General features: G+C 40.0%; 6 protein-coding genes across 10 annotated transcripts in view; 3 read left to right on the top strand and 3 right to left on the bottom strand.

The window, feature by feature from the left end:
- The window catches only part of LOC107039805 (sterile alpha and TIR motif-containing protein 1), a 27,615-nt gene extending 15,730 nt beyond the window's left edge, over positions 1–11,885 (top strand). For 4 of the 5 annotated variants that reach the window (XM_015259617.1, XM_015259621.1, XM_015259618.1 and 1 more), the window contains exons 3-10: positions 94–317; positions 968–1,220; positions 2,511–2,678; positions 4,939–5,040; positions 6,397–8,394; positions 8,921–9,087; positions 9,178–9,396; positions 10,205–11,885. In XM_015259617.1, coding sequence (XP_015115103.1) covers positions 94–317; positions 968–1,220; positions 2,511–2,678; positions 4,939–5,040; positions 6,397–8,394; positions 8,921–9,087; positions 9,178–9,364 — 3,099 coding nt within the window. In that variant the 3' untranslated portion in view covers positions 9,365–9,396; positions 10,205–11,885. Of the gene's footprint in view, positions 1–93; positions 318–967; positions 1,221–2,510; positions 2,679–4,938; positions 5,041–6,396; positions 8,395–8,920; positions 9,088–9,177; positions 9,397–10,013; positions 10,071–10,204 lie in introns of all 5 variants that reach the window. The other variant, XR_001460979.1, reaches the window with a different exon arrangement.
- A 1,397-nt stretch (positions 11,886–13,282) lies between these two features.
- Positions 13,283–25,687, top strand: LOC107039800 (eIF-2-alpha kinase activator GCN1). The gene is made up of 6 exons (XM_015259611.1): positions 13,283–13,297; positions 13,384–13,486; positions 13,641–13,836; positions 15,875–22,855; positions 23,801–24,326; positions 24,798–25,687. Exons 1-6 carry the CDS (start codon positions 13,283–13,285, stop codon positions 24,924–24,926), a joined length of 7,950 nt encoding a protein of 2,649 aa, XP_015115097.1. The 3' UTR covers positions 24,927–25,687.
- A 4,645-nt stretch (positions 25,688–30,332) lies between these two features.
- LOC107039715 (T-box-containing protein TBX6L-like) lies at positions 30,333–36,118 on the top strand. The gene is made up of 6 exons (XM_029126210.1): positions 30,333–30,547; positions 33,013–33,127; positions 33,179–33,337; positions 33,964–34,110; positions 35,199–35,394; positions 36,075–36,118. Exons 1-6 carry the CDS (start codon positions 30,333–30,335, stop codon positions 36,116–36,118), a joined length of 876 nt encoding a protein of 291 aa, XP_028982043.1.
- An 876-nt stretch (positions 36,119–36,994) lies between these two features.
- On the bottom strand, positions 36,995–41,575 carry LOC107039714 (phospholipase A1 member A). The gene is made up of 4 exons (XM_015259474.1): positions 41,549–41,575; positions 39,437–39,776; positions 38,467–38,797; positions 36,995–37,963 (listed from the first exon to the last, which is right to left on the bottom strand). Exons 1-4 carry the CDS (start codon positions 41,573–41,575, stop codon positions 37,522–37,524), a joined length of 1,140 nt encoding a protein of 379 aa, XP_015114960.1. The 3' UTR covers positions 36,995–37,521.
- Positions 41,576–42,662: 1,087 nt separating this feature from the next.
- LOC107039735 (ankyrin repeat and MYND domain-containing protein 2) lies at positions 42,663–46,721 on the bottom strand. The gene is made up of 3 exons (XM_015259499.1): positions 46,523–46,721; positions 45,125–45,502; positions 42,663–43,366 (listed from the first exon to the last, which is right to left on the bottom strand). Exons 1-3 carry the CDS (start codon positions 46,718–46,720, stop codon positions 42,701–42,703), a joined length of 1,242 nt encoding a protein of 413 aa, XP_015114985.1. The 5' UTR covers position 46,721; the 3' UTR covers positions 42,663–42,700.
- Positions 46,722–47,426: 705 nt separating this feature from the next.
- On the bottom strand, positions 47,427–57,895 carry LOC107039723 (ARF GTPase-activating protein GIT1). The gene is made up of 9 exons (XM_015259484.1): positions 57,665–57,895; positions 56,787–56,920; positions 55,226–55,656; positions 54,852–55,114; positions 52,734–52,931; positions 51,937–52,085; positions 50,985–51,332; positions 49,386–49,619; positions 47,427–48,636 (listed from the first exon to the last, which is right to left on the bottom strand). The coding sequence occupies exons 1-9, from the start codon at positions 57,720–57,722 to the stop codon at positions 48,436–48,438; spliced, it is 2,016 nt and encodes a 671-aa protein (XP_015114970.1). The 5' UTR covers positions 57,723–57,895; the 3' UTR covers positions 47,427–48,435.
- Positions 57,896–70,705: the final 12,810 nt, after the last annotated feature.

The following is a 70,705-nucleotide window of genomic DNA, read 5'->3' as shown; positions in this document are numbered from 1 at the left end:
AAAATTGAACTAAAAAAACGCATCATCCACGTTAACCAATAGAACAACCTCAAACATCTAAATTCACTCCACCCGACTCTATTTTTCCCCCAGTTGCTGAATCAGAGTCAGAGCAGTAGTAGCACAAGCAGTACAACAACAAGCAGTAGAGTTGCTAAATCCTCCCAGAGGATTTTAACATCATCATCGTCGAGTGAAATGAAAGCAAGCTCCATGAAGAGTGATCTTACTGAACTCAAAAGGGGAATTTCTGAGATGAAAAATATTTCGACCAAGTTTTCAAGGCTGAGGAATAGTATGGAGAATCTCGTTGACAGGTAAATAATTTTTCATCAATACTCATTTTTTTCGATTTTTTTTTTCATCCAATGTTGAGGTTATTTTCCCCTTTCATTTGAATTCTTGAGTTGACCTGGAGGTAGAAGGATAAAAATGAAACCATTCGATAGATCGGAAAATTCTCTATGAAATTAAAAAAAAGACGATTTATTTTGCCCCATTAGATCCAGAGATAATCCCAAATCAAATCCTATAGATCGTTGATCGATATTTTCCAAGAACTAAAAACCGTTTTCTTATTTTTCTATCGAACATCTGAGTTGACCTTCTGATAAAAAGATTAGATTACGAAATATCAATCCATTTTGCCCCAGTACTTCCCGACAAAAATCGCGAACCAATTTCCATACATCATTTATCGATCGCTAGATCCCTTTCACGTTTTGCTCGATATCTCGGGTTCTATGGCCTCAAAATGGACCATTTTTTTTTTATTTCGTGTGAAATTTCTAGATCTATCGAATGAAGCCACCCTCGACCCTCCCCCACTATTCCTTCCCGCCGAAACCCCCATCATTCAAAAATTCAAAAATGTGAAAATTGATTTTCACTCATAACAGACGATTTCCCCACGTAAAAAGGACGAAAAAAATTGATAATAATCATGCTCATGATCCTCTGACACTAGAGAAGGCAGTGTCACCGAGGAGGATGACATGTCGGAGCCCCTGGTGACATTTCCAGACCCAGACACACCCCCACCGGCCTCTGGGCCCGGAACACTCACAGTCGGTTCTCCAGCACAACTGGGGACATTAAATCCCCTGAACAATCTTCACAGTATAACACCGACAATAAACATGTCGACAATCGGTCTGACCGGTGGCCAGGAGACAATGAAATTCGAACAAAAGAAGATGACGAGCGCATCCAAGACCAAGGTGAGTTGACACCCAAGTGTGAAGACATCTTTCAGGGAAAAAATTCGGTCGAGTGACGAGTGATTGGTATTTTTTTTTGTACTCCGGTCAAGGTCGACATCTAGAGTCGCATCGGCTGCCAACATTTTGCTTGTAATTCAGATCGACAATGATGAAGTGGAAGCAATCGATCGATTATCAATTACCAATTTATTTATTAAGAGTTCAGACGAAAGACCATCGAAACCTATCAATGGAAGTATACAAACTGGACGATTTCACCTTTTATTGAATACTAGGGGGCTATGCCCTGCACATATGACCCCCATATAATCCCCATATGACCCCCATTTGACCTCCATGATCCTTATTCCGACTCTTGTGACCCTTAGTTTCTGACCCCCATAACCCGAGTTTGGACCCTTACTGTGACCCTTATACAGACTCTAAATCTGACCCTTATTATTCTTATTTGGACCCTTAATCTGACCCATAATCTTGTGACCCTCAATCTAACCCATATAACCCTTGTTTAGACCTTAAATCTGACCCTTGTTATCCTTATTTGGACCCTTAATCTGACCCATAGTCTTGTGACCCTTAATCTGACCCATATAACCCTTATTTAGACCCTAAATCTGACCCTTGTTATCCTTATTTTGACCCTTAATCTGACCCATAATCTTGTGACCCTTAATCTGACCTATATAACCCTTATTTAGACCCTAAATCTGACCCTTGTTATCCCTATTTGGACCGTTAATCTGACCCTTAACCTGGGCCATATGACCCTCAATCTGACGCTTGTGACCCTTTTTTGACCATTATTCTAACCCTTATGACCCTTATTCTGATTCGCATGGCCCTTATTCTGACACTCATGACCATTATTATGACCCTTGTGACCCTTATTCTGCCACTCATGACCCGTATCATGACCTTTGTGACCCTTATGATTCTTTTTCTGACCCTCATGACCCTTATTTTAAACCTTGTCCAGCTATTGGCCTGTTTACTCTATACAACTTTTCTCAATACGAAAATCAATGATTTAAATGCAGAAAATACAGAAAATTCCCCAGAAAAAGAAAACGATCTATCATTTTTCTACGATAACTCGAGAACTGGAAGAGATGGAGAAACGAAACTCGTATCATTGGAGAGGTGGGCAAATTCCCGGTAAAACACACTGATCATGAACCCATTTTGCCCCATATATTGTTGGAACATTGAGGAGAAACTTCGGGGGAAAAATGTATCCCATGGAGTTTTGAAGGGAAATGTATAAATAAGATTTAATTTTTTTTTCAGGTTGTGACTGATGGATTCAGCGCAGAGAAAGCAACAGCAAATAGCGCAGAGATGCGTGCACTCCAGACTGGTGATGTTTCATACAAAGAGGAGAGTGCGGCGACTGCTGCACGCGCACGAGTCGAGGTCGACGGAGTTTCGGCGGAGAAAAGCGTCGCCGCAGCACGAGTAAGTATGGAAAATCTTTTTTTTAACTCATTTTCTTCGGAATTTTTTTCTAATTTTCCATCTCTTCAATTTCCCCACAAAATTAGGAGTTTTCAAAGAAAGTCTTATTTGAATTTAACGGGGATTTTTGATGATTGATTTGTGTCAAGCGAAGTTGTATATATCTCTCTATATTTTAAAAATCCAAATCGACTTCTGGTGATCAAAATTTGATGCTTGAAATTAAAACTCCACAATTAAGGGTGACGAAGGTCGCGAGGGTCAAAACAATGGTCATAGGGGTCAGAATAAGATTCACGAGGTTCAGGATAAGGGTCATGAGGGTTAGAATAAGGGTCATGAGGGTTTGAATAAGGGTCATGAGGGTCAAAATAAGGGTTCCGATGGTCAGAATAAGGGTTACGAAGGTCAGAATAAGGGTTAGAGGGTCAAAATAAGGACTACGGAGGTCACAGTAAGGGTCATCAGAGCCGAATAAGAGTCACGAGGGTCAGAATAAGGTTAGGAGGATCAGAATAAGGGCCATGAGGGTTAGAATGAGGGTGATGAGGATCTAAATAAGGGCCACGAGGGTCGGAATAAGGCTCATCAGGGCCGAATCAGGGTCACGAGGGTCGGAATAAGGATCAGGAGGGTCCGAATGAGGGTCACGAGGATCAACATAAGGATCACGAGAGTATAATGAGGGTCAGATTCGGGTCACAAGGGTCAGAATAAAGTTGATGGGGGTCGGTGAGCGAAGCGAGCAGGGGGCGTAGCCCCTAGTAAATATATATATATATATATATATATATATATATATATATATATATTTGTATACTTCTACGGATAGGCTTCAATGGGCTTTTCAAGTCTTAATAAATAAATTGAAATTAGAATTAAAAAATGTCGACATGAGAAATGCGGAAAAGTGCGGCATTTCCCAGGGACACGCGGAAAACATTGATGGAAAAATCAATGGCCACGTGTGAGTCACGTCTGGGTTGCGACGGGCAACCCCGATCCTCCCCGGTCGATGAACACCCCACTCCTTCAAATGCCCTAGAACAACCCTCTAGACTGCAGTCTAACATTTCGCTCCAATGGCGACAGTTTACTCGCGATCATGGGCTCCAGGTTTACTCGAATACCTCGAGGATTATTCCCGGATATCACCAACAACCCCAAACCATCGTCAAGGTCGTTAAGTCCGTGTGATCAGACTGATGTGGTTCGTAAATTAGTGACGTCTTTTTTCATTTATTTCAAATCAGTCAGCATTTTCTTGAGGAAAATTAGAAAATTCCCACCTCTATTTTCCCTCAAAAACACAATTTTTTTTTCAAAAATAAAAAACGACAATTTTTTGAATAAAGAAATAGCGAATTTTCATTTCCAATTAAAAAAAAAATTATTTTTACATTCCTTTCCATTTGTTCTTAATTTCGGGAATTTTTCTCTTTCTCAAAAAAATGATTAAACAAACAAATCCAAATTTCTTGTTTTTCCGAAAATGAATGAAAAATAAATTTTTCTACAATTTCCCTATTTTTTTTCTTCAAAATCATATTTTTTAATATTTTTATTTTCCTTCTCTTTGAAGAAAAAAGGATTTTTTTAAATAAAAAAACATTGGAAAAAAATTAAATCGTAAGAATGCATTAAACCCTATTTACCGAGATGTGACGCCTCCTCTCGATAAATATAACCGTCAGTCTAAAGTGGGGAGGTCCCCGGACGCCTCCACTACTCATCACCCAATTCGCATATCCAGTCCTGGCAGCCACCGACACATGTCCCATTCTCCCCCTCCAATCGGTCCATTTAAATCGTTTTAATATCCCAAACATTGAGTCAGTAGCAATGAGTCCACCTTGGCCAGTGAACAGGCGTCTCCAGCACGATTTTCCCCCCTCCAGGGGGCATTTGGTAATATCCGGAAGCCGTCCGTGCCGACCCGCGAGCCCCCCAAAGCCGTCGATTCCATAAAAAAAAAAACAAAAGGAGTGAATCGTTGAAATTCTTATCCCCGTGACGTACGCTATTTAATTTTAGAGGTCCCCCTTGTTTTCCGAGACGAGATGTCACGATTACACGTGTTTCTATCATTTATTTCGTGAGGAAAACAACGAATAATTTTCATGTTGCGAAAAAAATACAATTTTTTATTGACATTTTTTTTCATTTTTTTTTCCACAAAGATAGTGACTCTGGGGTCGTCATTAGGTGGTCATCATCGACCCCATTAAAATAATTAATTGATAATGTGGATGATTTCCAGGAGCAGAGGAGTCTGAAAACTGGTGATCTGTCTCATCAAGAGAGCAATAATGTCGCGGCATCGAGTATGAAGCTACAAAGTGACTCTTTCAGTTCAGAAAAGGTAATTGTTGAAAGATAAATAAGTACATGAAACTGCCTGGCATTATTCAATAATAAAATAATAAACGGAGCGGATTGCGACGGGAATGCGTTTCGTTTGAGTGGAGGTATCTTATCTGCAGTTATATAAAAAGATATGAGTATCTGGCCGGATGATATTGGCCGCGAATGAGGCACTAAGCAATGTTAATTGGATGATAATTCGCTAGGCTTCATTGACACATTCGGGGAAGTGTAAAAAAGGGAAAATAAAAGTTTGCGGTTCGGACTAATGATACGATAATTCCCAGAAAATCTGTGATTCCTGGCGGCTGTTCAACAATTCTTGGGTCAGTTCCGTGCCGACTTCGGTGGAGGAAACGCCAATTCTCCTGGTTTTGTCGTTTGATATTTTTTTTCCTCTATTTACTCCTCTTTTATTTCGCTCTGACGTTTCGCGCGCCATTCGCACGTCGCGAACCTCCGAATTCGATCCGCGACGCATGAACAGGCTGCCAGTGGCTATTGATACACTGCGCGAGGAGGAAGTGAAGCTGTTCAACATGAGAAAGTGGAGTTTGGACTCGACAATGGTAAATAGCGAAAACTAATTTTTTGGTCATTTGAAATTTCGCGGGCCGGAAGTGGGGGGATTTCCTCGGCGGAACACGGATTTTGTGGGAAATTTCCCGCGCTTTCCAATGGCGCAAGATCTTTCTAAATTGGATCAACGGTTCTCGAGATATTCAGTGTTGAGTGAAAGGAAACATGATCGATTTTTAGAAATTATTTGTTGCGACGGTTTTGTGATGATTCAGCTGTTCAGGATTAGGCGGGAAAATTTTAATTATATAGATTCTTTGCCAAATTTCCCGCTCTTTTGAATGGCGCTGGATTTTTTCCGATTCGACCGATAGTTTTCGAGATAGATAGGGTAGAACTAAACTCTGAAATTTGAAATTTCAAGACATGACTTGTATCGATTTTTCGTCAATGACTCTGCGGTTATTGATCAACTTAATAAATTTTTCCTCATACCACTCTATAGCGGAATTTTCCGCTCTTTCGAATGGCGTCGGAATTTCCGCGACAGATCTATTACTTCCCGAGATATCGGCATCTGAATTTGAAACCAGAATCTCCAAAATTTGAACGTTTCGCAGAAGGTTTACGAAGCTTTTGAAAACGGCGCCAGTTGATACCGCAAAAATATCCCAAATATATAGATCCTGTGCTAAATTTCTCGCTCTTTCGAATGGCGTCAGATTTGTTGCACTACGACCACTACTTTCCGAAATATCGCCCCCTGAGCTGACTTCCAAAATTCCCGAATCCGTCCAAAAATCAACCCAACTCACCACAGCTCCCGCTATTCCAGAAAGCAATGGCAGCCCAGCAGCAGCGTCAAACGGTCACTTCCTCTGGTATCTACAACCACGAAAAGCACATGGCCTCCTCCTCCCAATCCTCGATAACCTTCGCGAAAGGTGTAACCTCGAAATGCTCCATGATAAACGCAGCAAGTGCTGTCAACCAACTGATGAACGGCAAGCGTCCGCAAGAGGAAGACCTCTTGACGATGCCCCTGGACGATCTCGACCACCTCTGCTCGTCCTCAAAACAGTCCGACGTGGACCGGGCCCGGGCCAAGTACTCGGGCTTCCTGGACCACTTCGTGGACCGCCTAAAGTCCCTCGAAAACTCGAAGTCCCCAACCGCGCCGCTCCTCCTAAACCGCGTAAACGACATAATCCGGAAAGCGTGGGCGGTGCCGACGCACGGTCACGACCTGGGCTACACGCTCTGCAACACCCTCCGCACGCGGGGTCTCCTGGACCTCCTGGTGACCAACTGCATGGCGGCGGACGAAGAACTCCAATTCTCCTCCGCGCGTCTTCTCGAGCAATGTCTGACGACGGAAAACCGCGCCCACGTGGTGGATCACGGTCTGGAGAAAGTCGTAAACGGCGCATGCGTCTGCATAAAGAACACAAACTCCGTCGACCACTCGCGGGTCGGCACGGGTATCCTCGAACACCTCTTCAAGCACTCGGAGGTGACCTGCAGCGATGTCATCCGCCTCGGCGGTCTCGATTCCGTCCTCTTCGAGTGCCGGAAGAACGACGTGGAAACCCTCCGCCATGTTGCGGGCGCGCTCGCGAACCTCTCGTTATACGGTGGCGCGGAGAACCAAGAGCAGATGATCAAGCGGAAGGTCCCGGTCTGGCTGTTCCCCCTGGCCTTCCACAACGACGACAACATCAAGTACTACGCGTGCCTCGCCATCTCGGTCCTCGTCGCGAACAAAGAGATCGAGGCCGCGGTCGAGAAGAGCGGAACGCTGAACCTGGTCGAGCCCTTCGTGACCTCCCACAACCCTTACGAGTTCGCCAAGTCGAACCTCGCGCATGCGCACGGGCAGTCCAAGAACTGGCTGGAGCGTCTCGTGCCTGTTCTGTCATCCAAGCGGGAGGAGGCGCGCGCACTCGCGGCATTTCACTTCTGCATGGAAGCGGGGATAAAGCAACAACAGGGAAACGAGGAGATCTTCAAGGAGATCGGGGCGATCGAGCCCTTAAAGAAAGTCGCCAGTTGTCCGAACGCGGTCGCGTCCAAGTACGCCGCGCAAGCGCTGCGGCTTATCGGCGAAGAGATTCCGCACAAGTTGAGTCAGCAGGTACCGCTCTGGAGCACCGAAGACGTGCGGGAGTGGGTGAAGCAGATCGGCTTCACCGAGTACGCGGACAACTTCGTGGAGAGTCGGGTGGACGGGGATCTGCTTCTCCAGCTGACGGAGGAGAACCTCAAGGAGGACATCGGGCTGACCAATGGAATCAGGCGGAGGAGGTTCACCCGCGAGCTTCAAAATCTCAAGCGAATGGCGGATTACAGCAGTCGGGACAATGGCGATCTCAATTCTCTTCTCCAGTGCATCGGCAACGAGTTCTCGATCTACACTTACGGGATGCTCAATGCTGGCGTTGACCGGGACAACATCAGGGTCATCAGCGAGGATCAACTTCTCACCGAGTGCGGCATCACCAACAGTATTCATAGGCTTAGGATCATGGACGCTATCAAGAATAGCCAGCAGAATCAGCTCAACTCGTGCGAGAATCAGAGTCCTGACAAGAGTTTGGATGTCTTCGTCAGTTACCGACGGAGTAATGGCTCGCAACTGGCTAGTTTGTTGAAGGTTCATCTGCAGTTGAGGGGGTTCTCGGTGTTCATTGATGTCGAGAGGCTTGAGGCGGGCAAGTTTGATAATAACTTGTTGCAGAGTATTAGACAGGCGAAACACTTCTTGCTGGTGTTGACGCCCAAGGCGTTGGACCGCTGCAGTCGGGATAACGAATGCAAGGATTGGGTACACAGGGTGAGTAACGAAAAATTCCCTAGGAAAAGTCCCTAGAAAACACGAAATTTTCCCGAGGGAAATGGACATTGTGATTGCATCTTCATGTGAGAAAAAAAATGAACCGTTTTCAAAATTCCCTAGATATCGTAAAATATGACTAGGATATCCCTAGAAATTCAGTTATATGCAAATCGCATATGGTTGCCAGCTGAAAAATTATCCCCAGAAAATCCCAGCAATATGCTCGATTATCACTAGAATATCACTAGATGGAAAAATACCCTAGGGGTCGCAAAATTTTCCCAGAAATTGGGGAGATTACATGTGATCTGGAGACAAAAGATCATCAGGTCCTTCCGAAAACTCCCCAGAAATAAATTATTACTAGAATGTCCCTAGATGGAACAATATCCTAGAGGTCACAAATATCCCTAGAAATGGGGGAAACGACATGTGTTCGCCCGAAAAAATGTTCAATCCCCTCGGAAAATATCCCCAGATATCCCTAGATGGAAAATTTCTTGATGGATTTTTTCAATTTCAGGAGATTGTCGCGGCGCTTCAGTCGCAATGCAACATCATTCCGATAATCGACAACTTCCAGTGGCCCGAACCCGAGGAGCTTCCCGAGGACATGAGGCAGGTCTGTCACTTCAATGGAGTCCGCTGGATCCACGACTATCAGGACGCATGCGTAGACAAATTAGAAAGGTTCGACAATCGATGAATCTTCTTCCGTCGTTGTAGAAATCTAGGGAAATTCAGGTTTTAGTCTGATTTCTGGGGTTTTTTCGTCATCAGGTTTATGCGAGGTGAGCTTCCAGCAGGCGCATCTATGTCAGGTGTCACTAGGGGAATGGTGTCCAAGGAGGCAACAACGCCGAGTACTCCAGGCAGTACCAACATGAGACATCCACCTAGTTACCAGAGAATGCACAGCAATGAGAGCCGCGGCAGTGACAAAGACTCCTCAGGTGGTAGAGATTGACTAGAAGGCCCCCCCACAGCTATTCCAAATAGGTAATATATTTTTCTTCCCATCAGTTATTGATTTATCATATCTATTAGCCATATCGACAATCGATTCTGGTCATTGGGGAAATCTGGGGTCGAAAGTGACCCCGTCGATAGTCAGGAAAATTTTGCGAGATATCGACGAGTCCATTCGATTATTGAATTGATGTTGGACATAAATTTCACGAATAAATTCCCTAGTAACCCTAAAATTTCCCTAGGATACTCAAACTTTGGACATAACCACCATACGAAAAGTAACTAGACTTTTTGAAAAACGCCTAGATCTTAGAACATATTACTAAAATATTTCTTGCAGAAAAAATACCCCAGAATGTCCCTAGTCAAGAAAATACACTAGAAATCCCCTAGATGAAAAGGCCCTGGAATAGCCCTGATCAGAAAATTCCCTATAGTGTGCCTAGATGAAATACTCTAACGATTATCCTTGGGTGAAAATCCCCTACAATATCCCTAGAAAATTCTCCAGCAGACTATAAGGAATAAATTGGGTTTTTCTGGGGGAAAACTATTTTCCTGGCTATCGAATAGAGTCATCATCCCCCACCCATCCTCCACAAAAATGATGGAAATAATGGTGGAAATATTTTCCTTACATGCAGTACGAGTCAGGAAAACTGAAGCTTCTGCAATCGGTTGAAAAAAATATTGAATAATAGGTCAGTCAGTTATGACTACTGTCAATGTGTTCCCTAGCATGATCTGTAGCCCGTCGTACCCTCCGAACGTAGCGATGTTGATAATTTCCCTAGACGAAGCAATAGCTAATCTTCTGGGGATTTTTTTTTTCTAGACTGAGGAAGACTTCGAGTCCTGGCTGGCTGATGAGCATCCCGCCAACGTCTCCGCGTCTCAAATTCGTTCACACACATCCTGGAAGGGACCCAATTCCCCAGCGCCCACCCAGGCATCCACCCACACCCGCGAATCGATCAAAGTCCCTAGAACTTTTGGACGAGCCTGAGAACCTGGAGAAAATTGAGAGGCTATTCGCCTCGAGGCCTCCACCTCTCCTGAGACCTCGCTCGAGGAGTCTAGACGGACTCCTAGACGATGATGCCCAGGAGAAAACCCCAGAAAATCTTAAAAAATCCCTAGACGAACAAAAACCCGAAATTCCTCCAAGAACATTCGAAACTCTGAGTTTATCTACATATGATAATTTCCCAGACACTTCCAAAAAGTTCCTAGATATCGGGGAAAACCACCAGAATATCCCTAGACGTGAAAATTCCCTAGGAGGGATTGAGGGTTCAGAAAAAAGTGAACAATCGGGTTTTTCGGAGAGGAGAAAAATCGGAGAACATTGTGGGGGAGGAAGTGACCCTGGAGAAATTCCTAGGAATTCCCCAGCGACCCAAATATCCCTAGAAACGAAGTCCGGTGAGGTTGGGGATAGAGAGGATGGGGAAAATGGGGATGAGCCGTGTCCATTACCAGTGCCAAGACTGAAATCTCGACAAATTCGTAACCAGGCAGCTAAAATAGCACAAGAAGAGCACACGAGAATATCATTGTCCGATGATGACGATACAATTGACTGCTGTGATAAAAATAATGAAAAAATTGATGATAATGTGAGGTTATGTCCAAATAATTCGGAAAATGATGGAAATTTGGATAAAAAATTTTTAGCAAAAGCTAAGAGCTGTGGGGATGGACTCGATGAGAATGAGTCATTATCTTCATTCAATGCTAGTGTTAATTCACTTCACGTTGACAATGAGCAAAGACGTAAACGTAATTTTATGAATAAATGTGTTAGTAAAATGAGATCACTCATTAAAAAGTGATGTGTTTAGGTTATTAATTTAATTGAAAAAATTTGACGAGGGGTTGATGAACAATTCCGAATTCAGTTGTATACTCTGTGAATTTTCTAGTGACTTTTTGATTAATGAGTGGAATTTGATTTTTTTTAATCGGAAAACTATTTGAATTGTAAATTTTAAAAGCTGGGAAAATCTAGGAAATTTCTCAGAAAATCCTCAGGAATTTTTCTAGGGAATTTCCCTGGAGGCGTTCTCAGGACAATTCTTGGATAAAATCCCTAGGGCATTTCTGGGGAATTGACGTGATTCTAGGGTGTTGTCCCTAGGGGATTCCTAAAAAATCTCCAGTGCCCCCCAGGGGAATTCTTGCGGAGAAATTTCCTAGGTAAAATTCTCTGTGTCATTTTTTGACAATTTTATCTGTTGAATGTTCTGTTGCTGCTTTTTATGTTGAGTATTAATGTGTAAAAATGAATTTTTCATTGAAAAAAAAATTTTTTAATATTTAAAAAATGGAAAAAACTTATTAAAAAAATTGAAAACCCCTCGTGACAAAAACGGCAGCGAGACTATGTAACAATTGTGCCTGAATCGTGTCTTAAATCAAAACATTACATTGTTCATTTAATATTATTCTACCCCAATTTTATATTTTATTTTTATGAACAAAATTTAAATAACACGAGGTGCTTTATATTTATATATAATTGTAAAATAATATTCCTTTCCTCACCAACTGAGAATGTATTATAGCTATTTTAATAGTCGTGAATTATTTTTAAAAGAATTTTAATGTCTCAGTTCAAATGATTCGCAAGAATTCGTTGATTAGGCAGTTTACTACCGTTGAATGACGTTATTTAATGAATTGATCTATCGATTGGACTGTTGATTAAGCTGCTGACGCGATAATCTATCCTCGTAAACCGAAAATTGAATGAGAAAATTATTTTTCATTCTCTTCTTACGACTATTTTATCAAATTGTACATTAAAAATCAATCAGCGATTGTAATTAGTTTTTACGGTTGTTTCGTACTACGTCAGAGGATTTTCCTTCGTTTTTTTTGTCAGTGAAATTTTTATTATCGATTTATTTTTATTTTTACCAAAGTTCAGGAGAAAATAAAGGAAAAATCAGGTGAATAAACATGAATTGATTAATTTTTATTATCTATCCCCCCATTTAAGACACTTCACAATTGCCCAATGATTTATCTAAGCGAAAACATAAGAAATGGAATAAAACTGTTTCAGAATAGTTCAACGGCCAACATAAATACATAAAAAAATATAGATCGCGGCTAATTATTTTTTCACGTAAATACTTCTGTGGTTTCATTATGGAGGGTCTTGGTATGATGGAAAAAAGTTGTTATGCCGCAGCGCCATCTTTCGCAATTCTAGAAAATTCTAGATTTCTCTGGGAAATTTGAGAAAATTCTCCGGTTTTCTAGAAAATTGGTGAAAATTCTCTGGATTCCTAAAAAATTCTATAAAATTTTCCAAGATTGTGAAAAATTTGAAAAAAAATCCGGGTTTCAAGAAAATTCAAGAAAAAAACAAAATAATTTTGAATCCTCTTGAAAATAGAGATATCTAAACATTCTAGAATCCTCTGGAGAATTCTTGAAATTTCGTGAGTTTTAGAAACACAAGGAAGGGTTTTCTATGTCGGAGAAAATTCTAAAAAATTGTAGAAAATTCGTAAATTTTTTTTTCAATTAAAAAAAATCCTTCAGCTTTCTACAAAAATTATAAAAAATTCTCCGGTTTCCTGGAAAATTTGAAAAAAATTCCGGTTTTCACGGAAATTAAAGAAATTTCTCTAGGTTTTTCCAAAATATTCTTGAATCCTCTTGCAAATAAAGACATCTCAAAAAATTCTAGAACCCCCCGGAGAATTCGGAAAAAATTTAGTGAGTTTTAGAAACACACAAGAGAGTGTTTTTTACATAGGAGAAAATTCGTCGTGCAAAAAAAATCATACCGCCAAAATCGTAGTTTCCCGCCAGAAACAGTCGCCCCATGAGAACCCCTAGCCTTCGCAGCGCATCGCTGCATGAGAACCCGCCCGCTCCCGGTGTCCACTCAGTAAATATGGCGGATGCCGAGGTGAGTAAATCACGTGGAATCGTTGAAATTTCAAAATAAAAATCTAATTGACCATCAAATGAATGAAAAATCCTCTCGATCAACAGTTGTCGAGGGCCCTCAGGGATTTACCGAATCGTGTGCAGACGTCTAGCAAAAAGGAGCGTCAGGAAATCATCCAGAATGTCATCAGTGTATTGTCAAACCCAGGTATGTGTACATGAAAAAACTATTTCAAAAATATGGAAGAGAGAATTGCACACGCCGTGTGGAGCCCCAACGATTGTAATCGATTTAAAACTGTTTTTCGGGCCTGAGTCGAGCTGGAGTGTTGGCGGGAGATTTGAAATAATTTTGGTTTCAGGTCTCAATGAGAAGATTGTCAGTGGAATATGCAAGGTTGTATCGATCACTCTTCATCGATACAGGGACACAGCCTCGCAGTCTTATGTCAGAAAGTTGATTGTTGAGTTGCTGAAGCATCAGCCTGATGCCACCATCAAGGGGATGACTGGGGTCATTGTGGAGCAGGCGGGGTGGCATCAGAATGTTGTGCCCACGTGAGTATTTTTGGGTTTTTTCTTTTGGGGATGTTGAGGGTGAAGTGGGGACGAGGGGGTTTTTAGTCCTTTGTGAAGACTGAATTTTATGGATGATAAAAAAAGTCTTGGCATTTTGTCCTGCAATTAATTTTCGGGGAGATGATTACGGTTTTGAAAAGGATGCTTAGTTATTCATTTTTTTTCTCGTGAAGAAGGTCGAATAATATAATTCTGGGAGATAATCTTAATAATAAAAGATTTGGAAGATAATTTCAATATGTGATAATAGCATTTTTTGTTGGGATTTCGTTTCTTTACGAGGAAAAGTCAAATTTTCTCTCAAAATCAATTTTTGGGGGTTTTAGTCTTTTCTGAAGACTGAATTGTCTGGATGATAAAAAAAGTCTTGGCATTTTGTCCTGCAATTAATTTTCGGGGAGATGATTACGGTTTTGAAAAGGATGCTTAGTTATTCATTTTTTTTCTCGTGAAGAAGGTCGAATAATATAATTCTGGGAGATAATCTTAATAATAAAAGATTTGGAAGATAATTTCAATATGTGATAATAGCATTTTTTGTTGGGATTTCGTTTCTTTACGAGGAAAAGTCAAATTTTCTCTCAAAATCAATTTTTGGGGGTTTTAGTCTTTTCTGAAGACTGAATTGTCTGGATGATAAAAAAAGTCTTGGCATTTTGTCCTGCAATTAATTTTCGGGGAGATGATTACGGTTTTGAAAAGGATGCTTAGTTATTCATTTTTTTTCTCGTGAAGAAGGTCGAATAATATAATTCTGGGAGATAATCTTAATAATAAAAGATTTGGAAGATAATTTCAATATGTGATAATAACATTTTTTGTTGGAATTTCGATTCTTTACAAGGAAAAGTCTCAAATTTTCTCTCAAAATCAATTTTTGGGGGTTTTAGTCTTTTCTGAAGACTGAATTGTCTGGATGATAAAAAAAGTCTTGGCATTTTGTCCTGCAATTAATTTTCGGGGAGATGATTACGATTTTGAAGAAAAATTTTAGGATTCAATACACGAAATATTTTTTTACTCCTTTCTAAAGGTTGAATTGTCTAGATGACGAGTGGACATGTTTTATTGGCAATTTAATTCTTTTAAAAAGTGTCATTTTTTGTTATTAATTTTAGAGAAATAATTACAGTTTTGAGGAAGATCTTTCGGAGTCAATTAAAAAAAAATTGTTCTTGTAAGTTGAATTATCTACATATTTAGGCTTTACTTGAAATTTCATTATGTCGAGATTTTCCAACATTTTTAGGCTGAAGGTATTCTTTATGAATGAAATTAGAGAAGTTATTTTATTGTATTTCCTTGAATGCTGAATTATCTCGATAAGAAAATGGTTTAGGAGACAATGTGGAGAGACATTTTTTGTTGAAAAATACCTAACCAAATTATTATTTTAATTATATTAAATAAAATGATTAAATTAAAGGTACAGAAAAAGTAGTTTGAGATTCATTGCTACAATTGTTTGTTCCTGTGTTCAATTAATTTTATGAGAGATGTTTGATTTGAAGAATGAATTTTTTATTGGAAAAAGTTCGGAGAATTTCTATTGAATTTAACTCTTTACAAAAAAAATTCTTTTGACATGGATGATTAAAATCTATAGCTCCTGGTACAATTGAAATGACAGAAGTCTTGTTGATTATATCATAGATCTGATTTTTTTCTTTTTCTCGAATCAATGATGACGCTTAAAAAAACGAAAAAAATACAATTTTTTTCAAAAAATTTAATGCTGCAACAAAAATGCTCTCTTAAATTTCCCCTAAGAGTGATTATTTCCACGATAATTGCAAAAAAAATTGTTTTCGTAGAATAATTTCGATCATTCCTAAATTTCCATTTTTTTCTGGAAAAAAGTGCCACGAAAACTTATTACCCCGTATCTACCGCAATCTATTAAAAAAAAAAACTAAAATAAAATTCATGCGTCAATTCACCTCTTTCCCCACTTCACCCAGGAAACATTTCCAAAAATATTCTTCACCATCAACAACCCCCCAAATTTATCTTCCAGCTGTAATACATCACTGACCGCGTACCAAGCGCTGAAATGGTCCGCCCTAACCCTCTCCGCGCTCTCGAAAACCCCGACGTACGCGACCTCCCCAGACCTCCCGAAACTGCTCGAGTCCCAGGCTCTGCTCTCAGCCGCGTCCCTGGCGTGTGCCCCGCGCCCCCTCCCCCCGAAGATAACGACGCTCCTGACCCACCTCTGGGCCGCCCTAACCCCTCCCCAGTTGGAGACCTACACAGAAACCTTGATCAACCTCCCGCCCTCCCCGGGTCAGATAATCCTCGCGAGTCTCCTTACGAGCCACCTAATAACCTCAAACAACGCGCCGCTAGCGGACACCCTAAAGTCCCCGATAATATCCACTCTGATAAAAACCACGATAAGCAGTAAAACAAAGCCTGACCCTCACCTGCTGACCTCCGCGTCACCCTTCCTCAAGCGGCTGACCTGCGAGGACTTCAAATCCCAAATCCTCCCAGCCCTCCAGAAGGCGATGCTCCGTAACCCGGAGATAATAATCCAATCGGTCGGTCAGATCCTCTCGCACCTCTCGCTGGACCTCTCTCCGTACGCCCTGGACCTCTCAAAATACCTGTTCGCGAACCTCCACTCGAAGGAGGACTCGGTCCGCTCGGAGTCGGTCCGCGCGTGCAAGGAGCTCTCGCTGAAATGCTCGGACGCGAAAACTCTAGAGTCCCTCCTCTCCTCCCTTTTCGCGATTTTCCACGGTTCCGAGGGCAAACTGACCCTCGCGGACCACAAGATATCGGTGCTGGAAGGCGCCGGCAATCTGAGTTACAATTCCGCGAGCGAAAGCGCATCCGAGAGACTCGCGGAATCCGCGATGACCCATTTCATCAAGGTCCTGGACACCGAGGTCCACGAGAAGACCCTCATCCACGCGCTGGAGATGCTCAGTCTCTGGTGCGCGAAATTCACGGCAGAACCCCCAGGAGTCCTCCTTGAGGCCTTCAAGAAGGGCATCAACGCGAAGTCGTCAACACCTGGTACTAGAACCGCGTATTTCAAAGTGTTGTTTCATATTCCAATCGTCGCGACATCTTCAACGATAACTCCGATACTATCGCAAGCGATCACGCGAGCTGTTCAACAGTCTGCGCAACCGTCCGCGGTTACCGAAGGTCTGATTGCGTCGCACCTTCTGTTGAAGCTTGTCATCGCGGGACAAGTGGAGAATGATAAACAAAGCGTCCTCTGGTCGTCGATCGACGACCAGATCTTCTTCTCGGATAAGTACCTAGCGTCCCTCAGCGACGAGGAAACCGTCCACCATTTGATGCAGTTCTGCACACTTCTGATATCCGAGTACTCAGACAAATTAAATGAAAAGTCCCTCAACGCGGTGCATCGGGCCGTCATCATCTGTCTCGTCTCCCCGAGCTCGGCGACGCGCAAGAAATGCGCGCCGTTGATGACCGGTCTTTTTACGGGTTTGAGCACCTACGAGCCGGGGCTCAAGAGCCTCATCAAGGAGTTTAACAGATACGCGAGCCTCGAGAAAGAGTGCAAAGAGGACTCTGGAACCAACGAGGCTAACGGACGAGCCCTCGCCGACGGGCTTCTCGCGATCTGTTCGGCTACATTCCTCCACGAGTCTTCAGCCCTTGAACTCGTTGGAGACGCCCTCATCCCCGCGCACCACCCGATAATCCTTAAATCAGTGCCGAATCTGTGGACGAAGATCTGTAAACACCAGAAGCTGACGCCAGAAGGCTTCTTCAACAGCTACGGGAACGAGATCCAAAAGAACTTCATCGAGAACTATAAACCAACGCCATCTTACGAGAATTCCCTGTCAACTATAGTCCAACATTCCGAGAAGATTGTCCCCGCATTGGTGAAGCGAGTGACTGAAGACCTCAACGACCTCGAGATCACCAAAGTCACCAAGGACGAGTACTTTACGTATCTGACCCCCGAGGGTGAGCTCTATGACAAGTCCGTTCTCCCCGGAACCGACGACAATGACATCCTGAACTCGATGAATATGAAACGCGAGTCCAAAGTCTATTCCTTCAAGGAACAGCAAGAGGAGCTGCAGCTTCGTCGAGAGTTGTATGAGAAGCGTAAGCGGGAAGGAAAGATAAAGGAGCAAAAACTTACCCCGAAGCAGGAAGAAGTGATCAAGGCTCAGGTGGCTCGTGAGAACGCTATCAGAAGACGGTTGAAGGACCTCAACGACAAGATCACGACCGCTGTGTCGATGGTGACGGCTGGAGTAACTGGAAACTCCTTCGCGATGTGTCTATACTTTCGGGATCTTCTGCCAAGTGTCCTGAGAAATCTAGACAGTCCGCTGGCAGCTCCAGTAATCACCAAACTGTATCTCGACCTGAGTAGGACTCTCCAGGTGGACGATCAGGGTTTGATAATCCTCGTTGGACATGTGACGTTGAGGCAACTGACGCCTCAATGCGACCTGGACCCCGCGTGGGAGGAGGAGGAGCTGGAGAAAGCGATCAAGAGGACGCTGAACTATCTCCACAGCATCACCGTGAAGGACAAGCGGCTTCTCAACGCCCCGGCCTTCTGCTACGTCTTCTCCTTCATCTCCAGGACTCTCACCACCTGGCAGGACGAGGGGATAATCACCCAGGGGCTCCAGATCATCCAGGAACATGCGAAACAACGAGCTGATTCCGATGACGGAAAAGATCCGCGGCATCCGCGATTGCTTCCTAGACGACAGATGCTGGATCTCCTGATCGAACTGATGAGTAACACCTCGGGACGGGTGCAGTCCCACGCGGTGGCGACTTTCCTCGATGTGGCGCACTCTGGTAGTGGAGAGGTTGGGGAGAATGGGAAGCAGACGGCCCTTGCACAGCCCAACGAGATCGATTCTCTCATCAATGCTCTGGAAAATCCAGCGGCATCTGTCCGCGATGCGGCTTTGCGTGCTCTCATGATAGTCAAAAAGAGCTTTCCTACGGAAATGTCCAATTACGATCAACTTTTGAGGCTCACACGTCGTTTATGGATCTCCAAGTTCGACGTTTCTGACGAGAACAAGGTTCTCGCGAATGACATCTGGGAGATCGTGGGCTTTTCCTCATCGAATGGTGAGATACTTTGTGAAGAACTGATTCAGGATGTCGCGCATCCTGTTGAACCCATCCAACAAGCAGTGGCTCATGCCCTGGCTAACCTCCTGGAGTCGAATCCTCACCTCCTCCCGAGTATCCTCGAGAGTCTTCTGAAGTTGTACCAAGAGAAACTCGCGATGATTCCCCCTAAGTTGAACGACTTTGGTCGAGTGGTTGAGCAGCCCGTGGACATCTGGGGGCCCAGGAGAGGTGTGGCATTAGCTCTAGCTCAACTAGCTCCATTACTAACCCCCGAGACCATCAACCCACTTATCCAATTCTTCGTGTCCACGGGCTTGGGAGACAGGAACCCGTCAGTCCGCCAGGAGATGCTGACAGCAGCACTGGCAGCTGTAGATCTCCATGGAAAAGCAAACATAACTTCGCTTCTCCCAGTCTTCGAAGACTTCATGGACAAAGCCCCGAAGATCGGCAGCTTCGACTCCATAAAACAGTCAGTCGTCATTCTCATGGGTTCTCTAGCCCGTCATCTCGACAAAGACGACACGAGGATCAAGCCGATCGTCATGCGTCTCATATCAGCCCTGGCCACCCCGTCCCAACAAGTCCAGGAAGCCGTCGCCAATTGCCTCCCGTACCTGGTCCCCTCTATCAAGGACGAGGCTCCCAAAATCGTCGACAAGCTCATGGATCAGCTCCTCAAGTCCGACAAATACGGAGAGAGGAAGGGCGCGGCTTATGGGCTCGCGGGCATCATCAAGGGAATGGGAATCCTCGCCCTGAAGCAGCTCGACATTATGACGACGCTGACCAATGCCATCCAAGACAAGAAGAACTACAGACATCGAGAGGGCGCCCTGTTCGCCTTCGAGATGCTCTGCACAATGCTGGGGAGGCTGTTCGAGCCGTACATAGTCCACGTCCTCCCACACCTGCTCCTATGCTTCGGTGACTCCTCGCAGTACGTTAGAGCCGCCACTGATGACACCGCAAGAGTCGTCATGTCAAAATTGTCCGCTCACGGCGTAAAACTAGTGCTGCCATCTCTGCTTGCTGCCTTGGAAGAAGACTCCTGGAGGACAAAAACGGGCTCCGTCGAGCTGCTCGGGGCAATGGCGTACTGCGCACCCAAACAGCTTAGCAGTTGTCTCCCCAGCATCGTTCCCAAGTTGATCGAGGTCCTGTCAGACTCACATACAAAGGTTCAGGAGGCCGGGGCTGAAGCCCTCAAGGTCATCGGGTCTGTAATCAGGAATCCGGAGATCCAGGCGATCGTTCCGGTGTTGTTGAAGGCCCTTCAGGATCCCTCTCGCAAAACTGCCACGTGTCTTCAGACCCTTCTTGACACCCAGTTCGTTCATTTCATCGACGCACCGTCACTCGCGTTGATCATGCCCGTGGTCCAGCGCGCGTTCATGGACAGATCCACCGAGACAAGAAAAATGGCGGCACAGATCATTGGAAACATGTATTCGTTGACGGATCAGAAGGATCTGACGCCTTACCTACCGACCATCATCCCGGGATTGAAGATGAGTCTTTTGGATCCTGTACCGGAAGTTAGAAGTGTCTCCGCGAGGGCGCTGGGAGCGATGGTCAGAGGAATGGGTGAGAGCAGCTTTGAGGATCTTCTCCCATGGTTGATGCAGACCTTGACCTCTGAGACGAGCTCGGTAGATAGATCCGGTGCGGCGCAAGGATTATCAGAAGTCGTGAGGGGGCTTGGGGTCGAGAAGCTGCACAAGCTGATGCCTGAGATCATCAGCACAGCTGAGAGAACGGATATCGCGCCGCACGTCAAGGACGGCTACATCATGATGTTCATCTACATGCCGAGTGCGTTCACTTCAGAGTTCACCCCATACATCGGGCAGATCATCAATCCGATCTTGAAGGCGTTGGCTGATGAGAATGAATACGTCAGGGAAACGGCACTGAGGGCGGGCCAGAGGATCGTCACCTTGTACGCGGACTCAGCGATCATGTTGCTGTTACCGGAACTGGAGAAGGGATTGTTCGACGACAACTGGAGGATTCGGTATTCTTCAGTACAGCTGCTGGGGGATCTGCTGTACAGGATCTCCGGAGTGTCCGGAAAAATGTCAACAGAGACGGCTAGTGAGGACGACAACTTTGGAACTGAGCAGTCACATCTGGCGATCATCAAGGCCCTGGGTGCTGAGCGGAGGAACAGAGTTCTGGCTGGTCTCTACATGGGACGATCAGACGTCGCTCTGATGGTGAGACAAGCTGCCCTTCACGTCTGGAAGGTCGTTGTCACGAACACCCCGAGAACTCTCCGAGAAATCCTCCCGACGCTGTTCAGTCTGCTGCTAGGCTGTCTCGCGTCGACGAGCTACGACAAGCGACAGGTGGCGGCAAGGACCCTTGGAGACCTAGTGAGGAAACTCGGTGAGAGGGTTCTCCCCGAGATCATTCCCATCCTTGAACGCGGACTCCAGAGTGACCAAGCCGATCAGCGCCAGGGTGTCTGCATCGGCTTATCCGAGATAATGGCTAGCACAAGCAAGGACATGGTCCTCACCTTCGTCAACAGCCTAGTGCCAACCGTCCGAAAAGCCCTCTGTGATCCGTTACCCGAAGTCAGACAAGCCGCTGCCAAAACCTTCGACAGCCTTCATTCCACTGTTGGTGTACGCGCTCTAGATGACATTCTACCAACCATGTTGCAGCAGTTGAACTCCAAGGACCCAGCTGTTGCGGAGAACACATTAGATGGACTCAGACAAGTAATGGCGATCAAATCGCGTGTCGTCCTTCCGTACCTCGTGCCCCAGTTGACCTCTCCTCCAGTCAATACGAAAGCCCTCTCTATCCTCGCTAGCGTGGCCGGCGAGGCCCTCACCCGCTTCCTCCACAAGATCCTCCCAGCCCTGCTCACGGCCCTCTCGACCTCCCAGGGGACTCCTTCGGAGCTCCAGGAGCTGGAATACTGTCAAACAGTGGTTCTCTCCATCACCGATGAGGTTGGTGTCCGCACGGTGATGGATCAGCTGATGGAGGCAACGAAATCCGAGGATGTGTCTCGTCGTCGGGGCGCTGCGACCCTCCTCTGCGCCTTCTGCAGGGACTCCCGCGCGGATTACTCGCAATATGTTCCTCAGCTACTCAGGGGTCTCATCCATCTGTTCACGGACGACGACAAAGAGGTCCTGCAGAAGAGTTGGGAGGCGTTGTCAGCCGTCACCAAGACCCTGGAGTCAGAACAACAGATAGCGCATCTGGGGGACATCCGGCAAGCGGTCCGCTTTGCGGTTTCTGATCTCAAAGGTCAGGAACTGCTCCCAGGGTTCTGTTTGCCTAAAGGCATCACGCCGATTCTTCCCATCTTCAGGGAGGCGATCTTGAACGGATTGCCAGAGGCGAAAGAAGCGGCAGCTCAAGGGCTTGGGGAGGTCATAAAGCTAACTAGTGCGACTGCCCTTCAACCCTCGGTCGTTCACATCACGGGACCGTTGATCAGGATCTTGGGGGACAGGTTCAACTGGTCGGTCAAGGCAGCTGTTCTCGAGACCCTCGCGATATTACTCGGAAAGGTTGGGGTTATGCTGAAGCAGTTCCTTCCGCAGCTCCAGACGACGTTTCTGAAGGCGTTGAATGATAATAATAGGCAGGTTAGGTTGAAGGCTGCATTTGCGTTGAGCAATCTGATTATAATTCACACGAGGGTGGATCCGTTGTTCGCGGAATTGCATACGGGGATCAAGGGGGCTGATGATCCCGGGGTTAGGGAGACTATGCTGCAGGCGTTGAGGGGAGTTCTGACACCGGCTGGGGATAAGATGACGGAGACCATGAGGAAACAGGTGTTTGTGACGCTCAGTGGAATGCTCGGGCATCCGGAGGACACCACCAGGAGTGCTGTTGCTGGGTGCTATGGAGCTCTCATCAGGTGAGATTCTTGGCCGGGGAAATTTGGGGTTGACAACTACTTAACGGTCTATTCGTCTCCCATTAGAGGAACAAGCTTTCGAAGGTTGAAATGGGTTGAAAAGGGGGGTGGGTTATATAGTTGACAAGCTGGAAGGTTAAAATTTTGTGTTTGACCGGCTTCAAGGTCAAAGTTTTATATTACACTTTTTCGGAGGGGTAAAAGTGATTGGACTTTCATTGCAAGTGGAAGTTGTTCGAAATGTTGAAATACTATATTTGACCTTCTTTAAGGTCAACAAGGTGCCAGAATTATACTTTAACCTTTTTGAGGTTTAGAATCACACTCTGGAGTGTAAAAATCATATATTGCAAATTAAAATCATACAGGGATCAGTTGTCAATTGAACAAAATCGTAGATTTAATTCTCTTAAAGGTCAATGAAGGTCAACTGCCCTCGTTTGACCTTTTCGTGGTCGACATCATCCATTTCAACTTTTGAATGTAAAAATCATTCATTTCACATTTTTGAGAGTTACAATCATACATTTGACCTTTCCGGGGGCTAAAATCGTTTGTTTGACCTTTTTCAATGGTAAAATGAGTAAATTGACCTTTTCGACCTCGAAAATTATCCATTTTATTTTTTTATGGGTTAAAATTGTCCACCTGACCTTTTTAAGGTTTAAAATTATTCATTTGACCTTTTCAATGACCAAATCATTCATTTCACCTTTTTAAGGGCCAACATCATACATTTAACCTTTTAAGGGTCAAAATAGTTCATCTGACCTTTTCGACGTTTAAAACCATTCAATTGACCTTTTTGGGGGCAAAAATCATTCATCTGACCTATTCGACGTCCAAAACCATTCATTGAACCTTTTAAGGGGCGAAATCATTCATTTGACCTTTTCAAGGAAAAAAATTCCCAATTCTCAAGTATTTTTTCTCCTGAATTTCAAGGTGGTTGAGCCCCGAACAATTGAATTCAGCATTTAACGACAATCTACTATCAACCGACGTCAATTGCGATTGGACCTTGAGACACGGCAGGACAGCTGCCCTCTTCGTGGCCCTCAAAGAGGCGCCGCAGGTAGTTTACACACCCAAGGATCAGGAGAGGGTCTGCAAATTGATACTGGGGTGTCTTGCTGCTGACAAGGTCCAGATCGTGATGAATGGAATACGCGCCTGCGGCTATCTCTTTCAGCATCTCATGCTCCAGGGCGAGAGCATTCCCCAGGGGGTCCTCGGGCCCTTCGTCAGGTGTATGAATAATAATAGCAATGAGGTCAAACAGCTCATGGCTAGGGTATGCATTCATCTCGCCAGAAATGTTCCCAGTGACAAAATGTCGTTGGAACTCATGAAGGCTATTCTACCCATGTTGGTCAATGGAACCAAGGAGAAGAATGGCTATGTCAAGGCTAATAGCGAATTAGCACTCATCGCTGTACTGAGGCTTAAGCAAGGGGAAGAGGATCATCAGGTGATTAATTAACGTTAATTAATATTAATTAATTAAGTTTTTTTAGAAAAAAGTGGGGTTTTGGGGGGAGGAGTATGGGAGTGGTGTCATTGGATAGCGCGAAAAATTTCTGATGGAATTGAAAAAAAATGTGACCCATTTTACCCCGTCAATTTGAAAGTTATGGACGAAATTAGTTTTGGATGTCGAGAATGAAAATTTGATGTCACTTGTAAACTTTTGGGGTAAAATAGACATTTTTTTTAATTCAATCGTCAATTTCAGCAAAATTTTCAATGAGACAGATTAACTTTCTCTATCTCCCCCTCTCCTTAAATTTTCAAAAACTATAAATAAAAATTTTGAGACTAGGAAATCTGTATTTTTAGTTTTTTATTTTTATTTTTAGTTTCCTTAAATCTTTAAAAGTGCAAAAATTAATAAAATTACGAAAATTGATTTTAGAAAATTAATTAATTTGTATATTTACAGCGTTACACAGCCCTTCTGGACGCTGGTGCACGTGAATCCCTGGCAGATGTTGTCAGCAAAGTTCTCCGCAAAGTTTTATCCCAACCCGAGGGAAAGATCGAGGAATTGGATGATACATTACTCACCTGAGAGATAATAACAAACTCGAGGCTCAAGAGACCGAAAAAATCACGTTTAAAATATAACGACAATGCAATTAATGAAAAACTTATGAAATTGATAATTCCGATGGAATTGCTCAATTATCCAATTATCAAAGATGTTCGTAATAAATTTAATCCAAAGAGAGTCATAAAGAGAATTAATATTTATTGTTCACACTTTTCCATTAATTATTTAATCAATTGTCTAGGTAATTATTTAATTAATGAGGGTAGAAGATTGTTTTGGAGATTTACAAAGTGGAAAGACGAATCAGTTTTTAATTTTTCTTTATTTTCGTTAAATTTTTGAAATTCGTTGCAATAACTGATTAAATTAATTTATTGGATTAATTCGGTGATTAATTTGTTGATTTGTTCAGCTGATTTTGATGTTAATAGCTCAATTCTTCTATTTGTTCATTGATTAATTGAATAATTAAGGGTTTTGTATTTTTATAAAACACTTTTTTAATTTTGTAAATTGAAAAATTAATGGAAAAGTCGGTGAATAATTGACTTTTGAGGATAATTGGCGGTGGAGCCTCGGGGGTTATTAACAGTCGTTCTCATTGATATTCAACATTTTTTTAAACATTTGTAAAACGGTCCTACGTCACTGTAATCATGTGTAACTGAATAATTGTGAATTAGTTGAGGTATTAATGAGAGATAAAACCATTTGTTATACTTTTGTGAGAGTGGGGGACTGATTGAGAGTCATATTATACATAATAGGGTAATGTCGAATATTGTTGTTGATTATTTTTTCCTTTCCCATCATAATTCCCGCTATTTTAAGATTTTTGAACAATTTTTTTATTCCAATAAAACAGTTTTTTTCATTAAGAATTTGATTTTTGAGGTATTTGGGGGGGATTGTGGACATGGGTGGGGGCAAAAACTACCTCAGTGGGTGGTCACGGCAATTTGGAATGTAATTGAAAAATAAAATCGCCCATTTTGCCCCGCTAATTTACAAGTTATCCAAAAAAGGGGATTTATAGCTAAAAAAAAAAATTTGAGTTTTTGAAAGAACTATTGGGGCAAAATGTGTTTATTTTTTTTAGATTCCATCGGAAATTTTCTCGATTTTCCGATAAAATTTTATTCATTCACATCGATTCAGTAGTTTTCGAGATAATTTGATTTCTTTTACAGAAAATTTTAGTTTATTTTGATTCAAACTAATTTTTTGGCTATTTAATTAATTTTTTCATGAATAAGTTCATGGGCTGGAGTTGAAAATGATCCCAGGGGGATCACGGAAAAAAATCCCATTTTGCCCCGTTAATTTATAAGACATTAAAAAAACACGTTTTGAAATTAAAAAACGAAAATTTGATTTTTTGGAAGAACTACTGGGAAAAAATGAGTTCATTTCTTTTCATTTCATCGAAAATTTTTCGGATTTTCGAATAAAACTTCATTCGAAAATAATCTGAAATAATCATATTTTTGTTCTAGCAATCCAATTGAATTTTCCTCCAAATTTTTTCCAACGCTCCCTCCATTTTCCTTTAAAAATACTTGAATAACAAAAATTTCCTTTCTCTTCCCTGCCCCGGAGAATAAAAAAACATAAATAAAAGATAAACTCAACCGATGTCTCCCATATTGTTCAAATACACAAGTAAAATACTTCGAGAGCATTCGAAAAATCCAAATGTCAGTGGCTCCTAAACATTTATAAAATAAACAGAGATAAGGGTTTTCTCGTGATTGTGGTCGTCTCGAGGGCGTCCTGACACCAGCTGACATGTGCAGAAGCACCAAACAAGTCCAAATGCCTGGCTCCGACAAATAAACGAAACGGTAAATGGTGTGTCCCGAGGGTGCCCCCAAGGGCCACTTAAGGTCCCCACCCCCCTCCCCTCCCGCCCCAAGCACTCGAGAATTTTAGAAGAAATACGAAAAACAGGGAATTAACCCCCTGTGAGCCCATTGAAATCCCATTGTCGATGGGATTATGGTATCGCTTACAGTTAATCCGTGAGGCGGTGAGACCCAAAGGGGCCCGATAATGCCCATTTGCGGTGGAGTACCGCAGGGGTAAAACACAGGAGGTAATTAAATTTTTCAAAGCCCCGTGATTTTTCCGTGCGCAAACATCTTAGCCCTCGTTATCGATATTTTGTGGGTGGGTTAATCCCTGGAAACTTTTGTGCACTAGCCAGGTTGCATGAGATCAATATGTCTTCATTTTGCATTTTCGGAATGGAAGGCTTTACTTGTATTTGAGCGATTTTTCGATTTTCTAATTTTGATGGCAAATGGTCTAGAGTGTTATGAAACGTGAAGAAATGATGTTTTTAGGGTCATGTCTGTGTGGATGTGTGACAACTTGGGTTTTTGGTGATCAATTTTTAGAAAATTTAACGTTAATACGGCGAAATTTGTCGATAAAAATCTGAAATTTTGGCTCATGGTAGCTGTGATTAAGCTTCATTTTGGTGCGCAGTTTCAGCCCGATCGATCCAGTAGTTCCTGAGATATAACAACTTCTTTAAATTTCGTTTTTCCTCAATATCTCAAAATCTTCTGCACCCATTTCATTTTTTTTTATTTCAAAATACTCGTCTCGATGACCTCCATCTAGATCAATCAAAATATATATACCCGTTCGGACAAAATTTGAAGATATTGCCGTTTTTCCGTTTTTTCATGAAAAATCTTGTTTACACGATAACTTAATAAAAAATGGAGAGAGTGAGTTGAAATTTTGTACGCTTCTAGCTTTTATAACATAAAAGGTTGGTATTGTGGATGGGCGCAATCGGCCGAGCGGTTCTCGAGATATTCAACCTCTTGTGTAAATATATTTCTTCAAATATCTCATGAACTACTGCACGGCTTTCAATTTTTTTTTCAAAATACTTGTCCCGGTGGCCACTATCAAGATCAATCAAAATATGTATCCCCATCAATGCAAAGATTCAGAGATATTCCCGTTTTTTCGTTTTAAAAATTTTTTCATTTTTCTACGCACGACATTTTGAGAAAAAATGAAAATAGCAGGTTGAAATTTGGTGTGATTATAGCTCTTACAATATTGAAGATTCGTATTTTGAACAGGCGCAATCGGCCGAGCAGTTTCGGAGATATTTAACCTTTTGTATAAATCTACTTCATTAAAAGGTTTAATATCTTTCTGTAGACACCCTGTAGCATGTGGTTACGGTTGTATGCCTGTCACAAGGACAGGGAATTGCTACGGATCCATTCGGAAGCTTACTGCCAATGGAATTGGTAGAAATGAAAAAAAAAAGAAAAGGAATAATATCGCAAAAAGTAGGGGATACGATGCGCACACTCATGTGTACATGGAGGGGTGAACAATGATTATTGAGAAGTCATCGAGACATTCAGTGGAGAAATGTAGGAAATTTCATAACAAATGAAATGGTTTTCAACTCATATTTACGAGACGTTCTCAGGAGGTGGACGACTTTCCAAGGGATTTATCGAGGCAATGAGTAGGCTTAGAAGAAAATGTCATGAGAGTTTTTTGCGCGGAATTTTAAGGGCTACAGAACATATTATCTGACATTTTTTCCTAAAACCACTCGTTATCGAGATAATTTCATTTTTTAAGGGTGAAAAAATGGGAGAATTTGAATTTATATTCAAATTCCTTTTAAATACGAAACTATTTCGAGGGGAAGTGTTTGTGATTTCCTGATCTCCAAAAAAGGTGTCTTGACCTGTTTCATTGTAGAACCTCTCCTTAACGAGGTAATTACGAAACCATCGAGAATTCCATTACGTTTCACTGCAGAATTGAACGTTTTCAGTTGAATTTCACTGAAGACTTCAGGTAAATGTTTTATTTTTATTATTATTTCATTTCTTCTTATTTCATAAACCTAAACCTGATCGTTTCCTAATATTAATAACATTATTTATCGATATTATTTATTATTTATTAATTCAAAAAGACTCAATTCGTCCGAACATAATATTTCATAAAATTTTTCTTCTAATTTCAAAAATTAAAATTTTCCAATTTTCCTTTTTTCAAGAATGACATAGGGAGGGCGGGTGTTAGTTAATGCCATTGGATAGCCGGGGAAATTTCCGATTCCAACCCCTTGTCATGAGCCCATTTTGCCCCATAACTTGACAACCTACAATTAAAGAAAGCCGGGGAGAAAAAAAAATGAGAAAATTACAGAGATTGCAACCGGAAATGCCTATTCCCAGTTCCCCGAGGGTTTCATCTCTCTAATTCCACCAATGAGGGAATGTGGGTGGTGCCAGTGCCTCCGCCAATCCCCACGGGGTATTTTAAACAACCGGGGAAGGATCCTTGCGGCTTCCGACGACTTTGAACTCATTGAGAGCACCGACATCGGCCACTAGTAGCTCATCCTCATTTTTACATTTTTTTTTCGGGTTTCGGTTCAGTTCGGGGTTGACTGGCGACAGTCGAGTGTCGAGGACCACGTGAATTTTTCCGGGGAATTTTTCCGCGTAAAAAATTTACGATTCTTTAATTTGATGAAGACGTCTTGGTTTTTTGATTGGGGAAGATTGATGGAAACAGTGAAGTGACTTTTCCGGGGGGTTTTCCGAGGAAAATCAACCATTTTCCGAATTTTCCGTGGACGGGATTTTGTTGGAGAAACAAAAACACAAGAGTGAAGTGAAGTTTTTAATGGGAACATCATAATTTTTCCGAGGGAAATTTTTGTTGTGAGGAAAACGGAAAAATTCGGTAATCCAGTGAATTTTCAGACGAATTTTCCAACTGAGAGACAATACATTTACGATTTTTTTACGGGAATTTTTTTTGGGGCAAAAATAGAAAAAAATCGTCAACTTTGTGAATTTCCCGGGAGTTTTTCCGAGGAAAATCAATAATTTTCCGACTTTTCCGTCGACGAGATTTTGTTGGCGACATAAAAACACAAGAGTGAAGTGAATTTTTTACTGGGAAAACACTAATTTTTCCAAAGAAAATTATTGTTTGTGAGCAAAACGGAAAATCTGGTAATCTAGTGAATTTTCCAATTGAGAGACAATAAATTTACGATTTTTCCGACGGAGATTTTTTTTTGTGACGAAAATAAAAAAAATCGTCAACTTTGTGAATTTTCCGAGGATTTTTTCGACGACAAATAATAATTATTTGGTTTTTCCGAATTTTCGGTGTGAGGTAAACTGGAAAATTTATGCATTTAGTGAATTTTCCAATTGAAATAACAATTTCCCGATTTTTCCGACAGAAAATTTGTTTCCTGTGAATCGGTGACTTTGTAAACTTTTCCATTAAAATACGAGACTTTTTCGATTTTTCCGACGAAAATTTTCTTTTTTCTTTCAAAGAAAATTTGAGGAACATTTGTTTCAAAGTTTTGAATGAGAGAAATTGCGAGGAGTGATACTATTCGAAATGGATCTGGACATGAGTGGAAGTTACTGTGGAAAAGCCGAGAAAATTTTCAACGACTGGAGATTTTTCTCCGGGTCGGCGATGACCTTGGGACGAGTGGAGAGTTTTCCGAGGGGCTCATTACCGAGTACCGTGAATGTACAGTTGAGTAATAGGGGGTTGTGGCGTCAGTTCCATGGACAGACCACGGAGATGATTATCACGAAGCTGGGGAGGTAAGATAATTGATTGATAATTGATGACTCTTGGTAATTAATCAACTAAATGAAATGTTAAAAACCGTAAAAACGGGAATTGTTGGATTGTCAAGTGATGATAAAACTGAAATTATCTCTCTAACGATTGATTTTAGAGCAAAATGTCATAAAATATTTTTTATTGCAAATTCATTTTTCATAAATAAATATTTTATGACATTTTCCGCTAGAATCGGTCGTTAACGAGATAATTAAACAATTAATGGAGATGTCAAATTTTATGAATAGGATTTTGGAAATGAATGGTTGACCTTGTGTGAGGGTCATGAGGGTTAAATGGTCTTGAAGGTCAAATGACCTTTAAGGGCCCTTTGAGTTCTGGTGACCCTTTCTAATGAGTCTTTTTTAACCCTTAAGACCATTTGACTGTATTTTGGTTTTTATTTGAGAGTTAAATGGTTTGAGGGTCAAATGATCCTTCGTAAAGGTCAGGGTTAAGGGTCTGATGACCCTTTCTGATTACCTTCAACCCGTTAGACCCTTTGACCCTAAACGTTCTTAAGGGTTGTTTGACCCTTAAAACCAAAAAAAACATAAAAAAAGACATAAAAATCAGGTAACTCCTGCTTTTTTTAGTTGAGGGTCAAACGGCCCTTGAAGACGTAAACCCTTTCTAAATTGTGTTAAATAATTTTTCAAAAAATCAAGTGCTAAAGAAATTGTTTACACAAACAAAAAAATTCTATTGAAAACAAAATCTGAAATATTATTTCATATTCATAACCCATCCAAAAAATTTTCTCGATGATTTTCCACCAACGAAAAACAAAAAAAAAGATTTCCCTCCGTTAAAGATTTTAAAGTTTTTTGAAGCTCAACTGACCCAAACAATTGTGTTAAATAATTTTTTTTTATTTAAGTGCTGGAAAAATTATGTATAAAAAAAATCTATCGAAAAAAAAAATCTGAAATATTTCATATTCATAACCCATCAAGAAAATTTTCTCGATGATTTTCCTCAAAAAAAAAAAAAGATTTCTACTCCCTATTTTTTTTTAATTCTAATTTTCAAGCAATCCTCCCCTGAAAATTTCACGGTAACAAAAATTGGAAGGAACGAAAAAATATATATATTTTGCACGCATGCACGACGACAATTCTCTTAATTACCCGGAGCCCACGTAAACTCACATAGAGATCCGCACCGAGATAAACGGTCATCCTTCAATTTTACCATCCACTCATCCAAAAAATCAAGCGGCCAAGAAAGAGAGAGAGAGAGAGCGAGAGTCTTCACGCTCAAGTGTCCCAAGGCGTCTAAAACCCTTGTTTGTCGAGACGGGGTCGCACGACAGTCGGCCGGCGCCTCAAGCTACTTGTCCTCTTTGTCCCCGCCGACACCGACATTGAAACCCAAAATCCCTTTTTACCTCGACAATGGAAATTATTTTTTTTGTCATTCACCGAAAACAGAGAAAATGGGAGGGATTTTCCCTTTTTTTCGGTCAAGTGCATTTGGGGAAATGGGGGGGAAAAATTATTTTGTCATTTGGGGGTGCGGAAGGGCGGGATATTTTTCAGATCCTTCCGTCAGTTTTTTTTGGGACTGACATGCGGAAGAAATTCTCGGGGGAGAGATGGCGCAAAAAATTCCATCAACTGATCCATCACTCCGTGACTTCCGTCTCCGACACGTTTCGTGTCGTTCGAAGAAGCTTCTATCAGGTCTCGCCCCCGGGACGACCTTCTAGATAAGGAAATTCCTCTTGAGAATATTCCTTGAGGGTTTCTCGGAATTTTTTCAGTTCTGGAATTTAGGGCTTTTTGAATACAAAACTTCAAAAACATTAAACAAGTTTTCATGTTTAGGTCGACTGAACGGTTTTGAACTACCACTTAAGTATGCAATTATCTCGGTAATTATTGATTCTAAGAGAAAATGTCAGAAAATGTTCTTTACATATCAGAAAATTCTCTACAAAAAATGTCTTTTGACATTTTCCCCTAAAACCACTAGTTCTTGAGATAATATCATAATTTCAATGTCATTGGGCTCGTAATGTTCGTTGGAGCATTCTCTATTGAGTTACCGTGCGGCGTTCCCATTTATTAATTCGTAGTTTTATTTTAATTGTTGTGTTTTCACGTGATAATACCACATGAGAAAACTAGACTGAATTATCAGTGCAACCTACTCTCGCCGATTAACATCAATCAATTATTCCCAGTCGTGCCGCATCATAAGCCCCCAAAAACGTCGACATTCCTGACTCTCCCGATGCTATCTCTCCATCTCCCATCACCATGACACTCAACCGTCTAGGTCACCTCAGGTACCTCGCTCACCCTTTCCCCGCCCCCCCACGAAGTCAATTAACCCGGAAGAAGTCCCGAAACTCGTGAAAATTCAATTAAAAACTCATTGAAACCCAAAACCCCGGCGATTCCCAAAAATTTCTGACGCACTCTGTTGTGCCCCTCAGACGCATGTTCCCCGCCATCCAGGTGTCCATCACCGGTCTGGAGCCGCACGTCAAGTACCACGTCCTCCTGGAAATCGCACCCGCCTCCCAGCGCAGGCACAAGTACGTGGGGAGTGCAAGTAGTGCGGAAAAAAATGGGAGTGATGAGGTGAAGAGGAAACATCAGGGATGGACTGTCGCTGGTAATGCTGAGGTCCAGTCACCACCGCACAAGAGGCTCTATCTTCATCCCGATAGTCCAGCCACTGGGAAACACTGGGGACAACAGCCCGTCAGCTTTGCAAAATTAAAATTAACGAATAATAATGTGGATCATCATAATAATGTAATTATTCGTTCCGTTTTTTAAATATTTTTTTGACACTGAATTAAAAAAAAAAACTTGAATTTTTCCCCCTCTTGAAAAAATTTAAAATCAAAATTTCTTTTGAAGAAAGATTTTTTTTCAAAACTCTTCGTTTCGAATAAAATTCCATTAAAAATTCAATTTTTGGAAGAACGAGAATCACCATATTTTTGAAAAAAAAATCCGCATTAAAAAATTCTCAAGAAAAAAATTCCCGTTTATTAAAAAAAATCCTCATCGTTTTAGAAAAAAAAATTCAACTTTTTGGAAAATAAAATCTCCATTTTCTAAAAATCCCCATTTTTCAAGTCCCTATTATTTGAAAAAAATCACTATTGTTCATAAAAAAATGAGATTTTTTAAAATCCCCATTAAAAAAATCATAATTTTTTAAAGAAAAACATCTCCATTTTTTCAGTTAAAAAATTCTCATTTTTTCCATTAAAAATATCTCCATTTTTTCAGTTAAAAAAATCTCCATTAAAAAAAAATCAGAACAAAAAATGTTTTCCTAAACCATTTTTCTTCAAAGAAAAACTTTTTTTTTCATATCCTTTATTTTTGTTCTCAATTCACATGATTCTCCAATCATTCAATTTTTTCAGATTGTCCTGACATCAATGCACAAATACATCCCAAAAATTTGGATAATCCAATCGGACGGTTTGGGAAGCATTAGCAACATCTACAGCCAGCCCTCTGCCTGTTTCACCTTCGAAGAGACGGAATTCATAGCTGTAACGGCCTACCAGGTAGCTAAAACTAATAGTCAGATAACTGCGGTGTCATGGGGCGGAATTCCAGACGAAAAAATTTTGAATATCTCGAAAACCATTGGTCCAGGCTGAATGAGTCATGGCTCGTTGGGAAGGCATAAAAATTCCCGATCCAAAACCCCTGTTATGAACCCATTTTGCCCCATTCATTCCTCTCTCCGCGCCCCAAACAACAATCTCGACCAATTTTGGGCCAAAACCATTTTTCCTCGATTTCCCCTCAACCCCTGGATAAAATTTGACTCAATATCAGTGTTTTTCAACGGAAATTTCCCCTGCTTCCCAATGAAGCCCCCCCCCAACCCCACCTCCTCCCCCGCAAAACCGTCAAAATCCTAAAAAATGAGGATAGGCTTCGATGGGGATCAGCCTGAAGTCTTGAAACGAATTGAACTGAGTCGAATCAAATCGAATTAAATAGAATCTAATTGAATCTAATTAAATTGAATCGAATCGAACTGGATTGAATTGAATCGAATTGAAATAAATTGAATGTAATTGAATCGAATTGAATCAAATTAAATCGAACTGAATTTAATTAAATTGAATGAATTTTAGAATCGCATTAAATCGAATTGAAGCGAATTAAATGGAATCCAATTGAATCGAATAGAATTAAATTAAATCGAATTGAATCGAATCCAATTGAATCGAGTTGAATTGAATCGGATTGAATTGAATCGAATTGAATTAAATTGACTCGAATTGAATCGGATTGGCTTGAATCGAATCGAATTAAAGTGACTCGCATTGAATCGCGTTGGATTCAATCGAATTGAATCGGATTGAATTGAATCAAATTGAATTAAATTGACTCGAATTGAATCGGATTGGCTTGAATCGAATCGAATTAAATTAACTCGCATTGAATCGAGTTGAATTGAATCGAATTGAATTAAATTGACTCGAATTGAATCGGATTGGCTTGAATCGAATCGAATTAAATTGACTCGCATTGAATCGAGTTGAATTGAATTGAATCGGATTGAATTGAATCGAATTGAATTGAATCGAGTTGACTTGAATTTAATCGAATGGAATTGAAAGAAGCTGTTTAATTTCAGAACGAGAGCATCACAAAATTGAAAATCGACAACAATCCCTTCGCCAAGGGTTTCCGTGACACTGGCCACTACCGCTGCAAGCGAAAACTCGAGGAGAGCCAGGAGAACTCTCAGGAGGAGGATCCACGTACCCCGGGAACCCCGGAACCCGAGAGAATGGAAAAAATCGAGAGAATCGAAGTCGAAGAATCGAACGGTGAAAATGTCTCGTCCAATCGTCCCACACGTCTGCACAGGCCTTGGTGCACCTCCTCCCCGTCACCCCCACCAAGAACCACTGGTGAAAGTGCATTTCCACCCCCACAAATACCTCAGGCCTTCAATTTCTCGACAATTTTACCTCAAAACAACGATTTTTCGCCGTTTCATTTCGATCGAATTCGATTCTTTCCGAATTTTCAGCAGAATAATTTCTTTATTAATCACAGATTCCATCGGTAATGATGGAAAGATGATTATGAGAGAATAATCATCTATAATTTTTTCGATTTTTCAATTTTTGCAAAAAATTTTAATCAATTTTTTTAATAAAAATTGTAAATTAATTTTTTTTCACTCGATAATTTTATAAAAAATCATCGAAAATGACAGAAAATATCAGCAAATTATCACAAAATTCTTGACTTTTTTTTTCGTAATGTTTTCTTTCATAAAAAAAATGAAAAATTATAATTTTGAAACAAAAAATTTCCTTTTCTTTAATTTTAATTAGGTTAATTATGATTTAGTGAAAGGCTAGTGAAGTAACGATACTTGTGCAATTATGTAAATAACCGGATAACAATCTCCAAACGATTGATGAATAAATATTTCTTATTTTATGATAAATTCGCCTTATTTTTTCTCATGAACTTTACTATTTCATGATAATTGAAGAAAATGGGGACAGCAGTGACAGGCGTCAGCTCGAGGGCCTGTAGAGTGGCCAGACGACTAGACTGAAGGACGATTGGGGCCTTCTGTTGTAGTGTAATAGAGAACTGACGCCAGTACTTGACACAGAATCACTCGAAAACCCTCAAAAGTCATTTTCCTCCTGAAAGTCATCAAAACAAAATTCCATCTCCTCGTCTTCCTGGAGAAAGGGGTCGGCAAAATTCACATTTATTCATCCGCAAATATCTCGGAAACTATGGCATGTACAGCAAAACACCACAAAAAGTTTTTTGTATAAAATTTTTCGGACTACAAAAAAGGTCCTCTGGTAGTTTCTCAAAAACCGGATAATTACCGAGATAAATATGTAATTAGGACGAGAAATGATTTTCACCCAGACCGTCCCCTCAAAAAATGAAAAAATCTCGAGAATGAGTCGTCCTACAAGGAAATCTCTATAGACCTTTTCTGCAGCTCATAAAATTCTCCACAAAAAAGATTTTATGACATTTTCCTGTAGACCTCATCCTTCAGGAGTGAATTGCGACATGATCTCCAGACATCCCTAAAAATCAAAGAACTCCAGCAAGAAGTCCTCAGAAACTGACGAAAATCTCCGAATCAATCATATTTTTTGGAAAAAGTCATAAGATCATTTTCATAGTTCATGAAGTTTCCCACAAAAAATACTTATGACTTTTTTCGTTCAACCCCTTCATTCTCAAGATATTCCCCAAAAAGAAGGCTAATTCGTTTCGGCCCAACACATTACCCATAATTAAACACCCCCTTCACTCATTTTTTAATCATCAAAAAATTATTATTACGCAATACATACTTTTAACAATCTACACCTTAAAACTAATCAACATCAGTTACAATAAATACGGCACGTATCGTACCTAACGGTGCGAGTCCGTTATACCTGAATCACTTGAATATTAACCATTGGAATGTGATCGTGACGAAACTATTGATGACAAGTCGATGACAGCTGTCTCAAAACTTCAAACTTCTGCATTCATCGATGCGGTGATTAAATTAAACCGAATCCATCCGAGAGCTAGGGAATTTTGTGATTAAAAAACACTAGTTGAACCCCTTTATCCCTTGAATTGCGTGAGATATTAAAAAAATCATATCACGGTCAAAAAAAATTCTAGAATTTTACTTTAAAGTTTTGAGTTTTTACCCCTAGGGAATTTTTGGAATCCTAGTGACTTTCTAGTAATTTTACATCCTAGGGAATTCGGCAATTTATTTTATTCCCTGGGGATTATTCATTTTCTAGGGATTTGTTACATTTTCTAGGAGTTTATTTCATTTTCTAGTGACTTTTTTCACTTTCTAGTGATTTTCTAGTTCTTTTAAGTTTCCTTGAATAACTCAGAATCAAAAAGAGATAGAGGGATTGTAATTGATAGTTTTCCACCGAAAATTTCCCTAGCTATCGAACGAAATCGGTCTCGACCCTATCCGAGGGAATTTTCTCAAGACAGCAGCGTTGATCTCCAATTCCATTGCTGCTGAAATCGGGACAAAATGGGGGATTCGTTCTCTTGAGGCAGAAGGAACCTCGGGACCCTACGGGTGTGTGCTGCCCCATTATGAGGCGTTCACCAGGTCTGCTGTTGATCCTAGGACCTGCTGGACACCTCCTGGAGCAGGGTTCAGCGGTTAGACTCTTTGAATCCCCGAAGATACTCTCCGCCATGTAGCAGACAACCCAAACGTGACTGCAGAGCTGTTCGTTGGAACTCTTTTGACAAAATGGCTGGACTCTTCCGCCATTTACGCAAAAGTCCACGTGACCCACCCGTCCGATTTCCCCGTAGTAACCTGCGTTCGTGTGGATGACCTCTACGAAGTCAGCGTCACCACTGTCTAATCTGAAGAGATAATGGTTGAGATGGGGTTTAAAAGGTTGGAATATTTGAAACTTTTAATATACCCCATAGTGACTGTCTAGTTATGTTTTATGGTTTATGGGACTTTCTAGGGATTTTTTTCGATTTTCTGGTGATTTCTCGCAATGTGTTGAATTCCTGCAAGTTGTGACCGCCTAGTTATTTTTAATGGACTTTCTAGGGATTTTTATTTTCTAGTGATTTTTCGCAATTCGTTGGATTCCTGCAAATTGAATGTTTCGCAGGGCGTCATGAATTTCTAGTATATTTTTCCAGGTTCTAGTTACTGCCTAGGGATTTTTCTGGTTCTAGTATAAACCCTGTTTTCGTGGATAAACCCGGAACTAGAGGATATATTTCAATTTTTCAGATTCTGATGACACTCGGCCGAAAAAACCCAATTTCCCCAGAACTTTTAAGTGTTTAGTGATATCACCAAAAATGAATTCATGATCGATAAATCGAAAAAAATCGATACGACTCACCTATTCACGAGGCCGGGGCGTACTAGGGGCCTAGCCGGGTCCAGCCCGATGATCTTGTGCATTCGGAAGAAGAGGAAATTCGCCATCATCCCGCAGAGATGAGCGCCCAGAGAGTGACCAACGCACGTTGTCCTCAGGATTGGCAGCCCCATTTTTCTTAAGGTCGTCAATGTTTGCGCTAGGCATCTAGCCACCGGCCGGAGGTTCGCGATGGCCGCCGGGTAGCATGGCGCTGCACTCAGCGCGCCCCAGTCAACCAGGAAGACGTTGTAACTTCCGTTTTTCAGGTACGCGTCGCGGAGAACGGACATTGGGAGAGTATCATCACCTCCTAGGGATTTTTTTTAAATTTATTGTGATCGATGATTACGGCTCCAGGGTCCCCCCCAAGGTCACCTCAGACTACTTTACTGAGATGTCAATTCTTTGGAAGGCCTAGTGATTTTCTAACGGTTTTTCCCAATTTCTAGTGACTTTTTTAGTGATCTATTTTGTTATCCAGTGACTTTCTAGAGAATTTTTGCGTTTCTAGTAACTATATAGTGATTTTTCGAATACTTAGTTAAATTAGGAACCAGGGGGTTTCTAGTTTTTTATTTTGCTCCCTAGTGATTTGTTTTTGTATCTAATGACTTTCTAGTGATTTTCTTGCTGTCTAGTGATTTTTTACGTTTTCCTGGATTATTCAAGAATGAAAGGAGATAGAGGGGTCGCCAGATAGAGTTTTCCAGCGGAAATTTTCCTGGCTTTCAACTGAAAATAAATTCGAGTCTTCACCCCCACTTTTGAAATTTTGAAATTTCAAAAAAGGCAAAATTTATTTTTTATAATTTTTTTGTTGGAAATTTTGCTTTCGACTGAAAGTAAATTTGAACCTTCACCCCCACTTTTTTAATTTTGAAATTTCAAAAAAGTCAAAATTTATTTTTCATAATTTTTTTGTTGGAAATTTTGCCTTGTTTATAATTACCTGCATAACCATGTACCAAAATAACATTCTCCAATGTCGGCTGATAATCCATCTGCAGCCAATCTCCCTTGAACTCCTCCATCAGTTTTCGCTTCTTCTCCTTACCCGGTGTGTAAAGATAAACATGAACATCGGGATCAGGACAGGCGTCTTTATCATCCCCCCGTCTCCACGTGCAATCCTCCTTATTATAATCAGCCGCGCCACTCTCAATCGCCTCATGTATCGGTCCCCGAGCGAGACGCGTCAAACTCAACTCAAACTCCGTAAGTGCGAAAACTCGAAAGTTATTGGAGCCCGAGAAAATGGAACTCAAAGTGCAAAAAATGAATAGATTATTCTGAAAAAAATTGCCGCCCATTTTGTAATTTTTTTCGGTTTAAAAAACTAAATGAAATTCAACGCAACGAGGTGACTGACACGACTCGGTGAACGTCTCAGTGATGACTAAATCGAGAGACAAATATACTCAACGGGTATTGTCGCTTCATTGCCCCCGGACTACAACTCTTTACCGTTTTTTTTCCTTTTTTGATTTCAATTTTTTATGCACCTGGAAACCTTTTACCGGTGTTTATTACGGTGTTGTAGGGGGAGGAGGAAGAGTTCTTGAATCAATTACGGTAATTAAACTGGGAGGAGAGAGAATTTTTGTTTTTTTAATTGTTTTTTTTTTTTTTTCATTTTTTACAGATTTTATTTGAATTTTCGCGGGTGATATATATATATATTTCTAATTGAATTTTTAAGGACATTTAAGACTTGGACATTTTTTTCCTCGAAATAGTTTTTAGCATTTGTTTATAAATAGGAGAGTTTGCACCCCATTTGATGCTGAATTTTGAAAGAATTTGGAAATTTTTCTTCATTTATTTATTTATTGTATCTATGAAAGAAATTCTGTGTCATTATTTTTCGATTTACTTATTTAAATTTCGAAGATTTCAATTTTCAAAAAAAAATGATAATTTTTTTTTCTCGAAAAATTCATAAAATTATTGAAAAAATGCAGTTTAAAAAAAATACAAACGCAAAGTACATGAAATGGATGTCATCTCGAAAAATAAAGTTTTCAATTGTTTGAACAAATTCGATTGTTTATTAAAAAAAAAGAATGAAAAAACGTCATTTGCAAAGTGCGATTTGAAAAAAGTTGTTATCCTCGATTTTTTCTTAATTTCTCCACGCAATTTTATTGTGAAAAGAAAAACGAGGCTGCAAATATTTGGGCTACTTTTTAGGGTTTTATTGCACTGCGAAAAAATGTTTTTTCAGGCCATGGTGACATCGTGATTCACTTTGAATTTCAAAGAGAAAATTTCTTCTCACAAAGAAAGCACTTTTATCCTCTTTTTTTCGTTGTTTTTCCTTGCAATAATGTAATTCCTTCATTTATCTATTGTCACAGGTCATGAACTCAATGTTCTCAACTTGAATTTAAAAAAAAAATAAAAATAAAAATTTGCAAAAAAGCGATTTTTCCTTTTAAATCAATGAGCGAATCCACTCCGTTAAATTCGCATGAGAAACGCGAGTCTGTTGACTTTACACCGGAGAAAGTCTCCAACTCTTATTTTCGAGGGCAAATTCGGTGAAATTTCTTCCTTACACTTGACATCTGGAACTTATGACACGTAACACAACGAAAATTCATGAGTTTTTTTTCGCCGGATTAGAAAGTCCACCGGATTAACGAGATGATACAGTGGGTAATCGTTGCATAACTGTTACACCGCTCGAAATAAATAATTCCCTCAGTGCTCTAGCTTGCCATAATATTTATTCCCTTCATTTATTGAAATTATCATCAACAAAACATTAATCGTCTATTTTTTGTAATACGAAACATCGACACAATGATTGATTAATTTACAGAAAAATCACATGGAACACTCGATAAATGTGCAGAAAATATTTTCAAAACCTTTTCCTCTCCAGAAATTGAAAAATCACAAAGGAATTTTAATCAATTAAAAAAATGGGACGAGACGGGAAGTTGGGTTTTTTAAATGGGTATTTTTCCTCGAGTATTGGCTTCGCCTCGCTCCGTGACTTTTACACTTGTCCGAAAAGTTTTTCCAGGCCTTGTGACGAAATGTATATTTTCATTACTTGTGCGTAAAGTAAAAGTTTACGCATGGTTCGCATACACCATGATGGAAAAATAGGTTTTGATATTTGTGGGACACCCTCCCGAGTGTCAAAAAACATGTCCTAGCGTTAAACACCTCCCACGGGTCAAAATAGTACATTATGTTACAAGGCCGATAATAGTACATTATGTCACAAGGTCGATAAAAGTATTTTCCAACGAATCGGACTTTAGTTTGACTTTTCGGAGCAGAAAGCGAGGATTATATTCACACGAGACAAAAAATACATTTATTACCGTGTGATATACAACATTTTCCTTCGCAGTCTGTAAAATTCCATTTTACGGACAGTGTGCCGAAATCATACATTATGTCCCAAGAACCAAAAACCAAGTAAGTTTAGAATTTTCTGTTCATCAGTCCTACGGACATAAAAATAGCAAATTGTTTGCCTAGGTCAAAAAAGCATCCTTTTTCGATCTAGGCACACAACTCACGATAGGTTCCCGGCCTGGCTTTTCCTACCTATTTGATTCACAGGATTTTTAAGAAATATCAGTTTTTCCCACTCCCGAGTGTCAAAAAGGATGTCCTAGCGCTAAACACCTCCCACGGGTCAAAATAGTACATTATGTTACAAGGCCGATAATAGTACATTATGTCACAAGGTCGATAAAAGTATTTTCCAACGAATCGGACTTTAGTTTGACTTTTCGGAGCAGAAAGCGAGGATTATATTCACACGAGACAAAAAATACATTTATTACCGTGTGATATACAACATTTTTCTTCGCAGTCTGTAAAATTCCATTTTACGGACAGTGTGCCGAAATCATACATTATGTCCCAAGAACCAAAAACCAAGTAAGTTTAGAATTTTCTGTTCATCAGTCCTACGGACATAAAAATAGCAAATTGTTTGCCTAGGTCAAAAAAGCATCCTTTTTCGATCTAGGCACACAACTCACGATAGGTTCCCGGCCTGGCTTTTCCTACCTATTTGATTCACAGGATTTTTAAGAAATATCAGTTTTTCCCACTAGGATGAAAAGTTGACGTTTTTGAACGGGTTATCATCAGGATTACTGGCACAACTCTCACCCCCCTCTCCCAAAAATAAACAAAAAACTCAATGAAACAAAAAAAATCACCATTTATTAAAAAACCAAAATTACTTAATACTCAAATTCTCAATTTCCTCTTTGATAGCGCTAGCCAATTGCGCCTTATCGGCATCTGACACCTTTCCCTTATCGCTTCCCGTGTTGGTGTCCTCCCTCGCGCATTCTTTTTTATGGAGGAACCAGTGGTAGCGTTGGCACTCCCTGTCGCAGTACTGCACAGCCCTGCATTTGCTGCACTTTTTCGTCGTCTTCTCCTCCCCGCAGGTGACGCAAATCTGTGACAAATCGGCGAAACCCCGTTGGCCATTAATGGCGGCCGACACTACGGAGACGGCCGACGGGGGGTCGCTACCGGCTAGAGTCGCTATCATCTGCCGGAAAATTGTGCTCTCCCTGAAGGGAAACTCCCGGACAATTTCCCGGAGGAGGGCCTCCTGGTACTCCGGCCTTAGGGCATCGTTCTTATTGCACTTGAGTAGTTGTTTTATGAAGAGCTCGACCAGGTCCGTTTGACTCTTTGTTGAGGGCTTGTCGGACGCCTCCGGGGCTTTATCTTTCTCAGCTTTTTCCTTTCGCGCTTCTTGGCGCTTTTTCAATTTTAGGAGCTCGTTTATTATGCAACTCAGGTAATGGTATTTGAACGCCATTATTTCGTTTGTGTCGGCACCGCGCGTCATCTCACGCTGGCGGAGAGATTCTAGGACTTTTTGCACCTGGGGACAGGCGAACAAATGAGGGGTTATCGTCCTGGGACGGAAAAGCAAGGTTTTTCGCCCGAGTTTCGGACAGTTGCTTTAAAAATGATGAAAAAATGGTGAAGTGAGAAAATTTGACTTTTGTTCTTTGTGGAGGACAAAAACGAATTTTGCGGGCAGGTGTGAGAAAATAGTGGATTATGTGCCTTGGGCGGAAAAGGATGGATTTCCGATGCTGATTTTTCGATCTGTGTTATACATGAGGCTTTTCATAGCGTGTGCATACTAGAATTCGTATTTTAGACTGCCTAGAGTTGGAGTAGAGAGTAAATTATGCTACTAGGACGAAAAAGTGGCATTTTTAACGGGTTTTCCAGCGATTGTTTTACAAATGACGGTTTCTATTATATCTGGGTGAGAAAGTTTGACTTTTGTTCTTTGCGGAGAGGTAAAAACGAATTTTGCGGACAGGTGTGAGAAAATAGTGGATTATGTGCCTAGGGCAGAAAAGGATGGATTTCCGATGCTGATTTTTCGACCTGCGTTACCCAGAAAACTTTTCTTAGCGTCTGTATACTGGAATTCGTGTTTTTGACTGCCTAGAATAGGAGTGAATAGTAAATTATGCTACCAGGACAAAAAAGTAGCATTTTTAACGGGTTTTCCAGCGATTGTTTTACAAATGACGGTTTCTATTATATCTGGGTGAGAAAGTTTGACTTTTGTTCTTTGCGGAGAGGTAAAAACGAATTTTGCGGACAGGTGTGAGAAAATAGTGGATTATGTGCCTAGGGCAGAAAAGGATGGATTTCCGATTCTGATTTTTCGACCTGCGTTACCCAGGAAACTTTTCATACCGTCTGTATACTATAATTCGTATTTTAGACTGCTTAAAATAGGAGTGAATAGTAAATTATGCTACTAGGACGAAAAAGTGGCATTTTTAACGAGTTTTCAAGCGATTGTTATACAAATGACGGTTTCAATTATATCTGGGTGAGAAAGTTGGACTTTTGCTCTTTGCGGAGAGATAATAGCCAATTTTGCGGACAGGTGTGAGAAAATAGTGGATTATGTGCCTAGGGCAGAAAAGGATGAATTTCCGATTCTGATTTTTCGAGCTGTATTACACATGAGGCTTTTCAGCGTCATGAGCTTAGTAAAACTCATCCGCACACACATCTGCACAGTAAAACTCGTGTTTGGACTGTAGACAGAAGGAGGAAATAGTAGATTATGCTACTAGGACGAAAAGGGGGCATTGTTTAACGGGTGCAAAAGGTGAAACAAATCATTGTTTCGAACAAATCTAAGTAAGAAAGTTTGACTGTTATTCTTTGTGAGATGAAGGGTAAATGCGAATTTTGCGGACAGGTATGCAAAAATAGTGGATTATGCGCTTAGGACGAAAAAGAACGATTTTTCCGCCTGGTTTTCTCAACCCCTTTTTAAACACGAATATTTTCATTACACCTGCACACCAAAGGTTGTGCTTTACGTTCCGTGAAAGGCGGGACGAAATGACACATTATGTCACTAGGCTAAAAAGTCGAGCATTTTCGACCTGATTACTCACCCCTTGCAATGAGTATTATATAGTTCATCATAAAAAGTGTGAGAACATGATCCATTGGGCGTGTAGATGTGAAAAAATGGGAGTTTATGCGACTAGGACGAAAAAGTGGGCATTTTTAACCGATTTTCTTTCGACCCGCAATGCAAACATCCTTCGCATGTCCTAAAATTGATAATTAACCATAATCGAATAATCATTACCTTGGGAAGATGATCCAACAGCCCTGTGCACTTTTGCAACGTAATGGCAACCCTCACCGGATGCACGTTGACCTGCATGATGAATCTGTGAAACGAATCGGCGAGATGGGGTGGTAGCATGGGCTCAGTCTGTAATCCCTGTGGTTTAACGTAGTAATCAATGTCAGCCTTTGGTATGTAATTATTGATTGTAGCAACGCAATTGTGATTGCCAACGAATGCTGCCATTTGTGCTGCTGTACGTCCCACTGAGTTTGTGGCATTGATTTTGGCACCGTGGGTCAGCAGGAGGTGGCACAGATCGGCGTTGCCACTCAGGGCGGCAAAGTGCAGGGCTTTGTAGTCGTGCTCGTGCTGACAGGCATTCACATCTGCGCCCTGGGGGGAATTATCGAATTGGAGACGATTTCATCGGTTCCGAGATTATGTTTTCACGTAAAAAATCCCCCGGAAATTTTTCCCTCGAAAAAATGTTTTCCGGAAAGTTCCTATGTCCTCTACAGAAAAAAACATGCCCCGTAAAAAATTCTCCGAAAATTTTTCCACCGAAAAAATTTTCCCCAGAAAACTTTCGGTCCTCTAGAAAAAAAAACTGTTAATTTTTTCTGGAAAATATGAAATAAGACACATATTCGTAATATCCATTATTTTCTTGAAGTCGACAATTTCTGAACATTATGAATAATTTACACACACCCTTTTGTCAAGATAGGATTCAATTCTTCAAATGGAACATCTACAGCCACACAAAATTACGAAAATTCCAACAAGTTAAATTATTAATTTTCAATATAATCAGCAGCATACGAAAAATTGAATGTGAATTTGAAATGTACATCAACATTGGTCGGTAAACAATGAATTGACTAAACAATCGCGAATGAAGAAAAAAAACAATTTTCGCCATTAATTTTTTCCTTTTTCTCCTTCTACGAGAAAAAAAAAGAAATTGAATTAGAATTTTCTGAAGAAAAAGTCTAAACAAAATCCCACGTGAAAAAAATTCCTAAGGAAAATTAATCTCAATGAGAACAATTCGCCGAGAAGAGACTGACGGGGAAAAAATTTCCAGGAATTTTTGAACGGGGAAAAATCTCCGATCAACGATTTCATCGGGTAGTCCATTTTACCCCGGTAGTTCCTGGATAATCTAAGAAGAGCGATTTTTATCGCGATTTTTGTTTTTTTTTTATTGCGAATGAACTGCGGGGGCAAAACGGGCTTGTGACCAGGGTTCGGAAACGGAAATTTTTCGGATTAGATGGTGGGGTCGAGAACGACCCCAAATTCAAATGGGGATAAGTTTTAGATTGGAAGGTTTTCGAGAAGGTGAGTTGGTTGGGTTCACTGAGGTAGTTTGGCAACAATTGATTATTGTTTTGTTGGTGTCGCTCTAACCTGATCCAACAACATCTGCGCTATTTCCTTGTTTCCCTTGTAGCAGGCGTGTTGCAATGGACTCATGCCATTCTCATCCACAAAGTCGATTTTTATTTTACTCGAGGCGAGTAGGGATTTCAATTCCCCGGCCTCGTTATTCGTTATTTTTGTGAATATTTCCTTTTGGACGTCTGTACACATTGTTGCGGGCGCCATATTTTCGGTCGACTGGGGGTTCCCGGCGGGGCCGTTCGGGGGCTGATGTCTTTATGGCGGGAAATGTGAAATGGGATCTTCACATTTTTATGGATGTAGCCAAAGGAAAAGTAGCTGCAGGGGCAGGGGGATTTTAAATAGTATTAATGAATTTAATCGTGCATTTATTATGAATATATCCTGCAGCTGTGATTCTCAGCTAAAATGTCACGTTGAAAATAATCTTGATGATTGTCTCCTTCATTCAGACATTTTCTCCCCATCAGTTGTCAGTCTAAATCTAGAGCTCATTTCCAATTCCAATTCTTTATTCAGGGCTTCAGGCAGGAGTCCCCATCGAAGCCACAAACCAATACAGAACATAAGACACAAACATATATACATATGTATGTAATCCCTAAGAGAACACTTAGATAATCTCACAACAGGAGCGTGAAGATCATGAAGTTCATTCATCAAGTAATTTCCCAAAAATAAATAAGCAAACAAAAACTCAATAATCACATTAATCATCGCTCGCCAACGTCAATAGAAAGTCTCTCAAATATATCTCACAGAAAGATCGTGCAGCATGATCATGCGGTATCACATGATATACGTGAAAATATCGCAATGACAATGATCAATAATTAACATCACCATCCAGCAATTCGTGGGAATAATCTCGCGAAATATCAGAGGAATGAAATGTTTCAATGCAGAATCATTAATTCTCAATAAATTTATTCGGTCTATGATGACATCAATCGCAAATACACAATTTATCTGATACAATTAACATTTGTTCGGTCATTACAAATAACAATGATTAGTGAAATACTAGGGTATTGTCGGAGAATTAAATAATTAATTATTATTAAGGGTTGAACGATTGCTTAATGAGTTAATCAGATGATATACACTGAGTCATAATTAAAAAGTTTTTTCATAAAAAATAGTTGATTGGAATTTCATATTTAATTAATTAAAATCGTTTTCCTCATCATTCTCCTAGGAAAATCGATAATTATTGCACTAGAGTCAATTCTAATGATTAAAAATTTCTTTTTCATTCGATCAAAATAGATGATTGTCGATTGCTAATGACAATGTGATGTTGGTAATCAATAGTTGAAGTATTTACATTCCTCAATTAATTAATTTACGCTATAAAAACTGATTATTTCAATTTTTTCATTAAAAAGAAAATTGAAAATGTTAATTTTTCGATTTTTATGAGATGAAAATTGAAAAATACGCCTACTCAGTCTTCATTCTATGTTAATACAAGGTAACAATAATGAGAGAATTGTTGATTAATTGATTTCTAATTGAATTTTAAAGCTTAAAGCATTTTTCGAAGTTTTTTCGAAGATTGGAATACTCTGGAGATTTAAAAAGGCGGATTTGGGGGTGAAAATTACCCCATCAGGTCGTTGAGAAAATCTCCGTCTCCAAATCCTGGTCATGAGCCCATTTTGCCCCGGGAGTTTTCAAGATACCGAAGAAATTGGATTTCATTTCGTGATTTTGTCTCGACGATAACTCGAGAGGTTGTGGGGCGAAATGGGTTTGTCACCAGGGTTTGGAGGCGGAAATTTTCCTGGCTAGATAATGGGGTCATTTTTGAGTCCAGTTTTTCAAAATTTGGTTTTGTAAAAAAATTCGGGAGCTGTTTTTCTGGGGAGAATGGGGCAGTTTTGGGGTGATGTTTTCTTTTGGGGGTATTTTTGAGTCTAGGATATCTGAAATTGGGTGACGAGGAGTTTGGTGGCTTTGGCAATGTCGTAGGCACATGATCGAACCTGCTGGAGGCACCTGTCCATGTGTCCAGGGTCACTGGTGCATCGTTGGAGACCAGCACACTCTGCCTGGAGTCTTCCAGTGTTTCCGTTTAGCTGCCTGAGGGCTGATCTGATGTTATCCTCAATTGGATTCTGTGAAAATACAATAATTAAAATAGAACTATTAATTAATAAATGGGAAAGCCGTACGGTAACTCAATAGAGAGTATTCCAGAGAACAATATGACCCCAATGACATTGAAATCGGATGAAAAGAGTGACTTAAAAAACGTTAATAGACTGAATAATTAGTAGTACTTAGACATCTCAACGAGTGACTGTTGATATTTATTAAATCGATGAATTTCAGTTGTGTTACATTCAGCTGGACTTTATGAATAACAGTCGAGTAGAATTTGTCGATTTGTTAATTATGATATTATCTCAAGAACTAGTGGTTTTAGGGGAAAATGTCAGAAGACATTTTTTGTAGAGAATTTTCTGATATTTAAAAAACATTTACTGACATTTTCTCCTAGAATCAATAATTACCGAGATAATTGCATACTTAAGTGGTAGTTTAAAACTGTTCAATCGACCTAAACATGAATACTTGTTTAATGTTTTTGAAGTTTTGTATTTAAAACATTCAAAACACTAGATTTTTGAGCATTTTCAATGCAACAAGTGTCGAATTCTACTCGGGAGTTATTAGAAAAAAATCCATAGAAAGAACATGAATTATTCACCCTTGAGGTAGTCACACATTTCATACAATTAGGACGCTATTGTCTTCATAAATCCACAAATAACGAATTTTGAGTATTTTCTAAAAAATTAATTGTTATTTTCATGTGAAAATGCAAGAATAAAAATAAATAAAAAATCAAAACGGAACTCACCTGAGGAAATATGGCAGTCAACTCAGCAACAGCCACTCTGACCCTCTCAGCACAAGGCACGAAAGCCTCCCTGTGCCCGGGGTCCTGCATCGCCATCCACAACTCCTGAATTCTCCTCGTGACCTGTTCCGTCCGCCTGGTGACCTCGTCACACGATGGCAAACTCGACGTTTGGTATGGCCAGAGGCTTTGGGTCGTGTTGGGTCGAGCCAGAGCGTCACTATGAGGTTTTGCCTTGAAGAAAATTGAATAAAATGAAATTTTTAAACAAACAAAAATAAAAATGATATTCATGGACTGTTCCCATCATTACTAATTTTCCTGAGACTTTTTCGGGCACTTGAATTTCTCTGACATTTTAAGAAATTGTTCCCACCAATTGCGAGATGATGATGTTCAATTTTCATCCCATAAAAATAGAAAAATTAAAATTTTCAATTTTCTTTTTAATGAAAAAATTGAAATAATTAGTTTTTATAATGTAAATTAATTAATTGAGGAATGTAAATATTTCAACTATTGATTAACAACATCACATTGCCATCAGAAATCGACAATCATCTATTTTGATCGAATGAAAAAGAAATTTTTAATCATTAGAATTGACTCTAGTGCAATAATTATCGATTTTCCTAGGAGAATGATGAGGAAAACGATTTTAATTAATTAAATGTAAAATTCCAATCATCTATTTTTTATGAAAAAGCAGTTTTTAATTATGACTCAGTGTATATCATCTGATTAACTCATTAAGCAATCATTCAACCCTTAATGATAATTAATTATTTAATTCTCCGACAATACCCTAGTATTTCATTAATCATTGTTATTTGTAATGACCGAACAAATGTTAATTGTATCAGATAAATTGTGTATTTGCGATTGATGTCATCATAGGCCGAATAAATTTATTGAGAATTAATGATTCTGCATTGAAACATTTCATTCCTCTGATATTTCGAGAGATTATTCCCACGAATTGCTGGATGATGATCTTAATTATTGATCATTGTCATTGCGATATTTTCACGTATATCATGTGATACCGCATGATCATGCTGCACGATCTTTCTGTGAGATATATTTGAGAGACTTTCTATTGACGTTGGCGAGCGATGATTAATGTGATTATTGAGTTTTTGTTTGCTTATTTATTTTTGGGAAATTACTTGATGAATGAACTTCATGATCTTCACGCTCCTGTTGTGAGATTATCTAAGTGTTCTCTTAGGGATTACATACATATGTATATATGTTTGTGTCTTATGTTCTGTATTGGTTTGTGGCTTCGATGGGGACTCCTGCCTGAAGCCCTGAATAAAGAATTGGAATTGGAAATGAGCTCTAGATTTAGACTGACAACTGATGGGAAGAAAATGTCTGAATGAAGGAGACAATCATCAAGATTATTTTCAACGTGACACTTTAGCTGAGAATCACAGCTGCAGGATATATTCATAATAAATGCACGACTAAATTCATTAATACTATTTAAAATCCCCCTGCTCCTGCAGCGACTTTTGCTTTGGATGCATCCATGAAAATGTGAAAATGGCTGTTGCTGTTAGTATTGTCACTGTCGAATGGACTTTCCATTACCTGACTCATGGAATTCCACGTTCCACTCTTCTTCAGGCCCTCTCGAGTCTCGTACATGGAGGCAGGTCTCTGCCCTCTGGAGAGGGTGCTCCTGAGGTCCCCCAGGGACTCCAGCACTGGCTCCTGCTCACCAGAGTGCCCATTCATCACGTCCTCAGGGAGGGCTTTCTTGTGGGACTGAATAGCTGTCTTCAACTCTCGATTCTCGCGGGTCAGGGCCTCGATGGTCCTCTTCATCTCCCTCATCTCCTCCTGGAGGGACTTTATCGTCGACTCGGAGGTGCTCAGTTGCTTCTTCAGAACTTCCACGATCGAGGGGAGGCCCTTGGAAGTCGGGGCCAGTGCCTTCTGTAAAAATTAAGAGAATTATTAGTAGAATTTCGTAAAATGAAGTCACAATTTTGTAAATTTCACAAGATAAAAATAATTAAAAACGATTGAATAATTTATTCATTGGAAAAAACACTGGAAAATCTTATTAAAAAGGTATTTACAACCTCCAAAAATCAGAACAAATGAAAAAAGTTGTTCTTCTCATAAAATCGGAAAAAAAATAATGGGAAATGATTTTTTTCAATTTTTAAAAGTCAGAAATCATCAAAAAATTCTGGTTTGGCTCCTGAAAAATTGGAAATGGGTTAGAGAAGCACGAATTACACACATCATGCGTGGAAAAATTAACAGGAGACATTTTGAGCAAGCATTCACTTGCCTAGAAGCAGAAGAACCAAGTGCTCAGACGTTTCCTCGTTTTTCGTTTTCCTACAAGTGCTGGCACCTTAATTACCACAACAGGCATAATAATCCTCAATTACCAATGATAAAACCACTCTAAGAAGACTAAGAAGGATAGAGTAATTCGTCTACATACGGCAAAAGCAATTGCATTCTCGTAACATTTTTTTTTTCAATTTAGGAATTTTTTAAAAATGGAAATAAATGATTGTTTTACCTCATTATCGACGCTTGATGAGTGGAGACTGGAGACGTCGGTTGTCACAGCTGCATAATCGTCGTCTGAGGCGACACTGTCGTACAGAGGCTCGTCGTCGGAGACCTGAGAGCCGTATTTCTCTTTTTTAAGGGCCAAAACTGCTGGATCTGAACGAAAAAAATTAATTTCAAATGTGTCTGGAGGTATTTTTTGGGGGAAATTCAAGAGGGGAAACTGAAATTTTGGATAATTAATGAAGATTCCTTGTTGAGATCGATTGAATGATTTCAAGACACTGGTTAATTATGCAATTATCTCGATAATTATTGACTTGACGAAAAAATGTCAAAGAACATTTTTTGCAGATCAGGGAATTCTCTACAAAAAATGCCGTCTGACATTTTCCCCTAAAACCACTAGTTCTTGAGATAATATCATAGTTAACAAATCGACAAATTCCACTCGACTGTTATTCATGAAGTTCAGTTGAATGTAACAACTGAAATTCATCGATTTAATAAATATCAACAGTCATTCATTGAGATGTCTAAATACTGCTAATTATTCAGTCTATTATCGTTTTTTAAGTCACTCCTTTCATCCGATTTCAATGTCATTGGGCTCATATTGTTCGTTGGAACATTCTGTATTGAGTTACCGTACGGATTTCCCATTTATTAACTTGTAGTGTTATTTTAATTGTTGTATTTTCACATGACAATACCAACCAACTTTTAAATAAATAGTCATAATTCATCATTAGTACATTTATTCGTTTTTTAGTGAAATTGAGAGTTGAATTGATGATTTATTACCTTGCAAGGGCGTCGTGTTGGAGATCATGTGTCTCCTGCCAGCCTCGGTCAGCAGGTCGATAATCAATATCGTGAACTCTTTGGGTGTGAACCTCGCCAGTTTCTGTCGCCCCTGATTCCTCGTGGACGACAAATGTGGATTCACCGGGAGGAAAGGCACTGTCGTCCGCTCTGGAAGACTCGCATGCGACAGCCAAACTACATTCCCAGAAAATCAATTAAAAATGAAATTTTCCAGGTGATCAAGAGGACAACATTCATGAAACGATGAATGAGATGGAATCTAGATGACTCTAAGTGACGAATGATAAATCTGCGAGTGAGCCCATTCTAAGCCTGGGGTCAATAGCAACCCCAATTGTGAGATCAGGTGATTTCCGACGTCAACGACTGGTCAGAACGACATTTTGCCCATTTCAAAATTAAAAAATACAAATAATAAGATGATTTGATAAATAATGGGTCTCATCACTTTGAGAATCTGCATTCTGCGGATAATTTCCCATCCCCTGTCGACGATAGATTATCCGATCAAAAAATCTGATCTGATGCTGATAATTTAGATAATACTTTGTTCATGTTTCGCTCGAGATTTGGAAGAGGCAGCATGAACATGTCGATATTTTGGATCTGCTTTCAACAACGGAACATTTGGCTCAAGGGCTGATCATTCGCGGGGAGACCGTGACATTTCAGGATGAGAATATCTCTCACAAAGTCAAGCTGAATGATAAATATTTCGTTCCAAGTTACAGGGTTGCTATCACATCGTCATTGTTATTCTATTTAAAAATTCATTTCTTGTATTTGAGTATTGAATAGCCGAAACGACAAACAAATAGCAATCTCGTTGAATCATTCATACAAATTTCTCGACCCAAAAATGTAGCTATTCAGTGCGAACAGCTATTTGGTCCTTGTTCAGCATCAAAAAAACATTTTTCGGGACCGAAATAGGTATGCGAGTGATGGAAATGAGATTTCTTGATTGCACAGAAAATGTCCATTTTTTGGAACAATCAAATCTACTTTTGCAAGATGGAAATAACGATTTGTTGGGTCAGTATGGGCTCCCGACCTGAGTTTGGAGGCGAGAATCTCCCTGACCAGATGATGGGGTGGTCCTCCACTCCATACTCTAGAAACATCGCTCAATCGCAGATGTAGACATCACAAAATTTACAAAGACGACGAATGACAGCTACACTATTTTCATTATCCATGAAGAAAAAAAATTTAAGACTTGTTTAGATAATTAGGTAGTTGTTGCTCACCTGTCCCTCTGTAGATGCAGTAAAGAATTCATGCGGATTATTAATTGAAAATAATATCGAACAACTAATAGTGTTAATATGGCCTATCGTGATATTCGGTATAATGAGATGACTATTTAATGATCAGTATCGAATAACATTGATTAACATCGAGTCAACGATTTTGGGAGACTAAACAACTGGTTCAACAGTTCTGCAAGGTCTAAATATCTCTACTGTTGAGGATATCAAAGTGTGGGAGGCTTGAAATTAAATAATTTTTATTAAAACTGCATTCCCAAAAATTTTACTTTTGGATTTTCTCAATTTCAAAATTTCAAAAGGTCTTCTAAACCCAATAATTTTGGAAATAATTGAAGAATTCAGTAGCGAAGTGGTAGAACGGTTTAAGTCGACTCAACTCTCCGTTGAGTTTTTGAGGAATATCTCGGAATCTAAGGGAGATACCCAAATTTTTGTAATCACCTTTTTCGTAGCTCTAAATTCGCCCTTCAAAAAAGGTTATAACAAAAATTTTGCAAACTGCCTTAGATTCCGAGATATTCATTGAAAACTGACGAATAGTAAACATCGACTTGACCTGTTTTACCGGTTCGCTGCTGAATTATTGAAGATTTGCGGAGTAGTTTGGCTGAGGAGTTTTAAGACACCAGTTAACCATGCAATCATCTCGTTAATTATTGATTCAATGAGAAAATTTCAAGACTTTTTTTTTTTAAATGAGGAAATTCTCAATAAAAAATGTCTCTCGACATGAACAAATTTTCCAAAAAAGCTTTTCCTCCCGTTGGATATCCTCAACCCACAGTCCCCCCTCACTCATAATCCCTCATATTTATCTCACCGGCTTCAGTCTCTCGCCTGTCGACCTCATCGTAAACGTCCATGGCCAGTTCCTCCAGCAGATTATTAGGAAGCAGTTGGAGTCGAGTTCTCGCCTCGAAAGCCAGCTCGTTCCTCTCCAGGTTCACCGACCACTCGGGGATGACGAGGTGCTCCTGGGCGCGATGGTCCGGCTTCCTCGAGCACACGAAGAACGTCAGTCTGTCCGTCACCTCGTACATGCACTCTACGAGCCTCTCTGACAGCTCCAGATGCCCTGACATCCTGACGAAGAATCCCAATATTTGTTTTTTTGGATTACGAAAGATAAAAAAAATCCAGATAACAATCGAAAGATAGTAAACCCGGGCCTTAATGCTCAAATTTTGGTTTTACCTCGCAATTTCCATAGGCGTGTGTCCATTAGAATCAACTAAACTTGGATTTCCCCCATTAGCAATGAGCAACTCCACCTGGAGTGTCTGTCCAGCTCTGGCAGCGACATGCAGTGGATTCGTTCCCTTCTCCTTGTAAAAATAATTGGGATTCGCTCCCTGCGCCAGTAACCTCAACGATGTCTCAAGATTTCCAGTTCTCACACTACTGTGGAGCTGCCTACTCAACTCCTCTTCGCTGCAGAATTCGTCTTTACTCGGTCTCAGGATAAACGTCAGCTGCTGGTGCTTGGCGCGGATGAAGTCAGCCTTCACCGGGTGCAGGGGATCTTTGGGCTGTGGCTTACGTCTATTTATTTTTGAATTGCTGGGGTCCATGAGGGAGTGCTCCCAGATACTGTTGGCACCGTTGTCATTCAGGGTGTGAACCATCTGATGAGGGAAACGTCGAAAATGGATTTCCAATTTTAAAAAAGGGGCATTAAAAAATTAATTTTAGAAGACTGGGGTTCGAAGTGACTTTAGCAGATAGTCGAGGGAATTTCTGTCTCCAAACCCTGGTCATGTATCCGTTTTGCCTCGTGCATTGACAAGATATCGGCAAATTTAAAACATTTTAAATGTCTTTGTTAACAGATATAACAATCAAGTGCATGGAGTAACGGTATCACAATGAGCTTGAACTTGAGACTAGTCAGTACAGCTTCAGCCCGGAGGCTATTACACGTATTTCAGATAAAGTTTGCGATTTTTTGTGGCGCTTAAAGTGTATGGGGAAAAAACCGAATATGTTGAGTAGGGAAAAATTTAAGAATGAAAGAAAAAACCCTATTTCATGAGGAGTTCATTTACGGCGTGTTGACCATCTTGAAATCCAGCAGGGGCTGAGTTTATTGATAATGTGATTTGGATGTGAATCAAGGTTTTGTGCAAATTTTTCAGTGAGACGAGATATGAATTCACTGATGTATTCGATATTTGAGATATCGTGGAGGTGTTGGATTGGGGTGCTGCGGTATTCGTTATTAATTACACGTAAAAATTTGTTTTGGGTAATTTGTAGTTTGGAGATGTGTGTCTGTCGCGTTGTGCCAGATTGGGGCGGCATAGGTCAAGATTGGTCTTATCAGAGCTTTATACAGCTTGAGTTTAATGTTTGTGGATGAAGCTTTTGATTTAAATAAATGAAAGAGGCTGCCCATAATGGCTTTAGCTTTTTGGTTTGTTTGGGCTATATGTTGAGTCCAGAGCAATTTTTTGTCTAACGTGAGACCTAGGTATTTCGCTGTGTTAGTAATGTTAATGAGGTTGTTAGAGAGGTAGAAGGATTTATGGTACATTTTTGAAGTCGAGAAGATGACACGCTCCGTCTTGAATTCGTTAACATTGATTTCGTCAAAATTGATTTTTCAATCCAAAAATGAAAATTGCTGATGACATCAGACAGGCTTGATATGTGGAAAGCTAAGCAGCGTTGAGTGTGGTTATCAAGTGGTTATCAGGTGTTGATCATAGAGACCCAAAAAGGTTCATTCAGAAAAAAAAATCGGCCAAGTCCTTACAGAATGTAAGAATGGGTTCCAGACGCTTTTGTGCAACGACTTTATATGTGACACATGTCGCCCGAGGCTCCGGTGTATGCTGCAGCACTCGTCGCATAATAAAATTGCACGGTTCACCGATGCCCATCCTGGCCCTGTCCAAGAAACAGAATGAGGGTAAAAAAAATTGTCAGAACCATGGGAGCAGTTTCTACGCCTCCCAATGACTTACTTCCTGTCTGCGATTTATTTATATACAATCTCAGGGAGCTCTGGGGAACCTAGTAATCACCTTACCCGCGGAAAACTCCAAATATAATATTTCAATTGTTAAATAATTATCAAAACCAAAAACCTGAGATTTATGAATTATTACGATTTTTTTTAAACTATTTTGAAAAATTGTTTCCTGGCACCATGATATGTGAATCGAGATTCATAAATAAATTTTTGATAATTTCAAATATAATATTTTAATTACTAAATTATTATCAAACCTCAAACCCGTGATTTACGAATTGTTACGAAATTTTTCTTTTCTATTTAAAAAAATTATTTCTTGACACCACATGGCCATAATGTCAACCGATGTGAATAAATAAATTGCAATCATGTTAAATAATTTTCTAAAGAATTATTGAAGAAAAATGCCAAGGTGTGCCTTCAATTTCTTGAATGAATTTTTGTTTAGTTGAGAAACAACCCCAAAATGTTTGAAAAAATTTCGAAAAATATTATTGAATGGTTTTGTATTTTTGGACGACACCAATTTGAAAAAAATGTTGATCAACCATTTAAAAAAAAATCAAGTGAAATTTTGATGTGAATCATTGCAAAAATCAAGTGAATCATGAAAGAAGATAGAGTGAATAAACGAAATTAATTTATTCTAATCTTACCAAGAGCTCCGCAATCAGCACAGAGGTCCGAAGTGGCTTTGTACTTGGGTTTAGCCATTCTGATTGACGAATTAAAACCTCGGAACGTTAACCTAACGTTTCCCTCAATATAGTTTCATTCTTCAGCGGTGACAAAATGAACAATTAACAAATAAACATGGATAAACCAAGCGCCATTGATTGCCAATTATTTTTAAGTCCACCCCAGGTATTTTTGACAGGTTAACGATGTGTGAGTGTGGGGGGGACAAAATGGCGGCTGGGAAGTAAATCGGATCGCCATCTGTTGCGGCAATGTAGAACCAAGATGGTATTTAAGAAAGGGGGGGCCCGTTCGTACTTCAGCAACTGTACTCTATTTAGGGTCCCTAGACAGGTCGCCAAGTTCCCTAGATTTTGGTAAAAATTTGAATTTAGAATAATTATTTGGGAGATTTATTGATGTTTTGAGACATCAAATTAAGAGATAATCATGTATTTGTACGTCGTTTAAATTGTCGAGATGTTTAAAGTATTCTTGAGGTGTTCCACGGGGAATTTCCCCGCAGCTGCATTTTTCTAGCCACGTGTTCTTTTCCCGAGTAAATTGTCGCCTCTCGCAGATTTTCGATTGTTATAAATCAGTCGAGACTTTTGGAAATATTGTCTCGATCTCTTCTACGGTTTAATATTGTTTGGGGCCTTTCTCAATTGTCATCGGGTAAATCCGTGTCCTGCCATTGAAATGTTGACCGTTATAAAAGGGAAAATTATAACGGAATACTTGGGTGCACTTTGCTACAGTTTTGCTCGTTATTTTACTTTCCCCAGTTAATCCGCGACCGTCATTTAGTTTATTGAACGTTTAATTATCCCTTTCGGGGGATATTTAATTATCCCGCTACAACCCCCGTTTCATTCCTTAATCTCTGTAATGAAAAAATAAAAACTGCGACAAAAGTGGCGGTGCTATGAAAAACCTAATGGTTTCTCGGCGCGGTGACTCCCGACAACTCGCCCGCTAATTAAAAAATCGTATCTCTGCGCCTAATTGATATTAAGGAATGAAAACAATGCTGTTCGATGGATTTTTCGAGCCGCTCTTTCATTTGAGCCCAAAAAAATTCATATCTTGTCTAACATATCTGCTACAAACTCTGGTGTTCAACTCTGGTTTTCAATTAAAACAACGAAATGGCAAAAAAAAATTAATTTAATTCATATTTTATAGGCTGTAGGAAGAGGAAAAACGCAATTCTGAGCCTTGCATCTGCCTACAGGTAGCTAAAATTTCCTCAGGAATCGAATGGAATAGGTTATAAGGCTCTAGCTCTCATAGTCTCCGAGATAGTCGCGAAAAACGAATTCGCAAAAAAAAAATAATTCAATTTATCTTGTATACGGTGTAGGAAGTGGAAAAACGCAGTTCTGAGCCGTCCATTTTCCTATAAGGCACCCAAATTCGGTTTTAAGGCTCTATCTCTCATAGTTTCCGAGATAGTCGCGAAAAACGAAAGTACCAAAAAAAATTAATATAATTAATCTTGTATAGGGTGTAGAAAGTAGAAAAACGCAATTCTAAGCCGTCTATCTTCCTCTAAGGCACCCAAATTCGGATTTAAGGCTCTATCTCTCGTAGTTTCCGAGATAATCGCGAAAAACGATATCGCCACAAAAAATTAATTTAATTTATCGTTTATAGGGTGTAGGAAGTGGAAAAATGCAATTCTGAGCCGTCGCTCTGCCTATAGAGAACCCAAATTTCCTCAGGAATGGAATGGAGTAGGTTTTAAGGCTCTAGCTCTCATAGTTCCCGAGATAATCGCGAAAAACGATATCGCCACAAAAAATTAATTTAATTTATCGTTTATAGGGTGTAGGAAGTGGAAAAATGCAATTCTGAGCCGTCGCTCTGCCTATAGAGAACCCAAATTTCCTCAGGAATGGAATGGAGTAGGTTTTAAGGCTCTAGCTCTCATAGTTCCCGAGATAATCGCGAAAAACGATATCGCCACAAAAAATTAATTTAATTTATCGTTTATAGGGTGTAGGAAGTGGAAAAATGCAATTCTGAGCCGTCGCTCTGCCTATAGAGAACCCAAATTTCCTCAGGAATGGAATGGAGTAGGTTTTAAGGCTCTAGCTCTCATAGTTCCCGAGATAATCGCGAAAAACGATATCGCCACAAAAAATTAATTTAATTTATCGTTTATAGGGTGTAGGAAGTGGAAAAATGCAATTCTGAGCCGTCGCTCTGCCTATAGAGAACCCAAATTTCCTCAGGAATGGAATGGAGTAGGTTTTAAGGCTCTAGCTCTCATAGTTCCCGAGATAATCGCGAAAAACGATATCGCCACAAAAAATTAATTTAATTTATCGTTTATAGGGTGTAGGAAGTGGAAAAATGCAATTCTGAGCCGTCGCTCTGCCTATAGAGAACCCAAATTTCCTCAGGAATGGAATGGAGTAGGTTTTAAGGCTCTAGCTCTCATAGTTCCCGAGATAATCGCGAAAAACGATATCGCCACAAAAAATTAATTTAATTTATCGTTTATAGGGTGTAGGAAGTGGAAAAATGCAATTCTGAGCCGTCGCTCTGCCTATAGAGAACCCAAATTTCCTCAGGAATGGAATGGAGTAGGTTTTAAGGCTCTAGCTCTCATAGTTCCCGAGATAATCGCGAAAAACGATATCGCCACAAAAAATTAATTTAATTTATCGTTTATAGGGTGTAGGAAGTGGAAAAATGCAATTCTGAGCCGTCGCTCTGCCTATAGAGAACCCAAATTTCCTCAGGAATGGAATGGAGTAGGTTTTAAGGCTCTAGCTCTCATAGTTCCCGAGATAATCGCGAAAAACGATATCGCCACAAAAAATTAATTTAATTTATCGTTTATAGGGTGTAGGAAGTGGAAAAATGCAATTCTGAGCCGTCGCTCTGCCTATAGAGAACCCAAATTTCCTCAGGAATGGAATGGAGTAGGTTTTAAGGCTCTAGCTCTCATAGTTCCCGAGATAATCGCGAAAAACGATATCGCCACAAAAAATTAATTTAATTTATCGTTTATAGGGTGTAGGAAGTGGAAAAATGCAATTCTGAGCCGTCGCTCTGCCTATAGAGAACCCAAATTTCCTCAGGAATGGAATGGAGTAGGTTTTAAGGCTCTAGCTCTCATAGTTCCCGAGATAATCGCGAAAAACGATATCGCCACAAAAAATTAATTTAATTTATCGTTTATAGGGTGTAGGAAGTGGAAAAATGCAATTCTGAGCCGTCGCTCTGCCTATAGAGAACCCAAATTTCCTCAGGAATGGAATGGAGTAGGTTTTAAGGCTCTAGCTCTCATAGTTCCCGAGATAATCGCGAAAAACGATATCGCCACAAAAAATTAATTTAATTTATCGTTTATAGGGTGTAGGAAGTGGAAAAATGCAATTCTGAGCCGTCGCTCTGCCTATAGAGAACCCAAATTTCCTCAGGAATGGAATGGAGTAGGTTTTAAGGCTCTAGCTCTCATAGTTCCCGAGATAATCGCGAAAAACGATATCGCCACAAAAAATTAATTTAATTTATCGTTTATAGGGTGTAGGAAGTGGAAAAATGCAATTCTGAGCCGTCGCTCTGCCTATAGAGAACCCAAATTTCCTCAGGAATGGAATGGAGTAGGTTTTAAGGCTCTAGCTCTCATAGTTCCCGAGATAATCGCGAAAAACGATATCGCCACAAAAAATTAATTTAATTTATCGTTTATAGGGTGTAGGAAGTGGAAAAATGCAATTCTGAGCCGTCGCTCTGCCTATAGAGAACCCAAATTTCCTCAGGAATGGAATGGAGTAGGTTTTAAGGCTCTAGCTCTCATAGTTCCCGAGATAATCGCGAAAAACGATATCGCCACAAAAAATTAATTTAATTTATCGTTTATAGGGTGTAGGAAGTGGAAAAATGCAATTCTGAGCCGTCGCTCTGCCTATAGAGAACCCAAATTTCCTCAGGAATGGAATGGAGTAGGTTTTAAGGCTCTAGCTCTCATAGTTCCCGAGATAATCGCGAAAAACGATATCGCCACAAAAAATTAATTTAATTTATCGTTTATAGGGTGTAGGAAGTGGAAAAATGCAATTCTGAGCCGTCGCTCTGCCTATAGAGAACCCAAATTTCCTCAGGAATGGAATGGAGTAGGTTTTAAGGCTCTAGCTCTCATAGTTCCCGAGATAATCGCGAAAAACGATATCGCCACAAAAAATTAATTTAATTTATCGTTTATAGGGTGTAGGAAGTGGAAAAATGCAATTCTGAGCCGTCGCTCTGCCTATAGAGAACCCAAATTTCCTCAGGAATGGAATGGAGTAGGTTTTAAGGCTCTAGCTCTCATAGTTCCCGAGATAATCGCGAAAAACGATATCGCCACAAAAAATTAATTTAATTTATCGTTTATAGGGTGTAGGAAGTGGAAAAATGCAATTCTGAGCCGTCGCTCTGCCTATAGAGAACCCAAATTTCCTCAGGAATGGAATGGAGTAGGTTTTAAGGCTCTAGCTCTCATAGTTCCCGAGATAATCGCGAAAAACGATATCGCCACAAAAAATTAATTTAATTTATCGTTTATAGGGTGTAGGAAGTGGAAAAATGCAATTCTGAGCCGTCGCTCTGCCTATAGAGAACCCAAATTTCCTCAGGAATGGAATGGAGTAGGTTTTAAGGCTCTAGCTCTCATAGTTCCCGAGATAATCGCGAAAAACGATATCGCCACAAAAAATTAATTTAATTTATCGTTTATAGGGTGTAGGAAGTGGAAAAATGCAATTCTGAGCCGTCGCTCTGCCTATAGAGAACCCAAATTTCCTCAGGAATGGAATGGAGTAGGTTTTAAGGCTCTAGCTCTCATAGTTCCCGAGATAATCGCGAAAAACGATATCGCCACAAAAAATTAATTTAATTTATCGTTTATAGGGTGTAGGAAGTGGAAAAATGCAATTCTGAGCCGTCGCTCTGCCTATAGAGAACCCAAATTTCCTCAGGAATGGAATGGAGTAGGTTTTAAGGCTCTAGCTCTCATAGTTCCCGAGATAATCGCGAAAAACGATATCGCCACAAAAAATTAATTTAATTTATCGTTTATAGGGTGTAGGAAGTGGAAAAATGCAATTCTGAGCCGTCGCTCTGCCTATAGAGAACCCAAATTTCCTCAGGAATGGAATGGAGTAGGTTTTAAGGCTCTAGCTCTCATAGTTCCCGAGATAATCGCGAAAAACGATATCGCCACAAAAAATTAATTTAATTTATCGTTTATAGGGTGTAGGAAGTGGAAAAATGCAATTCTGAGCCGTCGCTCTGCCTATAGAGAACCCAAATTTCCTCAGGAATGGAATGGAGTAGGTTTTAAGGCTCTAGCTCTCATAGTTCCCGAGATAATCGCGAAAAACGATATCGCCACAAAAAATTAATTTAATTTATCGTTTATAGGGTGTAGGAAGTGGAAAAATGCAATTCTGAGCCGTCTATCTTCCTCTAAGGCACCCAAATTCGGTTTTAAGGCTCTAGCTCTCATAGTTTCCGAGATAATCGCGGAAAATGAAATCGCGAAAAAAAATTAATTCAATTTATCTTGTATGGGGTGGAGGAAGTGGAAAAACCAAATTCTGACCCGACAATCTGCCTATAGGGAACCCAAATTTCCTCAGCAATCGAATGGAATAGGTTTTAAGGCTCTAGCTCTCATAGTTCCCGAGATAATCGCGAAAAATGAAATCGCGAAAAAAAATTAATTCAATTTATCTTGTATGGGGTGTAGGAAGTGGAAAAACCAAATTCTGACCCGACAATCTGCCTATAGGGAACCCAAATTTTCTCAGGAATCGAATGGAATAGGTTTTAAGGCTCTAGCTCTCATAGTTTCCGAGATAATCGCGAAAAACGAAATCGCCAAAAAAAATTAATTTAATTTATCTTGTATAGGGTGTAGGAAGTGGAAAAACGCAATTCTGAGCCGTCCATCTGTCTACAGGGAACCCAAATTTTCTCAGGAATCGAATGGAGTAGGTTATAAGGCTCTAGCTCTCATAGTTTCCGAGATAATCGCGAAAAACGAATTCGCAATAAAAAATTAATTTAATTTATCTTGTATAGGGTGTAGGAAGTGGAAAAACACAATTCTGAGCCTTCCATCTAGTTTCCGAGATAATCGCGAAAAACGAAATCGCCAAAAAAAATTAATTTAATTTATTTTGTATAGGGTATAGGAAGTGAAAAAACGCAATTCTGAGCCGTCCATCTGCCTATAGGGAACCCAAATTTCCTCAGGAATCGAATGGAATAGGTTATAAGGCTCTAGCTCTCATAGTTCCCGAGATAATCGCGAAAAACGAAATCGCCAAAAAAAATTAATTTAATTTATCTTGTATAGGGTGTAGGAAGTGGAAAAACACAATTCTGAGCCTTCCATCTAGTTTCCGAGATAATCGCGAAAAACGAACTCATTCCGGCGCAGGATTATGCTGATGTCCATACACTGAGTGAGTAAACATATGTTCATTTTACGTGTACAAGATATGATGATTTATTGAGACGGGCATCATTCCGTCTTTAACCATTACCGATTCTATTCTAGATATTCCCGCAGCTCTATTTCTTTCGCACACTTTCGGGCTCAAATTACCTGAGTAAGTACTAGACAACGATAATTAATTAGAAATAAAACTGCTTCGAGTGTCTCGTGCGTCACAGAAAATATTTCTTTACAGTTACATAAATTACGCAGTCATAGGAATGGCAACTGGTCATCAATTGGGCAGTGCTCTCGAGGCGCCGCGTAAGTTCAGAAAAATTCCGTCAAGTTCTATTACGTAATGTAATGTTTTACCCCTCCTCAATAGACAATGGTGACGAAGGTTTGAGCGACCTTCTACATCTAGGGACGTGGGATAACTCCAGTCATCAATATCTCTGCATCCAAGATCATTTCCGGAATTATGATAGCAGAAACGTAAATGCGGACGGAATCGAGTTTCACAAAGAATTTCCAGACATAATAGGTTTCCGAACATCATCGGAAGCTTACAAACGCCTCCTTCAAAATGAGAAAACCAATTCGGAGTTGAAGCTCCCCGGCTTTGAAAAATTTTCCGATGAGCAGATGTTTTTCATATCTTTCAGTCGGGTACGTTCTCATTGGAAATGGCTAATATCCTTTGTTAATGGTTTTGTTAATTGTCTTTCCAGGCGTGGTGTAGATTCAGCGCAAACGAATCTAGAAAAGACTGGTTCTCTTTGCACAGTCTTTCAGAGGCCCGAGTAAATAGTGCTCTCGCCAATACTCGGGAATTCGCAGCAGCTTTCCACTGTCGAGCGGAAAGCCCCATGAACTCCAGAAAAAAATGTAGTTTTTGGATGGAATCTCCATAATAGAACTGTGACATGCGCTATCTGTAATTATCTATAAATTTGAATAAAGAAATCGTATACCAAGCTAATCATATGGCTAGTGCTCGTAACCCCATGTGTATCAAATTCAACATGACAAAATTGACAGAAAATCTAGACCGTTTGCACGACAAGAATCTGTCTTTTATTACATTTACTGGAGTTGGTGCACGCTTCATGTGTTCCGTATTTGCGCAGTCCACCTCATCGTAGTTCTTCACACGTGGCATGAAGAGATTGAACCACAGTACGTGACACAAGATTAAGCCACACGTGATTTTCAGAATTTCGGGAAGTCTTCAGTTGTTGAACTATTTGATAATAGAAAAAGTCTATCGCGCATGATTTAATTTACATTTCACCAACGCATTATCAGATTGTATCAGCCAGGTGTCGATTCTCCATGCCTTTAATCAATTTTGGTCGCTCTTAATTATGAATATTCACGTTATCGAGGCATTAGCGCTCCGTCCAGGTGTCAAGGTCATGAAGTCGAGTAATTCCGTGATCATAGGAAAATTCCGTTGGGAGTTTATCACCAAAGTTTGAATCATTTCGGCATACTTAGAGGTGGGGAGCGCGGCCGACCCCTCCATACAGAATTGATTGACCGTCGATTCAGGAACCGACCGATGCAGATCGGTTTGAACCGGTCGGTCCTCGACCAATAATCCAACGATTATCGACATACTGAACCAGAAGGGGTATTCTCGAATCGGTGAGTCCCAATGAATCCGTTCCCTTCGTGGCGACTCCCACTTTCCGTAATTCACATCCAATCTCCTACCTCTGAAAACCAAGGGAACGCTCTAGTTGGTTGGACAGTACGTATTGGGACTCACCGACTGAAAAGTAGCCCTCGGGTCTGTGGGAAATGTTGATAATATATTACCCTCACCATCAAGTCAAGGTGGCACGTGAAGAGGGTCACGTACACAGAGAGAAATATTCAATAAAAATTACGTATCTTTTCCGTAATTCCGGAGCGAAATGTGGTTGTAGGGAATTTTACGGAACTGTCACGGAATTTTTCCGGCGCATTCCGTAATCTTTATCTGAATCTCTTGTGAAGAATTACGATACCGTCACTTGAATTTTCTGAGTCGATTCCGTAATCGGTGAGTGAAGTGAGAGTTCCGTAATTTTTACTGAAGATTTCTCTCCGTGTAGTCGCTGTTGCCGATGATGCAGATCTTTTGCCGAAATTTGTAAATTATTATTTATTACTTATTTATTTAATTGACTATTTTTTTTATTTAATTAATCATTTATTTTTATTTATTTTGGTCGACACAACGACCAACAGCCGAAGCCAATGATAGGTTCAAGAACGTATAAACAATTCTGGTAAATTAATTAACTAGGACAAAGAATTCGTTTTTAAATATTATTTCATTCATTATTTAGTTATTTTGTATAAATAATTATGTATTTATTGTGGAGAAGACGGGGCAAAGGCGTCATTAAAATGACAGTTCGCATAGATTTATTATTTTTTCAGACGTTCGTTGTTTATAGATAAATAATTGAAATTGTTTAAACTTTCGGAAACCTTATGATTTTTATGGCGAAGAATTGATTATTTATAGAGAATGATTGTTATTTTTAAAAATTGAAATTTTTTAATTATTTCGTCGATCTTCCTCCAAAAGTAACTTTTCTATTTTTTTTCAGATTTTTATAATGTTTTCTAACGCTTCAATATCGAGATTCAAATTCAGACCTGCAAAGTTTAACCCTCGATCACTCGCGCGCGGCCGCCAACCTTCTTCCGTCGCACGGTTAGCGCCGCGCCGCTGGGTTAAACTGAGCGCGTTGTTGCCACGTTGGCGCTTACCGCTACGCGCGCATTTCAAGTGTGGCAGTGAATTTTGCAACACTGTCGCTCGAGCAGTCGACAGGGACTCACTCGCACCGGGCGGCGCCGCTTTTCCGTCCGTTCGACCTTTCATTTTTTTTAGCTAAACAAATTTTCCGAGAAAAAAAAACGGACAACGCCAATGGTTAATAAAACGATTGAACTAAAAATGAAAAATAGCCAAAAAAAGCCTTGAAAAATAGCCAAAGTACTTGGCTATCCTTAAACTCGACGTTACTTCATTCACTTTAATATTGACAGAATTCCCACCCATTTTGATTCAGGATAATATTTGCCACGTTGGTGTCAACCTTGGCATCACCTAAGACATCTACACTGCCAGATCAAATGAGGACAGTTGAATTATTGCTCGAAGTTTCACCAGAGTTCACTGACATCGGCAAATGGTCGCTCAAGTCAGGAATATGTCGATCGGCAAATTGCCTTACCATAGCGTGGATGTACAAACTATCGCTCGACAAGGATGTCAACCCTTGTGACAATTTCTACGCATTCACTTGTGGCTCCTGGACGGGTGCAATCAACAATAATTCGGATTTTCCAAAATTAAAGCTAGCTGGAGCGGATTTCGTATCATCGCTCATGGACGACCGTCGTAGAGGTACAGTGCGCTCCCCCCTTCAACCACTAATATTCTCGATATCCACCCGGAAGCCAATGATAGCAAATAATATAACATCTCAAAAACTGCTGGTCCGATTACTATTTTTTCTTCCAAAATTTTCATCTTGTTTATTTACCATTTTGAATTTGCTACTGATAGCAGCATTCACTTATAAATTTATGATTTTTAAGCAATGCTGAGGATTCGGCCAAACGACACCGATATTCTTCCTGTTCAACAGGCGAGAAAGTTCTATCAATCTTGCATGAACACTGGTTAGTACTACATCAAATTTACTGATTGAACTTTGACAAATTGAATCGTTCATTTTTGTCCATCACATTGTAGAGTATCGGCAAAAGATAGGAATCAAACCGATCGCATCAATTCTCGAGCGAATTGGCGGCTGGCCAATGGCTATGAACGTAAATGACTGGAACGAAATGGCGCGATCACGGCAGGATGTTGACGAATATTTCATGAGTTTAGGTGGCGATTACGCATTTTATGCCCTAAGTCCTATAACGGCGTCGTGGGAGCCTGGCGATAATATGTTAATAGGAGTAAGCATTTTCGCATATTTGAAAATCATTTAAATGAATGACGTTTCAAAAATTTAACAGAAAAACCTAGCGCATTCGCTAGTCAATTTTATTCGATTTCTAATGAAAATTACAGTTTTTCACCGATTCAATTGAACTGCTGAGCGGCTCTCCTGCGCTTTTTCAAATAGAACTGTTCAATAGATATGATTTTATAGAAAAAAAACGGACGGATTTTTTTTACAGTGGATACCGCCCAACTTTAGTTACAATTTAACAGAATTGAAGATGACAAGGGAAAAATACCGATCAATTCTTCGACCTATTCTTGAAAAATTCATAGATTATAATGGAGCTAATGTTTCTGCTGCACAGTTAGATGAGGATATTGATGATCTCTTCATCTTCGAAAAGAAACTTCAAGAGGTAATTCTTTTCGGGAAGCGATGATGTTTCATTTTATTTGACAATTTAAATTTTACAGGCGAAGAATCAGGAAGCTTCTCCTCATCCAATCACACTTGTGAAGCGTCTTCTTGCATTCCAAACTGATCTGCAAGTGATACGGCGCCTAGACAATGATGATCTTACTATAGAATTCCAGGTAAAATTCGTTCGTTCCTCAATTCCTTCTTCAATCATTCTTTAAATAGAACTCATCGTGATTTGAAAATTCTAAGTCTTCTGTTCTTTCTTCTTTGAAAAAATTTCAGATTGATGTTGCGAGAGCTATACGAAGCTACTTAGACGATGAAAGCATTAGTGTACACGATAGAGTGCCTCTGACAATGCACAAACACTACTTTTCTTCATTGATAAACATATGGGAAAGCACCCGTAAACGAACCATAAGTAATTCATTACAATATAGTCTCCTTATCAGTCGTACTCCCTATGATTTCAGTAGGGGAATTTGTCTTCCCCTACCACTGGCGCCGTCAACGTGTAGTGGTGACTGCGCGCGCCCGTCTACGCGACAGGAATGCGCAGTCCCACTACAGAAAAAGTGAAACGGGCAAATTCCACTCTATCTTTTTGTCTCTCTGTTTCTCCCTTCTCAAGTCACGCCCTCCACGGAAGAGTGGGGGGTTCCAGAACGTTGCAGTACCCAGAATTTTCAGCCCCGAAGCCGAAATCATGGGGAGAATGTAGTGTATAGTCAATCCATTTTTACTTCCACGTAAAACACAATTTTGGTAATTGTTGCAGTAAATTACATTCACTGGAACTTTGTTCGTCAATTTTTGAAGTATACCAGCGACGACATGTTATTAAAAATCTCTGAGTTTCAACCGGAAGCACCAAGCGAAGTGAAGTAAGACTACTCAATTGTAAATATGAAAACAAAATGGAAGATATACTCATCTTTTCGTAATTTCTAGTTACAAAACATGCTTCCAACAGACGCAAATGATTCATGCAGAGGCATATTGGTCTGCCAAAAATTTCTTTTGGACAGATACTCAGAAAGCTGTGAATATCTACTCCATAATACCTCAGATTTTACGACTGCGAAGTGTCAATAAAATGTTTCGTATTTTCCAGGCTCAAAGGGTTATAGAAAATGTGAGACAAGAAGTGAAAAATCAAATTAGCAATTCGAATTGGCTGAACAGTTATGAGAAAAGAGTGTTACATGACAGAGCCCATTGGTTGAAAATTGTAACTGGAATCAAAGATTGGCATAGGGATCGCACGGCCATTGAACAGTATTACAAAGGGGTATGGAAACTATTTACAAAGATTAACCCAGAAGAAATTTTATCTAGAAAAAAAATGACATTCATTGATTTGCGCAGCTAACGATTAGTGATTCGGACTTTATGTCTAATATTTTGAACTTCCGGAAACACCAAAGGAAACGCGACACCCGCGTCAGTTTAGACTTCGAAAAACCGACCAAGTAATAATCAAGTTGATCATGATAACTGGGAAAATAACTTTTGCTTTTCATCATAATAATTCTCTTTCTAGATGGGGGATATCACCACTGCATGGAAAGGTCGAATTCATTCCAGCCCAGAGTTATGGTGATGTCCATATAATGAGTGAGTAAACATATGCCAAAAGACGCAGTAGCGTCTTGCGCCACGTGCCGGTTCAAACGTTCCGCCAGCGCAAGGCTACTGCGTATTTATACATCTACTATCCGCTCCATTTCAAGAATATTTTTTTTTGTCAATTTCACATACCAATTTTTGTTCTTCATCATTTTCGGTCACCATTCTCTGTTACGTAAAAATGTCATTGGCTCAATCCATTCGTCGCTATTTGGTAAAATAATTCAGTAGCGAAGTGAGGAGACAAGTCAATTTAGATTCGGAAATATTCCTCATAGATATCATCTTCAAATTGCATATTTGGACTTTTCTGTCTATATTTAGTTATTCTAACACAAAAAAGAATCGAAAACTCAAATTTGAGCGATTGCAGTGCTTTCATCAATTAACGCTAAAATATTGATGGTTGTTCTGCCGTCATCGTGGGGAAGATTGGGACACTGATCTTTTCACATCAAATGTTATGGAAAATATTCTTTCAAATTTAGTAGAAAATGCACACTGAAAATTTTTAAAATATTAGAGTGTAACGGTGACGCAAAATGTAACGGTGACCG

The sequence above is a fragment of the Diachasma alloeum genome, unplaced genomic scaffold, assembly GCF_001412515.2.
Source record: "Diachasma alloeum isolate Michigan unplaced genomic scaffold, Dall2.0 Dall_scaffold_00307, whole genome shotgun sequence".
In the NCBI taxonomy this organism is placed as follows: domain Eukaryota; kingdom Metazoa; phylum Arthropoda; class Insecta; order Hymenoptera; family Braconidae; genus Diachasma; species Diachasma alloeum.
This window is presented reverse-complemented; position numbering and strand designations above follow the sequence as displayed.

Bases quoted from the DNA above. Each gene is read 5' to 3' on its own strand.
- LOC107039800 (XM_015259611.1), top strand. The intron at 13,837-15,874 runs GTGAGTATTTTT...TTTATCTTCCAG, and splicing joins CATCAGAATGTTGTGCCCAC to CTGTAATACATCACTGACCG. The intron at 24,327-24,797 runs GTGATTAATTAA...GTATATTTACAG, and splicing joins AAGGGGAAGAGGATCATCAG to CGTTACACAGCCCTTCTGGA.
- LOC107039715 (XM_029126210.1), top strand. From the start codon at position 30,333: ATGGATCTGGACATGAGTGGAAGTTACTGTGGAAAAGCCGAGAAAATT. The intron at 33,338-33,963 runs GTAATTATTCGT...CAATTTTTTCAG, and splicing joins ATGTGGATCATCATAATAAT to ATTGTCCTGACATCAATGCA. The intron at 35,395-36,074 runs GTGAAAATGTCT...TGATAATTGAAG, and splicing joins CGAAGTCGAAGAATCGAACG to AAAATGGGGACAGCAGTGAC.
- LOC107039714 (XM_015259474.1), bottom strand. From the start codon at position 41,575: ATGCGTAAACTTTTACTTTACGCACAA. The intron at 38,798-39,436 runs GTAATTATAAAC...AAAAATCCCTAG, and splicing joins TTTGGTACATGGTTATGCAG to GAGGTGATGATACTCTCCCA. The intron at 37,964-38,466 runs GTGAGTCGTATC...TTATCTCTTCAG, and splicing joins CGCCCCGGCCTCGTGAATAG to ATTAGACAGTGGTGACGCTG.
- LOC107039735 (XM_015259499.1), bottom strand. From the start codon at position 46,720: ATGGCGCCCGCAACAATGTGTACAGACGTCCAAAAGGAAATATTCACA. The intron at 45,503-46,522 runs GTTAGAGCGACA...AATTCCCCCCAG, and splicing joins CGCAGATGTTGTTGGATCAG to GGCGCAGATGTGAATGCCTG. The intron at 43,367-45,124 runs GTAATGATTATT...GCCTGTCCCCAG, and splicing joins TGTTGGATCATCTTCCCAAG to GTGCAAAAAGTCCTAGAATC.
- LOC107039723 (XM_015259484.1), bottom strand. From the start codon at position 57,722: ATGGCTAAACCCAAGTACAAAGCCACTTCGGACCTCTGTGCTGATTGC. The intron at 56,921-57,664 runs GTAAGATTAGAA...TTTCTTGGACAG, and splicing joins TGCTGATTGCGGAGCTCTTG to GGCCAGGATGGGCATCGGTG. The intron at 48,637-49,385 runs GTGAGTTCCGTT...GTATTTTCACAG, and splicing joins TGACTGCCATATTTCCTCAG to AATCCAATTGAGGATAACAT.